This window comes from Hyaena hyaena, unplaced genomic scaffold (assembly GCF_003009895.1).
Source record: "Hyaena hyaena isolate Hyena2069 unplaced genomic scaffold, ASM300989v1 scaffold_311, whole genome shotgun sequence".
NCBI lineage: Eukaryota > Metazoa > Chordata > Mammalia > Carnivora > Hyaenidae > Hyaena > Hyaena hyaena.
The window spans coordinates 1640982-1713070 of NW_024080944.1; the positions used below are offsets into that span (position 1 = coordinate 1640982).

The 72089-nt window shown below is 41.6% G+C and overlaps 1 protein-coding gene across 1 annotated transcript; it reads left to right on the forward strand.

Annotated features, from left to right (window-relative positions):
• The first annotated feature begins 8741 nt into the window (after window positions 1-8741).
• On the forward strand, window positions 8742-37358 carry GRK7 (G protein-coupled receptor kinase 7). The gene is made up of 4 exons (XM_039248557.1): window positions 8742-9353; window positions 10653-11090; window positions 28002-28276; window positions 36480-37358. The coding sequence occupies exons 1-4, from the start codon at window positions 8742-8744 to the stop codon at window positions 36814-36816; spliced, it is 1662 nt and encodes a 553-aa protein (XP_039104488.1). The 3' UTR covers window positions 36817-37358.
• The last annotated feature ends 34731 nt before the right edge of the window (window positions 37359-72089 follow it).

Genomic DNA, 72089 nt, shown 5'->3' on the forward strand with positions numbered 1-72089 from the left:
TTTCAAAGAACCAGCTCTTGGTTTTATCTTTCACTTTCTTATTATCACTAAAACCTGTCTCTCCCCTGAGGCACTGCTTCTGCAACCTTCCTTCTTCATATTACTGAAGCTGTCTTCATTTCTCTCTGTTGCTGCTTCTCTCTCTAAAAACATCCAGCTCTGACTCTCCTATTATTAGAACACCACTTACCATAGTCTTCCTGTAGCCCCAGTCACTCTCCTATGTTCTTTGAAGATGCCGCCTGGGTGGCTCAGTCAGTTATGCATCCGACTTCAGCATAGGTCATGATCTCACGATTTGTGGGTTCAAGCCCCGCTTCGGGCTCTGTGCTGACAGCTAGCTTAGAGCCTGGAGCCTGTTTCAGATTCTGTGTCTCCCTCTCTCTCTCTGACCCTCCCCTGCTCACACTGTCTTTCACTCTTTCTCAGAAATAAATAAAACATTAAAACATTTTTTTAATAAAAATTTTTTTTAAATTTTAAAATTTTAAAAAAAGATGCTATCTCAGCTGTCAGTTTCTCCATCACCTTACCCTTTGGGTAATTCTTGGTGATTTCAATATTCACATGAGCAGTGAATACCGGATTTCTCAATCCCCTGACCTCCTCTCCTCCAGAGATCTTGTCTTTCTACCTCTATGCTGGCCATTCACTCCAGTGATCATACCCTTGAGCAAAATTCTTCACAGTAGTAGCTTATACTGGCTGCCTCCAATTTACCTCCTTCCATTCTCTCTTGAACTGACTAATAAGGGTTTCATCATACCACACCATCAAAACTGCTCTTGTCCAGCTCTCTAGTGACCTCCAAATGGCTAAATCTTTTTTGGTTTTCAATATTTTATTAAAATAATATATATATTTTTAAACATGTTTTAATGTTTATTTATTTTTGAGAGACTGAGAGAGACGGAGCATGAGCAAGGGAGGGGCGGAGAGAGAGGATGACACAGAATGGGAAGCAGGCTCCAGACTCTGAGCTGTCAGCACAGGGCCTGATGTGGGGCTCAAACTTACAAGCTGAGAGATCGTGACCTGAGCCAAAGTTGGATGCTTAACCAACTAAAGCCACCCAGGCACCCCTAGAATAACATATTTAGCTAGTTAACCAAGAATATATTAGCTGTCTCTCCTGGCCAACCCCTTCATCCCCAGAATATTCAGCAAAACACAAGAGTGACTTCAAATATCCTTGATCATGAGAACCCACAGAAATATCTCAAAGTTAAGTTTGCAGTTAAAAACTAGACCTTAAAAAATTCTGAATTAAGAGAAATATAAAACTCTCAAACAGAATTATTTATCTGCCCAAAGAATAAATGCTAGTGTGCCACCCACCTGAAGATACTGCTAGGCTTTCTTTTTCTCCTTTATGCATAGTATTAGTCTCATAAAAATACCAACTTTTATAAATAAAATCAGCACTTTCCACCTCATTTTATGTTCCTTTTCAGTGTCACAAAGAAACCAGTAAATTAAACTGTCAAAGTCCGGGGGTGCCTGAGTGGCTCAGTCGGTTAAGTGACAGACTTTGGCTCAGGTCATGATCTCACAGTTTGTGGGTTCGAGCCCCACATCGGGCTCTGTGCTGACAGCTAGCTCAGAGCCTGGAGCCTGTCTTCAGATTCTGTGTCTCCCTTTCTCTCTGACCCTCCCCTGCTCACGCTGTCTTTCTCTCAGAAAAACAAAAAACAAAAAACTGTCAAAGTCAGTCAGTTTTCCATACTTGCTTTGCTTGACCTATCAGCAGCACCTGCCACAATTGATCTCTCTCTTCCTTAACACTGTTTCCTTACTTGGTTTCTAGGGTACCATCCTCTGCTGTTTCCTTCTATCCCTCTGGCCTTCTCACCTCTCTGACCTCTAGGCTCTGATCACAAACCTCTCTCCCTTCACCCCCAGAGTGTTACATCCAGTCCATATATGAAATATGCCTTTCATATACTGGATGACTCCAGTGAATACCTCCAGCCCAAGCTTTCCTCTAGGGTCTGGACCCACAGAGCAGCCACTTTAGATCCCAATTTAGCTGCTTCATGGACAATTCAAATGTAACAGTACAACACCAAGTTCTTGATCTTCCCCACTACCTGCTCCTCCATAGGATTTCCAGCTAACTTTATGGGATGTTCATCCTTCCACTTACTTAGGACCCAAACCTTGGAGTCAACCTTGTCCTTTTTCTTTCTGCTACACCCCTCATTTACTGCAGAAGTAAACCCTCTTAACCCCTTCACTGATGTCTCACTAGGGTCACTGCCTTAGCCTGACTGAGCTAAAATCCAAACTGATTTTTCTATATTTACCCTCTCCACTTGCTAACGTGTCCATCTAATTGTAGCCGTCCTCAGCTGAAAACCCCCAGTGGCCTCCTAGCTGAGCTCAGCCGTCTGCCCCCCCTGCCCCAGTAGAATACAACCACATGAATCAGACCAGCAGAGAGCTGCCCAGTCAAAGCACAGAATTCATTATTTTAGGTTATAAAGTCTTGGGGTTGTTTGTGATTTAATATATGGTATATTTTACTTATTTATTAACAGTCTCGCTCGCTAAAATGTAATCTCTGTAAAGACAGGGATTTTTGTCTATTTTGTTTATCGCTGTACACAGTGCCTGTACAGTGCCGCCTGCCCACCTGACATCTCCACGTGGCTGTCTCATGGGCACTCCAAGCTCCCCATGTCCCAAACTAAACTCAAACCACTCCCCCTTCAAGATTTTCTGTATCTGGGTGAATGACAGAGCCATCTGTCTAGTTCCCTCAAGCTGGAGTCCTGGAGTCACCCATTCTTCCTCACCCTGCATCTCACTGTCTCCTGACCATTTAGCCTTCTGAATAGGTTGAGACTCTTTCAGCTTCATTCCATCTCTAGTGCCACCACCGTTACTCACTGGGCTGCCTCTGGTGTCTCCCTCAGACTCCCTGTTCCTAGTCTCTTCACCACACAGCAGCCAGTGAGATCTTTCTGAAAACAAATATAACTGTTATATGACTGAATACTCTGATGGCCTCCCATTGTTCTTAGGACAGAGACTAAATGCTTAAAAGGATGGTTTGACTCCTGGCTGTTCCTGACGCTTCATATGCTACCATGTATCTTCTCCTACATTCAGGACACTCCACTGGTCTTTGGCATTGAATGGGCAGCTTCCACTTCTGGAAATGCACTCCCCACATTCCTTTGGATAATGATGATGTGTCAGTATACACTCATGAATTGTAACAAATGTAGCATCAAGAAGGGAAGGAGGATGTTGATAGTGGGGGAGGCTATGCATCTGCGGAGGCAGGGAGTAAGTGGAAAATCTGTCCTTTCCTCTCAGTTCTGCTGTGAATCAAAAGCTGCTCTGGGGCACCTGGGTGGCTCAGTCGGTTATGCGTCCGACTTCAGTTCAGGTCATGATCTCATGGTTTGTGGGTTCAAGCCCCACATTGGGCTCTGTGCCAACTGCCAGCTCAGAGCCTGGAGCCTGTTTCAGATTCTGTGTCTCCCTCTCTCTCTGACCCTCCCCTGCTCACACTGTCTTGTCTCTCTCTCTCAGAAATAAATTAAAAAAAAAAACAAAAAAACAATTAAAAAATCTTTTAAATACTGCTCTAAAAATTTTTAAATTGTTAAAAAAAAAAAAGAAAAAACAAGAGGGTGTTAGATGAAAGTGAAAGGAAATTGGCAAAATGCTAATAATACCGATAATAAAGTTGGGTGATGAGTATGTGGAAGTTCATTTTACTATTCTCTGTACTTTTATGTATATTTGAGATTTTCCATTAACAAAAAATCTCTAAAAATGGTATGATAAAATGATGATTTTTATCTCCTGTATGACTTTTATACTTAGTCCTCTAAAAATACCTTGTGTATTCTATTCTAATTCTTTCTAATTTCACTCAGAAAACCTCAGTTATCTGTAGAACTCAGTTGAAGAAAATCCAGCAGGACCACCCATTGATCCTACTATTCAGAATTTCAACACAAAAGACAAAGTGGTTGAAAACTAATTTTTTGTGAGAAAATTCTGGGACCACATTGAACTAGTAGTCTAAAATTTATCTAGCTCCCTTCCCTCTCTTCTCTGTTTAGTATTCAGCAAATTTTAACCAATAAGATATCCTTCACTTTTTCAAATTATTAAAATATAAAGTGTGGTCAGCTGTTACTGGAAGGATAAAGACCCTTTTGCTTTTCCTTCCAGCAGAGGGCTTCTACTAAAAGAAAAAAGCAAAATCTTTACTAAGGAAGGATTTAATTCAGAAGTTGAAGAATAACCTGGCTTCTTTGGGTATCCTAATGCTAACCTATTATTCTGCCTCAGAACTTACATTCAATGTACAAAATATCTTGTTTCTGAGACCACATCATATCAAGTGATATGATTCCATACTTCTTTTTAAAAATTATGCTATTATTTTATTTTTTAGAGAGAGAACAGAGGAGGAGCAAAGGGGGAGAGAGAGAGAGAGAGAGAGAGAGAGAGAGAGAGAGAGAGAATCTCAGGCAGGCTCCACCCTCAGTGCGGAGTCCAGTGCAGGGCTCCATCCAACGATCCATTGATCCCATGATCCCTCAGTCATGATTTGAGGCAAAATCAAGAGTCACATGCTCGACTGACTGAGCAACCCAGGTGCCCCTGTTTCATTATTCTTGATCCTCAAATACGTATGCTATTGGTCCGTGCAGAGAACTGTGGATTGTAAAGGAGGGTCATGTTCTTGCTAGAAACTTTGCTATTTTCTTTATCCATGGATATATTTTCAATATTAAAAATCCTTAAAAAAAGGAGCAAATCAAGCATACCATATTACTACTTTAACCTAATTTTTTTATGGTCTTTGAGTTTCAAATGTTGGATTATATCAGAGCATTTTAAAATTTAAGAACATCCATGGCAGAAATAATGGTTTAAGGGGTGCCTCGGTGGCTCAGTCGGTTGGGTGGCCGACTTTGGCTCAGGTCATGATCTCACAGTTCGTGGGTTTGAGCCTCACGTCGGGCTCTGTGCTGACAGCTAGCTCAGAGCCTGGAGCCTGCTTCAGATTCTGTGTCTCCCTCTCTCTCTGACCCTCCCCTGCTCACACTGTCTCTCTCTCTCAGAAATAAATAAAACATTAAAAATTTTTTAAAAAAAGAAATAATGGTTTAAACCCCACGATGCCAAATGAAATGGAAGACCTGGGTAAAGAGCATGTTTTTTCTTTTTTCTACGTTGCAAACTTAATCATAAAAGATAGTAAAATATTTTCATTGTTTTCTCCATCATAACAGGTTTTTTTTTTCAAAGTTTATTATTAGAACTTGTGCGTGTCGCTTAATGCATCTGGTCTCTCTGTCTTCTAGCTGCACCAGACCCCACAGCTTTCCAGGGTCACGTGAAATCCTGAGTTGGCCACTCTAAGCTATGTGAACATTGCACACAGAAACCCACCTCCTTCCACATTGCTTAGGTCTCTCCTACCTCCAACCTGCATATCAGAAAAGCATAATTGTATTATTTTAATATTTACTATTTTTTAAGATTTTATTTTTAAGTAATCTCACCCACCTTGAGACTCAGACTCACAACCCCGAGATCAAGAGTTGCCCGCCCCACCAAAAGCATAATTATAAGTGAAGTTTTGATGATTCATAGTCATCATTCAGAAGTTAGTACTTTTTGATCACTTCATCGTGCCAGGCACTAGTTGGCATTTAATTCGCATAAGGACCTACTCAAGAATCAGCACTTTATTTCTGTTTTCAGATAATGAGACTGAGACTCAGAGAAGTTAAGTGACTTGCTGAAGATCACACAGCTAAGACTTCCTAGAGTCAAGATTCAGCTTTCCCAAGTGGTGCTGGAGTTAGTGCTCTTAACTGCTGGGCCACAATTCCAGTCCAAGTTTTCTGGTATTTTTCCCCCTTGGCACAGGGTATCCTGAATGTGCCCAGCACTTGGCTCTGCTTCTAAAGCTAAGGATACAGTACTGTTATTTAATTGGATCTACAATTACTGTTTCATCAAGTTGGGAAAAGCCCTGGACCCTAATTGTTAGTAATCACATAAAGTGTTCTGTTTTAAACAGACCTCTTTTCTTTTTTTTTTTTTCAGGTGAGTAAAACTTAAAAATAATGACACTCTGGTTTAAATTGTCAATAGGCATCAGGTAGTTATTTTATAGCTTCTGAATTCTGTGTTCAAATATTATCTAAATTCTGTTCTAATCAGTTAGGTAATTTTTAGCTAAAAGAGGGTGCAGGAGCTTTTTTGTTTTTTGTTTTCTAGGGGTTTTTTTTGTTTGTTTTTTGTTTTTTAACCCAGATGGCCTATGGGATTACTAATTAGAAAACAAACGAACAAACAAACAAGTCCCCTTAGTTCATGACAAAACTAGGTAAGGAAGGGTTAATTTTGTGTTGTCCAATAGGGTAGCCACTGGCCACATGAATCTACTGAGCGTTTGAAATGTAGATAGTTTGAATTGATATGTGTGGTAAGTGTCAAATACAAACATATTCTGAAAACTCAGGACATAAAAAAGCATGTAGGCGTCCTGGGTGGCTCAGTTGTTTGAACATCCAGTTTCCACTCAGGTCATGATCTTGTGGTTTGCAAGTTCTAGCCCTGCATCTGGCTCTCTGCTATCAGTGCGGGGCCCACTTTGGATCCTCTGTCTCCCTCTCTCTCTGTCTTTCCCGCTCATGCTCTCAATCTCTCTCTATCAGAAATAAATAAACATTTAAAAAATGGCAAAGGAAACATTTGCAACAGCAATAAAAATATAGTTTAAAAAAGGATGTAAAATATCTCATTAGCAACTCATATCAACTATACATTGAAATGATAATATTTTGTATATACTGGGATAAAATATATTATTAAGGTTAATTTCACTTGTTTCTTTTTACTTTTATAATTGTGGTTGTTAGGAAATCTTAAGTTCCATATGTGGCCTCACATATTTCTATTAGACAATGCTGGGTGGAGTGATTACTAGAGGTAAAGGAAGGTATTAGTCCAAGTGGAATCAAGCCATTCATAGCATATATGTTCATCAGTGAAAAGCCTTCTTTTTTCGGCGATAAGGTTAAATACCGATGTGATGACAATTCTACCATTTTCTCAAAGTTCTGCCCTGTTCCATTGCCATTGTATTCATATGAACCACAGGAAAAGGCATTTCCGCCTTAAGAGACATTCTCAGACTGGTTTTTCACTACTCAAAAATGTGGACGCAGGATGACATATCAAGAACAAAAAAGTACCAACATTTCTGAGCAGTGGTCACTGGCACAGATTGCTTATCTCTACCATAGGGGTGATGGTTTATAGCATAGCAGTGCAAAGCCGAAGTGCGCCCGTGAGTTCATTACATAATTCTTGGTAGCGTGAGGCCAAGCATGTATCTGCTCTGGGGAACGGAGGGCAGGCTCCAACAGGCCGATCGAGGTGGTCATGATGATGTTTTGACAGAGTGTGTGCTAGAAGTTGTTTGTTTAGAAAACGACTGACCAGCTTCCCCCCTTCTCTCTCTTTCCCTTTCTCTGTTTCTCTCTCTCTCTCTCTTTCTCTGTCTCTTTCTCCCTTTTAAACACTCTGGCATAATACTGAATGACTTTGTTTTTAAGCTGCCTTAGCCTTGCTTTGTGAAGAAAAAGCCTGAGTACTCTTTCCCTGTAGGACACAAGTGTTATTTTTGGAGCAGAGGTTCTTAGCCTGATCTCTGTCTAAACCAATTTCTGTTCTTTGTGAGGTCGTGGTCTGGGGCGGCTCTGAGCAGTCTCCATAGAGGGAAGCTTCCTGGCTTCACGAGAGAGTATTGGCAAAGATGTCAAGGGGCCACGCCTGAAACTGCGCTGCTCTGGGTCTCTACACAGACGGAGGCTAGTTCACGTTCAGATTCCACTCACTAGATTATGCCCTTGGAACAGTTGCAACCCCATGTGGTGAAGTGGTGTTCTTTTTCTGCTTATGTCACTTCATGGGATGTTTGGGGCCAAGATGACCCCCACCCCTTGCTTTTTTATCACCCAGTACTTTAGGTCTCAGACTCCTGGGAACTTGGAAAGCCATAAATGGATGATCTCTGCAGACCGTTCAGGGTGCAACTGGCTGTGGGAAAGCCACGGTCCACTCTGAGGGCCACAACATGAGTCCCCAAGGGCCTCTGGGAACATGTCTCAGGACTCAAAGTTCAGAGCATCCCCTTCTGTAACCTGCTCTGTGTTGGGCTGCTAGACACGGAAGAAAACCTCTCCTACCTCTCACAGTTCCTCTACCTGACCGACCTGGCATTCCTAGGAGTTTACCTAGCTTGAGCCTCATAGGAAATGTGTAAAATTAGGAGTTTAATAAAATAATGCTGTCAGCAACAAATAGTATACCACCTTATTATGACTCCTTTCCTTTGGAAAGTGGTGACTGTGTGTTTTGGGAGCAGGTGTGTATGGAAGAGGTCACCATGATGAACAGGTGGCCTTCACAGGTGTTTCTGGCTGCTTTGCTCTTGGTGGATGGGAGCATGACCTGTGATGTGCCCTTCTCTGGCCGGCTATACATAGCTAGCAAAGCTTCTTACAAGAGTAACCTCTTTTCTGTACCTGCCCTCTGCCAGTGCTACCCGCAGATTCACTGTAAATCCTCTGGAAGCTACTGAACCTTGCAAGGGAAACCAGCCAGCTGGCCCCCAGACCTACTGAGTATTTCCCCATCATAGCCGTCCATCCTTCCTTTTCTTTTCCTGGGAGCATACCTCGTGCTCAGCCATGGTCGATATGGGGGGCCTGGACAACCTGATTGCCAACACGGCCTACCTGCAGGCCCGGAAGACCTTGGATGGAGACAGCAGGGAGCTGCAGAGGCGGCGCCGGAGCCTGGTGCTGCCCGGGCCACAGTGCTGCACCCAGCTCCGCCAGTCCCTGCCCCAGGACTTCAACAGCCTATGCGAGCAGCAGCCCATCGGCCGCCGCCTCTTCCGGGACTTCCTAGCCACAGTGTCCCCATACCAAGAGGCCGTGGCCTTCCTTGAGGAGGTGCAGGGCTGGGAGCTGGCTGAGGAGGGTCCTGTCAAGGGCAGCATGCTGCAGGGGCTAGTGGCCACTTGTGTGGCTGTTTCTGCCCCAGGGCACCTACATCCTTTCCTCAGCCCGGCTCTGGCCATCAAGTGCCAAGCAGCCACCACTGAGGAAGACCAGGTAGCCCTGGTAGCACAGGCCAAGGCCGAGGTCATGGCCTTCTTGCAGGACCAGCCCTTCCGGGATTTCCTGACCAGCCCCTTCTATGACAAGTTTTTGCAGTGGAAAGTCTTTGAGATGCAACCGGTGTCGGACAAGTACTTCGATGAGTTCCGAGTTCTGGGGAAAGGTGGTTTCGGGGAGGTAAGTATTCTCAGAATGGCTGGACTGGAAGGTGAAATACACAGCATAAAAGGATTTGGTTTTGCCTTTAAAAATAAAGACAACTCAGGAGGACTTACTTAGAACTGATTTCAGTGCTGCCTGTGGAGAATTCCTAGCTCACTCTCACATCTTTTTTCTGGCCACCACGTGAAATAAAATGAGAGTGGCATAGGGAAGACAAACAAAATGTGGAGTTGGCCAAGAATATTTATGATAGGGTCTATACCAGAAGCACACTGAAGTGCTCCCCAGACACTTTGGAGAAAGATAGCAACACATGCCCAAGGGAGCTCTCCATTTCCCTTCATTGTGGTAATGGCCCTAATTTGAGAAAATTTCAGATATCTGAGAAAACTTTCATCTTGAAGTAAAATTGAGAATCAATTTTATACCACTGCCATGATCAGCTCTTTTTCTTTTTAAGTAGAAAAACATTTTTTGAGGCAGAATTCACATAACGTAAAATTAACCACTAACCATTTCAGTGGCATTGAATACATTCATAATAGTGTTGTGTAACCATCACCTCTATGTAGTTCCAAGGCATTTTCATCACCTTGTACCCAGTAACACTCCCCAGTCCCTCCCCACAGTCCCTGGCAACCTCTGGTCTGCTCTCTGTCTCCATGCATTTGCCTACTCTGATGCTTCGTCTAAAAGGAATCATAACATGTGACCTTTGGCATCTGGCTTCTTTCACTGAACATAGTGTTTGGAGGTTCATTCATGTTGTAGATATATCAGTACTTCATTCCTTTTTATGGGTGAATATTCTATTGTGTGGGTATACTTCATTTCATCTGTTGTTGGGCACTTGAGTCATTTCTGCTTTTGGGCTACTGTGAACAGTGCTGCTATGAATATTCATCTACATGTATTTGAATATCTGTTTTCATTTCTCTTGTGTATATGTCCAGGAGTGGAATTTCAGGGTCGTGTGGCAATTCTATGTTAAACTTTTTGGGGAACCACCAAAATCTTCCACATTTTATGTTCCCACCAGCAATTCATGAAGATTCCAGTTTTTCCACATCCTTGCTAACACTTGCTATTTTCCCTTTATTTTTCATTACGGCCCTTTATTTTTCATAATGGGGGGAGATCCTAGCTCTTTCTTGAAGAACCCCTATTGCTTGTGGCTTCTCTTTTCTCAGAAGCCTGCCATCTTCTCACCTCACCTGATTTCTGCCCTTCCACCCCCTGTATCAGCCTTGTTCTCTTCTCTCACTAGTGCTTCCTACTTCTATCTCACCCTCTCCCTTTCTTTCTCTCTTTAAGGTATGTGCTGTCCAGGTGAAAAACACTGGTAAGATGTATGCCTGTAAGAAACTTGACAAGAAGCGGCTGAAGAAGAAAAATGGAGAGAAAATGGCTCTTTCAGAAAAGGAAATCTTGGAAAAGGTCAGCAGCCCTTTCATCGTCTCTCTGGCCTATGCCTTTGAGAGCAAGTCCCATCTCTGCCTGGTCATGAGCCTGATGAATGGGGGAGACCTTAAGTTCCACATCTACAGTGTGGGCACACGGGGCCTGGACATGAGCAGAGTGGTCTTCTACTCGGCCCAGATGACTTGTGGAGTGCAACACCTCCACTCCCTCGGCATCGTCTACCGGGACATGAAGCCGGAGAACGTGCTTCTGGACGACCTTGGCAACTGCAGGCTGTCCGACCTGGGCCTGGCTGTGCAGATCCAGGATGGCAAGCCTGTCACACAGAGGGTGAGTGGCTCTCCGTCGGTCCCAAGGGTGGGGCACAGAGTTGGAGAGAAGGGGAAAGAGCTGATCTATTCCCAGGGCAAACGGAGCCTTGGACATAATTCTTCTAATTTCCTTCTCCCTAAAGCCCTTATGTTGTCATCTTGCCTTAAGTGGAGTGATGTAAGAGGATTGGCTTAACTGGTTGTTTGGGGGTTTCTTTGCTCTCCTTTCCTGGTAGGCACAGGGAGCCTTCTTTGTGAGTTGGAAATGGTCTGTGTTTTCATGGTGAGAAGGAAAGAACTGAATCCATAGTTGGCATCTAGTACGTTACACCAATAACCACCTCCCTGGTGCCACATTCCTGAGTTGATAAAGCTTTGGTTTCCGCCTCTGGAAAATTTTAGGGCCTGGGTCCTAAAATTCCAGGAACCTAGGAGGTAAATTTTAATAGGATAAGAAAAAGAAGAACCCCCTAACACTTAGTACATTAGAGTAAATATCTCCTTTCCCGTTGAGTGTGGATGGGGGAATGGATAAAGGTGAATAAAGGTGGATAAAGGTGAAATTGTGATTGAAAATGTGTAGTAGAGAGCAAAGGCAACTGGTGTTTATTTTGATGAGTTTGTTTCAAAGTGGCCTACAGAGAATTCTTTGATTAAAAGGGTATTAATTCTTTGATTAATTAAGCAATTATGTTAAGTAAACAATACAAAATTTCTGGGATTCTGACAGGCCTCTCTAGGTAAACCTCAGAAGAAGTACATCTGATGACATTAGTATATCTTCCTCAGCCTGGGCTGATGTGGATCCCAACCACAAGTCTACTTGAACCTCTGACAGAGTTAAGACTTCAAAAAGGAGCACCCCCACCTACACAGGGAATGATGTGACTAATGTCTCAGAGCCAGCATCCCACACCTAGGCACAATATGATTAAACATGGTCCCAGCCACTGTCTGTGTTCACTTTTTTTTTTTTTTTAATGTTTTATTTATTTCTCAGAGAGAGAGAGAGAGACAGCGTGAACAGGGGAGGGTCAGAGAGAGAGGGAGACACAGAATCTGAAGCAGGCTCCAGGCTCTGAGCTGTCAGCACAGAGCCCGACGCGGGGCTCGAACCCACGAGCCATGAGATCATGACCTGAGCCGAAGTCGGACGCTTAACCAACTGAGCCACCCAGGCACCCCTGTCTGTGTTCACTTTTAATAAATGTGATAAGCAGTCCTGCCTGTTCTCAGCTGACATCTGCATGCATACAATAAAATAATTCATTTCACTTATTTAGGTACTCCAGGAAAATATAATAGGAAAATTGGGCAGTGAGACTCATGCTGAGACTTTTAGATTCCGAATTCCTTTTTTTGTAAATGATTTTATTTTATTTTTTTAATTTACATCCAAGTTAGTTAGCATACAGTGCAACAATGATTTCAGGAGTAGAGTCTTTAATGTCCTTTATCCATTAACCCACCCCCCTCCCACAACCCCTCCAGCAACCCTCTGTTTGTTCTCCATATTTAAGAGTGTCTTATGTTTTGTCCCCCTCCCTGTTTTTATATTATTTTTGCTTCCTTTCCTTTATGTTCATTTGTTTTGTATCTTAAAATCCTCATATGAGTGAAGTCATGATATTTGTCTTTCTCTGACTAATTTCACTTAGCATAATTCCCTCTAGTTCCATCCATGTAGTTGCAAATGACAAGATTTCATTCTTTTTGATTGCCAAATATATATATGTATATATATATATACACACATATATTTGGCAATCAAATATATATATGTATATATATATACACACACATATATATATATATATATACACACATACATATACACCACATCTTCTTTATCCATCAATGGACATTTGGGCTCTTTCCAAACTTTGGCTATTGTTGATAGTGCTGCTATAAACATTGGGATGCATGCGCTCCTTTGAAACAGCACACCTGTATCCCTTGGAAAAATACCTAGTAGTACAATTGCTGGGTCAGAGGATAGTTCTATTTTTAATTTTTTTGAGGAACCTCCATACTGTTTTCCAAAGTGGCTACACCAGTTTGCATTCTTGCAATGCAGAAGAGATCCTCTTTTTCAGCATCATTGCCAACATTTGTTGTTGCCTGAATTGTTAATGTTAGCCATTCTGACAGGTGTGAGGTAGTTTCTCACTGTGCTTTTGATTTCTATTTCCCTGATGATGAGTGACGTTGAACAGTTTTTCATGTGTTGGTTGGCCATCTGGATGTCTTCTTTTGGAGAAGTGTCTATTCATGTCTTTTGCTCATTTCTTCACTGGATTATTTGTTTTTTTGAGTGTTGAGTTTGATAAGTTCTTTATAGATTTTGGATACTAACCCTTTATCTGATATGTCATTTGCAAATATCTTCTCCCATTCCATTGGTTGACTTTTAGTTTTGCTGATTGTTTCCTTTGCTGTGCAGAAGCTTTATATTTTGATGAGGTCCCAATAGTTCATTTTTGCTTTTGTTTCCCTTGCCTCTGGGGACATGTTGAGTAAGAAGTTGCTGTGGCCAACATCAAAGAGGTTTTTTTCTGCTTTCTCCTTGAGGATTTTGATGGCTTCCTGTCTGACATTTAGGTCTTTCATCCATTTTGAGTTCATTTTTGTGTATGGTGTAAGAACGTGGTCCAGGTTCATTTTTCTGCATGTCACTGTCTAGTTTTCCCAGCACCACCTGCTGAAGAGACTGTCTTTATTCCATTGGATATTCTTTCCTGCTTTGTCAAAGATTAGTTGGCCGTACATTTGTGGGTCAATTTGTGGATTCTCTATTCTGTTCCATTGATGTGAGTGTCTGTTTTTGTGCCATAAGATTCTGAATTCTGTGTGGAGAACAGTGGCCTTCAGATTTTATGGAACATGAGTTTTTAAGACTTGCTCTTTTGTCAAGAATGGGATTGAAATTAGAACAGTAACCCAAAAGCTTGTGACACATTTGGTTACCTTGTCCTGCTCTGAAATTTCTGACCAACTCCTCATATTTAGAGGGATCACAGGTGACAGAGGTCGGGCATTATATTTATTTTGAAGTCTCTTTTGTCTCAAATACAATGCTAGAGACACATTGAATAAGTGATCAAAAAAAATTTTATGCTTATTTGCATTTGAGAGAGAGAGAGAGAATAAGCACGAGCAGGGGAGAGTCAGAAACACAGAATCCAAAGCAGTCATCAAACCCTGATGCAGGACTCGAACCCATGAACTGCAAGATCATGACCTGAGCAGAAGTCAGATGTGTGAACTGACTGAGCCACCAAGGTGCCCCTGAATAAGTGATTTTTAGAAGATCTCAAAATGTGTTTCATCAAAATTAATACCTACAGAGGCTCAGTCAGTGGAGCATCCGACTTCAGCTCAGGTCATGATCTCATGGTCTGACAGTTCAAGCTCCACATCCAGCTCACTGCTGTCAGCACAGAACCTTCTTTGGATCCTCTGATCCCCTCTCTCTCTGCCCCTCACCTGCTTGTGCTCTCTCAAAAATAAACATTAAAAAAAATTAACACCTACATACTTCACGATTATTATGACCCTGCTCCAAATTTTTTTCTCTTTGAGAATTTACTTCTGAGAAACAGTGTAAGAGCCTTAAAGGAGAAGAATTCTGGTGATTTCTTGGTCATACATTGGTCTCTACCAAAATTACAACCACCGTCATTACGTCATTAACTAAATTTAGTTCCCAGTAAGTTTTGATCACTACCAAAACTTAAAATCCATTTTCAAAGTATTTACCACTATTAAGGGCATTCAGAAATATTCATTATAGTCTTAGAATTATTTTTCACGTCCCTTCAGTCAAAAGGCGTCATTCATTCCCTCACTCCTTCATTCAACATATATGTACTGAGAATTTCCCGCATACCAGGATTATGCTAAACCTGAGGGATAGAACAATGAGCAAAAAAAGGGCATGATTTCTTGCCCTCATGGAACTGAGTCTAGTGAGGAAGATAGAACTTAATGATCACTCATAGGAATGTAAAATTTCAGTTATGATAAATGCTGTGAAGATGTGGTACATGAGGATCTCCAAGGGGTATTTGACTTAACACGTGAGGAGTAGAGAGTTAACTATAGGGAAATAGAATGTAACTTGATATCAGAGGGATAGATGATATTCACAGAGCAAAGTCCTAGGAGAAGTATCTTAGGCTGGGTTTTCTGGAAATAGACTTGGAGACCCATTTCCATGTGGAAAGCTTATTACGGTGCATTCTCAGGAGATATATGCATGAAGAAGGCAGGATTTGGCAGAGGGAGAAGCTGACCCACAATGAAGTGGAAGAAACTAAGACTTTAATTGGTCCTTCAACAAGCTCTTGAGTTGGGATGGCCCTTCAGAGGCCATACCTTTCAGGTATCCCTTAAAGGGCCAGTCAGTGACCTTGGCCTGCTGCTAGCAGGAGGCAGCTTGGGGCTAGGCAGTTGCCTAGGGTGGAGGGCATTGCCCAGGGGGAGGTGCAGCTGTGAGCTATCAGCAGTCATTGCTCCCAGTGAGCACTGACTACATAAGTTCCCAAGCTTCTTGTGAATTGCCAATGGGGGACCCTCATTCAAATATCAGCAAAAAGCTTTCTCCTGTCTTCCAGGATCAATATTTCAACAAGTGGTGGTTTTTTATTTGCTATTCAATGTTACATTCCCTCAGGCTTGGAGAGATAGGAGTGAGGGAAGATCCTCGTAGGCCTCAGGGCCCCCACCCAACTGCTGGGCCTGAGGAATCATATGCCTGACCCTTCCCTGAGCCCAACCCTACACCTGCGTCCAGACCTCCACAGGAGCAGAGAGTCACAACAGTTGCTGAGCAGAGACACTGGAGGAGACAGCCAGGAGCCCATGGGTGGGAGGCAGAAATGTAGCAGGAGACAGAACTGTGTGTGAGTCAGGTTCCCAGGCACATGCTCCATTGTCTCATGGGACTTAATTTACAAGATACAAATTTAAAAATGTGTCAAGACAGCCTCTATACAGCTTGGAACCCCAGCACAGGGCTGCTGCTGGGCACAGGGCACTGTTCAGCTGCATTGGAAGCTGGCCTTGATCCCAGGAGGAGTGGAGGCCACAAATGAAGAGAGGATCTGGGCAAAGTACCACAGTCTGCACTCCACGTGGGATCACCAGTGCAAGATCCCTGTTGCTTTTGAGGAAATAAAAGGAAGCTAGGAAAGGAAAAGGACAAAGCAAGAGGAAATGTGGTTCACGAGAAGCTGGAGAGGTGGCAAGGGCCAGACCAAACCTGGCATCACAGGTCATAATAAGGACTCTAGGTTTTTGCTTGAGAGTATCAGAAAAGGGGTGCCTGGGTGGCTCAGGCAGTTGAGTGGTTGAGCGTGTAACTCTTAATCTCAGCTCAGGTCTTGATCTGAGGGTCTTGGATTCAAATCCCACATTGGGCTCCATGCTGAGTGTGAAGCCCACTTAAAAAAAAAATATCAGAAAGTCTTTGAAAGGATTTAATCAAGGGAATGAAATGCTTAGATTTCTGTTTTTAAAAAATTAGTCTGGGGCCCCTGGGTGATAAGCATCCAGCTTTGGCTCAGGTCATGATTCTGTGGCTTGTGAGTTCGAGCAGTTCCCAGGGTGCTAACAGGGAGGCTGTTAGGTGAGGTTCTTAGGCTCTGTGCTGACAGCGCAGACCCTGCTTTGGATTCTCTCTGCCCCTCCCCCACTCAACTCTCTCTCTCTCTCTCTCTCTCTCTCTCTCTCTCTCTCTCTCTCTCTCAAAAATAAATAAACATTAAAAAAAAGAAGAAGAAAAGAAAAAACTAGTCTGAAGTAAGAACTGACCAGAGGGGATTCAGGTGGATTATGGTCATTTGTAATCCAGGCGAGAGAAGGTAGCAGCTCAGATCACAGAGAGCCAGAGCACAACAGATGAATTGGGAAGAGATTTCAGAATGAATAGGCCTCAGGGATGGTTTGGAAAAAGCATAAGGGAAAGAGGGGTGTCAGAGGTGATACAGGTACAGGTCTGGGCCCTGAGTACAGGGAACCAGGCACACAAATGCTTGCCTTCATAAAGCCCCAGGACAGGGAAGAAACCCACAAGTTGAAAGGGCAGTGAGAATACCTGTGAACAAAGTTGTCCCAGTCAGGTGCCTGACATCGGATCATGGTGTCAGAAGGGCTTCCAGGAGGTAAAGACAACCAAGTTGAGACTTACAAGGCAAGCAAGCTAGGCACGCGAGGAGGAAGGATAACAGGCCAGGAAAGGAGTCCTCAACCGAGGGCAGTTCTAGCCCCCAGTGGGCTTTTGGCAATCCTTACAGGCATTTTGTTGTCAGGATGGGGGAAGTGCTTCTGGCATCTAGTGGGTAGAGGCCAAGGATGCTGCTAAACATCTTACAGTGCATAGCACAGCCCCCACCATAAAGAACAATCTGGCCCACAATGTCTGTGCTGTCACAGTTGAAAAATCCTGCTGCGCTAAAGGCTCAGGCACAGAACGACTCTGCAGCTGCCCAGAGTGAGGAGTCACAGGGTGGGAAGGGGGCAGAGAGTACAACTAGAGAGTGTAGCAGATGTCAGCCCCTCGGGGGCTGGAGGAGTCAGCCAAGGGGATTTGAACTGAGGGCCTAGGGTGCTGGGAAGCCATTGAAAGCTTTCAGGCAGGAAAATGACAAAGCAGCCTTGGAGGGACACTCAGGAAGAGAGAGTAAGGATGGCAGTAAACTGGAGGGCCCTGGAGACACATTGTTCAGTGAGTTGTGGAAGTGAAGAGAGAGAGCCAGGAGGTCTGCAGGGGCGGCAGGAGGGGACTGTCATGCAGGGAACCAAAGAGTTGCATCATCAGAGTTGATATAGACATGTGTTGGAAGCCCAGAGCATCCATTCAGATCAAGCGCAGCTGATGAAATCTGATCCACAGGGTCAACCAGATGGAAGGAGTGTGTGTGTCAGTCCTGGTTTGCCACTTACCATGGCTGCGGTGCACAGACTGACCCCTCACATGGGGCACTTGGCCATAGGGGCTGAGGACTGAGGGCCAACCCAAGCTATGCAGAGTGCCTTCTTCTAATTGGCACAGACATGCCCCTCAGGCTGGCCAAAGCCCTGCACTTGACTCCAGGCAAGTCATGTCTCTTAGATGAGTCTGATTAATACTGTCTGCCTCTTAGTCTTGATGAGAAGATTAAGAAACAAGGTAGATAAAAGCCTAGCAAAGGGTCAGCCTTTAGTAGGTACTCAAGAAATGATTGCTTGGATTATCCTACCAGAAGCCAAATACCAGACCCCTCAGTCACAGTTCCTTCTCTTGCATTGTTTCTGCCTCACCTGTTGGTACTGGGGCTTCTCAGGTGACCTGTGCACCTGTGCTTTGTTCTCTGTGAGGCACAGGGAGCCAGCAGGACCATGGGGCTGCCATGGGTGCAGTGGGGTGGGGGCATGCAGCTCCCCTCTCGACTGCGCCCAGCAGGCACACGCAGTTGCCTTACTTCCTCACAGCCACATGGGGTTTCATTCTGAGCATCTCAGAGACACCATGGAAAATATGCCTCAGCCCTCTGCTTGAGAGATCCACCAGGGAACATGAAACCACCAAAGAACACACTCCAGTGGAAGAGTCACAACTATCGATCTCTGCCCATGTGCTAGGCCCTGCATTTCAATCTGATGTAGTCTCAGAGGTTTTGGAGCCTTTCTTCCTCTATAGCTGTCCTGCCTGAGACAACCAGAACCCGGGGTTGGTGACCATGGTCTCTAACATTTGTTGGGGGCCTGCTCTGTGCCAGGCTTGTGGGAGGTACTCAGTAGGTCTTAGCACTTTAATCCTCATCACAGTGCTATGAAGTGAGAACTGTGAGGCAGGGGGTGACCAGCTAATAAGTGAGAGAGCTGGAGTCCGAACCACAGCAGAATGACACCAGGCTGTACAGCTGTGTAAAGCATTATTGCAGAAACCTCCCTTTTGGATTCCCTGCAGGGGCTCTCTGAGATAGGTGTCCTCCTAGGGGTGTCACAAAGAGCAGGAAGCCACCTCTGGTGAGGCTCCTGCTGCCCACCTAGGAAGTGGCTGGCAGAAAGCAGACAAGGGGCAAGAGCAGGCACTCTGGAGGTTGGCCTGGGGCTGAGCATGCAGGCGGAGCCTCGGAGCTTAATCCCCTGGGGTCTCAGGCCGCATTCCTCTGAGGTCTGCAAAGGCCACCGCTTAAAGGCGCAGAGGAGCAGCTGGGAACGAGAACAAAGCGGCCAGGCCCCCCTCGGAGGAAGGAAGGAGCGAGCCCCAGGAAACAGCTGATAGCGCTAAGCTCAGCTTGTTTTTTTCCTCTGCTCAACAGTTCTCCTGCCACGGCAAACAAAAGATGTACATTCTGATTCCCTCTTCTGTTTGGATTGTGCTGTCGAGTGGATCTGGTTTGTGATGAGCTGGGGTGGGGGAAGGAAGAGGCATCCCGGGCAGTTTCTTGCTCTGCTGCTCAGTTTGCTGGGCCACCACCGGCAAACCCAGAGAGCTTCCTTTTCTGCATGTTTACCCCAACCCGGTCATCAACTCCAGCCTGGCCTGCTCACACCAGGGACATGACACTGGCATTTATTCTAATGATGGAATTTAGGCTTGCCAACTTTTCAGATTCAGTGGGAGCTGGAGGTTTACTGGCGACCTTGACCTTGAAGGACCTGCACATACACAGACATACATTCACACACCCACATTTTCATGGATATATAAAACCAGTAGATTGTGAACTGTGCCCTCTCAGTCCTCTTGAAAGGCCCCTCCCTGTTCTTAGCACTGCCAGGGTCACAGTCCACTGCTATCCAGAGCCACATTCGGGGACTGCCCAGCTTGGCCCTGCCACTCAGCTCCCATGGGCCCAACGGTGAGAGTGATGACAGCTACGGGGCCAGTGGAAGCCAGCATCCAACAGCAGGAAGAATGTAAGGGGTGTCTGCACAGGTCCTGACAGGCTGGGTCTGATCCTGATCCTGATCCTGCCCTAGTATGTGCACCTCCCTTCAATTTCCACATCTGTAGGTGTCATGTGGTCCTGATGGGCCTAAGCAGTACACGTGTGATGACTGTAGTAGATGGACTTCTTGCTGCCCCCTGGGGGATGGGTATAGAAGGAGGCATCATTACTGGCTTCCTAAACCCTGTGGGCTGTTATACTTGCCCTGTCATGCTGAGAATACCTTGTTTTGCCTGACCAGGTGTTGACTATGTGGGTCCATCAAAAGGCGTTGTAAAACCAAAAGAAAAAAAAGAAGGAAACAAAAAAAAAATGATACACAAAACCTCCACTAAGGGTTTTATTGCTGCTGACACTTGGGTGATCCCTATAGCCCTGGCAATGGCAGTTCTGGTCACATGGACCAAAAGCGACTGTTTTGATGACACAGAGACTGATGCATGGGGGCCCTTTGTCACTGCAGGAGTTAAACTAAACTGTGAGAGGTCAGCGTGGTTGGACCCTGCCACATGCTGCTTGGCTAGTTCTCTCCTCCCACCCCACTCTGAGGAGGCAGTTCACATGCAGAAGACAAATGGCATAAAGGGCAGGCAATTAATTTTTTCAGCTGGAGGCTGCAATGGAATTTGGGTGCTCAGAGTCTGGCGTGTGCCTCTAATTCCATTCTTCTCTGTGAAATACCTCCACTCCTCAAGGAGGTGGTGCCCTTCAAAATTCCATCACTGACATTTTCTGTCTTTAGGGCCACAAGGTAAATTCAGTCCTGAGAATTATTTGGAATGAATCTAAAGCTGTCCTGCATGCCGTCTTGTGCTCCTTCCATTACACCAAGAGGCTGTAAGTGCTGTAAGGATGGCTGGCCGGTTCTTCATTTATTTCCCTGGGGAGAGAGCAAGATGGTCCTGGAGCATGGCTCAGGGGCTGGTCCCCACTCTTAGCAACCTTCATGGTGTGGAGCAGTCTAGCCAGCCTGTGGAACAGAGATACAGGAAAGGATGAAGGACTTGTTGGGAAAAGGAGAAGGGAAGCAGCTTAAGCAAGAATGGACCAAGATAAGGTCTTGGTCCTTGATAGATGGGGAGAGGGAATGAGAGGATTCTAAGAGGAAAAGAGAAATCTAAAGGGAAAGTGGAAGGGTAAGAAAAAGCCACCTCACCTACTTCCATAGAAGCAGTGTACTGTAGTGGTTCAAAGTGCAGACCTGTGTGTGAATCCTGGGTGGATGACCTTGGGTAGGATTTAAACCCTCTGTGGTTCTGTTTTCTAATCTGTAAAATGGGAGATAAAATAGTTTCTGTCTCATAGGTTTATCATAAAAATGAAACGAGAAATTCACATAAAGCACTTGAGAAAATATTTACCATGTAATAAGCACATAATAAGTATTATACATTATTATTTCCAATTTTCCCCCCAGACAGTGTCTTACATCCTTTGTTTTAGGACAAGGCATGTTCTCCACTTTCACCCTATACCTTCCTTCTACTGAGCAACTGATGTTTATCTGGTGTCCTGACTAGCTATTTTAATCCTTAAAGTCACTCACCTCTGAAATCTGCTTATTGGAAGGGGCCACACACAGAGCAAGCTCACACCCAGTGTTGCTAAGTAGAACTTACCAATCACCACCATCTGAACTGCACTTGGATGTTGTTTGTAATCTTTTTTCATGCCTCTCCGACCGCAGCAGAAGAGACTGAACCAGAGAGAAGCTGGACCCAGGTACATATAGCCCAGCTGAGAATTGTAGAGAGTGAAATATTTTGTACAGAGAGACCCTCTGTCCCCTCCCCACCTTAGCTCCCAGAATGAGTGCAAGCAGGCTGGCCCCCCTCAGGTGGGGTATTAGAGCATCTTTCTGGGGAAACTGAGCAGGCTAACACAAAAGGTCTATGGATATTCACAGGTGAGGTCCCCATTGAAATGGCTCGGTAGGATCACCCTGTGGTGAAGCCCATCATTTGACAAGCTGCTTGTCAGCTTTAAATATGAATAGTCAAAGATTATTTATTATTTGAAAGAACCCTCTAAAATGAAAGATTATACAAAAACCACAGAAGAAAGAAGCTTATAGAATTCAGGAGCAATGCAATGAATAGAACTTTTTTTATTTATAATTAATATCTTATGAGATTTAAGAGGAGATAAGATACTACATGAAACAAGAACAAATGCTAGAAACAAGGAACATTCAGAGAAGAAAAGGACATTTGGAAATTAAAAAAAAAATTCATGAATAAGTTTGCAGAACAACATGGATAAATCTCAAAAGCATTATGTCAAAAAAAAAAAAAAAAGAAAAGAAATCAGGTACAAAAAAGTATCTACCATACAATTCCATTTACATGAAATCCAAGAACAGACAAAACCAATCTATGGTGACAAATCAGAAAATGGTTGCCTGCGAAGGAGGGAGGAGAATGGATTAGAAAGGGACACAAGAGAACTTTCTGGGTGGATAAACATGTTCTATATCTTGTTTGGGTGGTACTTATATGGGTATATTCAATTATCAAAATTTTATTTAACTGAACATCTACTATCTGTGCACATTATTCTATGTTAATTGTATGTTAATAAAAAAACATTTGCAGAAAAGAAATTTCAGTAGAAGGATTAAGCCTCTAGATCTAGCTATTAATTTACAGGAACACTAAGCATAGAGGAACATGTTAAATGATACCACAGGGATGCTATCAGCAAAATCTCACCTGGGACACTCTATAGTTTAGCCACTTTTTGTAACAAAAACTTTCAGAGGGATGGGAGGCAGACAGACAAGGTACTTATATATTCACAAAAATTTAAGAGACATACCAAGCAATTACACTGTCTTAAGCTTAATTGTATAACAAATTATTTAGAAGACAGGTTTATAGGACAAGTGGAGAAGTGTAAGCATGTCCAGATATTTGATAATGTTAAAAAATTATTGTTATTTTTAAAATGAGATAATGGCATTATAGTGCTTTGGCTTTGTTTTTTTAAGTGACCTTACCTTTTAGCGGTGCCTGGGTGGCTCTGTCGGTTAAGTGTCCAACTTTGGGTCAGGTCATGATCTCACAGTTTGTGAGTTCTAGCCCCGCATCAGGCTCTGTGCTGACAGCTCAGAGCCTGGAGCCTGCTTCAGATTCAATGTCTCCCTCTCTCTCTGCCCCTCCCCTGCTCACACTCTGTCTCTGTCTCTAAAGAATGAATAAATGTTAAAAGAAGAAAAAGTGACCTTATCTTTTAGAGATTCATAGTGAAATACACATGATATGATGTCGAGGATAGACTGGGGCAGTAGGAGTGGGTCAGGGACATAGATGAAACAATATTGACCATTTGTTGATAATTATCAAAGCTGAGTGTAGCATATACTGGATTTATTTTTCTCATATCTCTTTTGTGTATGTTTGAAATTTCCCACAATATAATACTGTTTAAAAGAAGAAGAAGAGTTGGAGAAAAAAATAGAAGGAGTCTCCTGGAAAGAAAGAAAGGAAAGAAAAGAAAAAAGAAAAGAAAGGAAAAGAAAAGAAGGAAGGAAGGAGGAAGGAAAGAGGAAGGAAGGAAGAGGAAGGAAAGACAAAGAAAATACAAGCAAAAGATAAGAAACATGGGGGATTCACTGAGGATTTCCAAAAAGAACAAGAGAGGAAAGTATATGGAAGTGTGAAAATAATCAAAGAAATAATATGAGAAAGTTTCCCGATTCTGACAGCCATTAGTTTCTGGATTAAGCAGCCAACCACTAACCAACATCACAGATGGAAAAAGCCCCACACCAAAGTACATCGTTGAGAAATGTCATCAAGTTTGTATACTGGGCCACAAACCTCACACACCTTCTCACAGTCCCTCTCTGCCTCTTCTCTCTGTCTAGGACAGCACCCTCCTGGCTCCACTTGTAGGCCGAGTTGCCCCCCCACCCCAACTTTTAGAATTGGAGGAAATATCATACTGTGTGATGTGAATCCTGGTTTCTAGGTAGCTGCTAAAGGTCTGGATGACATATCTGGAAATATAGACCAGTTATATTTTGGATAATCTTTGATTCATGGAAGTAGGAGATGGGAGAGAGCTGGCCAGATGGATTCCTTCCCCTCCTTCACTCTCCCCTGCAGTTTCTTTTTATATTCCAGAAGATTCTCTTGTGCCTGGTGAGTGAACAGCCGCCTGGTAATGCCTGGCATCACATCCCCTTCCCTCACTCCTTTTTCCCCTCTACGTTCTATTATAAAAACTTTCAAATGTAGGAAAGTTGAAAGAATTTCACATCAAGAACCTGTATACCCATTACCTAGCCTTTACTGTAGACATTTTGAACAGCTTTATTGATATATAATTTAACTACCATAAAATTGACCTGTTTAAAGTATATATGTCAGTGGGTTTTAGTATATTCATAGAGCCATGCAAGCATTATCACAGTTTTAGAATCTTTTCTTCATCCCAGAAAGCAATCCCTTACCCTTTAGCATCACTCCTACTCCCTCTCTCTCAACCCTAAGTGACCACTAATGCACTTTCTGGCTCTGTGGATTGCCTATTTTGGACATTATATATAAATGGAAACATACAAAATATTGTCTTCTGTGTTTGGCTTCTTTAACTTGGCATAATGTCTTCAGGGTTCATCCATGCTGTAGCATGTATCAGTATTTCATTTTTTATGACCAATGTTCCATTGTATATCATTAATATTTTCTTAGATTCACTTTGTCACATGCCTATCCATTTATCTCTCTATTGATCCATTAGTCTGTCTTATATCTTTTATGCATTTTTTTAAATGTTTATTTATTTTGAAAGAGAGATAGAGAGAGACAGAGCATGTGAGCAGGGGAGGAGCAGTGAGAGAGGAGAGAGAGAATCCCAAGCAGGCTTCATGCCCAGTCCAGAGCCTGACAAGGGGCTCAATCCCACAACCCTGAGATCATGACCTGAGCCAAAATTAAGAGTCGGATGCTCAACTGACTGAGCTACCCAGGTGCCCCTCTTTTATATATTTCTAAGTAAGCTTACTCCCCCTTTTCTTCAACCCTTAGCACCTTGGCCTTGCACAAGATCACCCTAGGTACAAAGGAAGCTGGGAGATGTAGTGCTTAGCCTTCTGACTTCCCTAGTAGAGGGACAAAAGGGAAAAGGGAGATAGGGAATGAGTTTTTGCTGTTTTGGCATACAGTGTTTCTTATCCACATCTTTCCCTCTAGTCTCCCCTCCCACCATTGCATCCCACAGATCTTGTATTCCAGAAATGCCAAATTCCTTAAAGTTCCCCACATTATTCCTGACTCCTATACTCCTGGAGTATTCCACACTCCTGAGCATATGCTCATTAGCTGGCTAGTCTTCTCTGTGTGACAGGTTCTTCCTTCATGATTCAGCTCAGCTATCACCCTTCAGTGAAGTATCCCCAACACACACACACACACACACACACACACACACACACACATACCCCTCAGGCCTCTCTGTGCTTGTTTTATACTTCCATTATGGCATTTACCTTACTTTATTGAATTAACCTTTTGACCTGTCTCTATCAGCTTATAAGTCCTAAAGGGCAAGGGCCAGGTATTATATGTCTTGGTATCCCTAGAACTCACTGGAGGGCCTGGCTCAATAAATATTGGTTGGATAGTGACTGGAAAACATCTAGGTACCGTCTTTACTCTTGTTTATTGAACAAACATTTTGTTGGGCATGCACCAGATGAGGCCCTGCAGTAAGTACCTAGTTTGGATACAAAGATGAGTAAGACTATATCCTGGGCCTCAGAGGAGCCCACAGGACCTTTTGTCTGGACACATGCAAAACTAGACAAGATACCAGGGCAACAGATGTAAACTGAGACTGTACCGGTCAAACCGGAACATATGGTCACCCAAATTATATGTCAGCTTCTATGAAAACAGCAGTGCCACGCTGACTCATGCCCAGCTCGTCAGACCTCAGTCACTTCCAGAACAGGCCAATTACTTCTCATTAGTGCTTGGGTCATATATATTTTTCATTGTTGTTATCCATGTAGAAATTACCCATGGAATTTAATATTCCTAATGCACTATATATACTGTGCATATGAAAAACATATACTTAAGCAATTAGACAGAAAAAAATCACCTAATAAACAACTAAAAACACTTTCTAACTTTTTTGATGTACTGGAATGCGTATTTGTAATCGGTCTGTGAAACCCAGTATATATTTAAACTTCTTGGTATTAACAATAGACTCAAGTCGGTTGTCTTTATTGATGGGCATTTGGATATTTCCAACTTGTGACCGTTAGGAATAATGGAGCTGTGAACATCTCAGCATAGATTTCTTTTTCCTTCTTCTGAGTCATTTCTTTGAGATACATACTCCAAAGGTAAGTAAACTGTTTGAAGAACAGGAATAATTGGTCTATTATTGTCTATGACTCTATATGTTATTGCTCTCCTAAAAGTCTAGGTCAATTTACAGAGCACATCTGTTTCTCACAACTCTGCCAATAATTTACATTATCATTTTTATGTACTAATAGAAGCATATTGTCATTTTAGCACGTGCTTTGAATTTTTAATTTCTGCAGAAGTTACGCATTATGCTTTAACCAAAAACAACTTAGTTTTTATGAAACCATAATGTGTTTGTGTATGTGTGTATATACACACACATGTATATATGTGTGTATATATGTATATATACATATATTATAAACCATGTATATATGTGTATTTATGTGCATATATACACATATATACATGGTTTAGAATTATAAGGTATGTTATAGGTATTCATTAAATATTTGTCAAATGAATGACTTATTAAAATCACACATTCACTAAAAGACAATAACTGCATGATTCCACATACATGAGGGACCTAGAGTAGGCAGATTAATTGAGACAGAAAGTAGAATGGTGGTTGCCAGGGCCTGGGGAATGGGGGCAATGGGGAGTTGTTTGATGGGCATAGAGTTTCAGTTTTGCAAGCTGAAAAGAATTCTGGAGATGGATAGTGATCATGGTTGCACAACAAGGTGAATGTACTTAATACTCTTGAACTGTACATTCAAAAATTATTAAGATGGAAAATTTTATGTTACATGTATTTTGCTGTAAAAAATACATATTTAAAAAATACCTTTTTTAATCCAGTGGTCATTTGGCATACATTGCCACTAGAAGGGTGCCTACAAAATATGGTCATGCATGTGAGATGAAATTTCATGTGTGGAATTTTCTAGATTAAGATGACTATGCTAATTTTTCAATGCAGAGACAGGCAGAGATGTGTGATATTAATATCAATATATAGCAAATAGAATAAGAATTACGGACCAGGTAATATATGAACATTCAATATTAGCAATAAAGTGCTCAACCTTTAAAAACCCATGCATCTAGGAGTGCGTGGATGGCTCCATCTGCTAAGTGGTCAACTGTTGATTTCAGCTCAGGTCACCATCTCATCGTTCATGAGTTCGAACCCCACATTGGGGTCTGCTCTGGCAGTGTGGAGCCTGCTTGGGATTCTCTCTCTCCCTCGCTCTCTCTCTGCCCCTCCCCCACTCACATGTGCATGCACTTACTCTTTCTCAAAATAAATAAGTAAAATTTTTTGAAAAATAATACCATGCATCTAATTTTCTATTATTTGTGAATAAAATACAGAAGCCAACCTTACGGGAATCATAAAGACATCCACTTGAACTTTTCACCTTAACGGTGAAGTGGGGAAATCAGGGCAGCTTCATCTGTCCCTTTTATAATGCAATCCAGCTAAATCCTCTTTATATCTCACTTGCCAGAATAGATCACATGGCCTGCCCCAACTGCGCTAGATGAGGCTGGGAAAGCAGGGACTAGAATAGGTTAGACACATTGCAGCCCCAAATAAATTAAGTTTCCCTAAACAAAGAAAGAAAAGGATAATGGGTATTGGATAGGCAATCAGCAGCATTTGTTATACTCACATCAGTGTCTTTGTTTTGTTTCTCGTTTGGGGTATTACAGGCTGGAACCAATGGTTATATGGCTCCTGAAATCCTAATGGAAAAAGTGAGTTATTCCTATCCTGTGGACTGGTTCGCGATGGGATGCAGTATTTATGAAATGGTTGCTGGACGAACACCATTTAAAGATTACAAGGAAAAAGTCAGTAAAGAGGATTTAAAGCAAAGAACCCTGAAAGAAGACGTCAGATTCCAGCATGATAACTTCACAGAGGAAGCAAAAGATATTTGCAGACTCTTCTTGGCTAAGAAACCGGAGCAACGTTTAGGAAGCAGGTAAACTACCATATAACAGAGGTGATTAGCAGTGTCAGCATTGTCCGTGGGGATTTGGGAAGTACTTTGGATTAGTGCTGAGGCCTTGAAGTTAAGTTTTATTATTATTTTCCTATTATTATTTGCATGTTATATTGTTAAGTATACACTTTAAAACACTGTGAGCACTTGATATGGAACAATCTCCGAGAGATATATGTATATACATATATATACATATATATGCAGGTGTATATATATATATATATGTAGATATATCTTGTTTTGATAGATATATAATATATAAATATATATAAATGTATAAAAGTAAAAATATATATTATTTATATTTAATACATATTTTTAATATTTATTTATTTTGCAAGACAGCATGCGAGTGGGCTAGCAGAGGGGCAGAGAGAGAGGATGAGAAAGAATCCCAAGCAGACTCCCCACTAGGCATGGAGCCCAAGGCAGAGTTTGATCTCATGACCTCAAGATCATGACCTGAGCTGAAATCAAGGGATCAACAGTAGGACACTTAACACTTTACTTAACACTTAACTGCCATCCAGGCACCGTGAAAATTCTGCCACTTAATTTTTTTAATTAAAAAAATTTTAATGTTTATTTTTTATTTATTTTTTTTATTTATTTCTAGGAGAGAGAGAGAGAGAGACAGCGTGAGCAGGGGAGGGCCAGAGAGAGAGGGAGTCACAGACTGAAACAGGCTCCAGGCTCTGAGCTGGCAGTCAGCACAGAGCCCGACGCGGGTCCCGAACCCGTGAACCGCGAGATCATGACCTAAGCGAAAGTCGGATGCTTAACCGACTAAGCCACCCAGGCGCCCCTTAATGTTTATTTTTAAGAAAGAGAACATGCACGCATGCTGGTGGGGGAGGGGCAGAGAGAGAAAGGGGGACCAAAGATCCAAAGAGGGCTCCAAGCTGAGAGCAGAGAGCCTGATACAGAGCCTGAACCCACAAGCCCCAAGATTAAGACCTGAGCTGAAGTCAGATGCTCAACGACTAAGCCACCCAATTGTGCCACTTTTTTAAAAAATATGTTTTAATGTTTTTATTTATTTTTGAGAAACAGAGAGACAGAGCATGAGCAGAGGAGAGGCCGAGAGAAGGAGACACAGAATCCCAAGCAGGCTCCAGGCTCTTGAGCTGTCAGCACAGCCAGATGTGGGGCTCGAACTCATGAACTAGGAGATCATGACCTGATCCAAAGTTGGACACTTACCCAACTGAGCCACCCAGGCACCCCCAGGTGTGCCACCTTTAAATGGCTCTGCAAGATATCAGTCAGTCAACAGATTTTTAGTGAGTACATATCATGTTGCCAGCTATGTTAAGTACAGTTGAAGTTCGTTTTAAAAAATTTTTTAATATTTATTTATTTTTGAAGGAGAGAAAGAGTGTGCAGAGGGGAGGAGCAGAGAAAGAGGGAGACACAGAATCCGAAACAGACTCCAGGCTCTGAGCTGTCAGCACGAAGCCCAACATGAGACTCAAACTCACGAATCATGAGATCATGACCTGAGCCTAAGTTGGACGCTTAGCTGACTGAGCCACCCAGGTACCCTGAAATTTGTTTTGAAAAAAGTCAAGCTTTACTGCTTACATGGAATAATAAGATCAAGATATTTAGAAGACACAATAAGTAAAAGCTGACCTGTTAAAAGGCCCTTGGCAGTAGGTGACTATGTTATATAGAGACAAAACCAAGGCTTTATATTCACAGACATAGACTCACATCCCAGCTCTGCTATGTCGTTTTACCTCAAGCAATTGAATTACCTTCTCAGAGTCTCAATATCCTCATGTATTAAAATGGAGAGTTTATGGAGGTGATGATTAACTTTATATCAATTTGTCTAGACCACCATACTCCAATATTTGATCAGTTATTCTGGATGTTTCTGTGCAGTTATTTTTTAGGTAAGATTAATATATAAATCTGTAGTCTTTGAGTAAAGGAGCTTATTCTTCATCATGTGGATGGGTCTCATCCAATCAGTTGAAGGCCTTAACAGAAAAAGACTGACTTCCCTGCAAGAAGAGGCAATTCTTCCAGCAAACCACCTTTGGACTTGAAATGCAGCTCTTCCTTGGGTCTCCAGCTTGGCAATCTACCTTGTAGAATTTGGACTTGCCCAACCTCCACACAATTGTGTGAACCAATTCCTTAAAATAAATCCCCCCCCGCCCTCTCTCATATACATGCACATATATTGTCAGAGAGAAAAAAACATTTCCTCTACCCTTTTAGGTGTGGAAGCCTGCAAACTCAACTGAAAAAAGACAGATTAGTAAGAGAAAGGACAGTTTTTATTCATGCTCATATACAAGATTTCACAGAAAAACATGACTGGGATCAGTTGGAATTATATGTCATGTTAATAGGGGAAAAGGAGCAGGGAAAGGGTGCTTATAGGAAAACAAATGGTTTCTTAGGATTGGTAGGGAGACAGGCACGTAGGAAAACTAATGACTTTTAGGAGAGAGACATGGACCCTTAGGAGAATAGTCAGGTGATATGATAGTTTTGTGACAATGTTGAAGTGTAGTGCTGACTTCTGTCACTGGTGATAGGAGTCAATCTTTCCTGGTCTAAAACTCCCAGAGAGAAGATTTATGAGTTGATTTTTTGGGGGAGTCTTTGCTTCAAGGCAAATAAGGGGAGTTCAGAACCTGTATGTGTTGACTCTCAAATGCCTTCAGCTCAAAATAATTTTTATACTGCTATGGTACATTCCAGACCTCTTCAATATCCTCTTGGTTCTGTTTCTGTAGAGAATCCTAATGAATACAGTGGGATATTTTGAGGTTTAGATATAAATACGTAAAGTTAGGTATAATATATGTTAGGAATCATTCAATAAGCAATAGCAATTATTAATTTGTTCTAAGAGAGATAGCAGATAATATTTTGACTTGAATGTCTTAAATTCTTGGACTAAATTTTCAATATTTCAAATTATATGCAGGGGCACCTGGGTGGCTCAGTCAGTTAAACCTTTGACTTCGGCTCAGGTCATAATCTCATGGTTCATGAGTTCTAGCCCTGCATTGGGCTCTGTGCTGACAGCTCAGAGCCTGGAGGCTGCTTCAGATTCTGTGTCTCCCTCTCTCTCTGCTCCTCCCCTGCTCCTCCCCTGTTTCTTGTTCATTTTAAATAAACATTTAAAAAATTGTTTTAATATATACAAACATAAGGGTGTCTCGGTAGCTCAGTCAGCTGAACGTCTGACTCTTGGTTTCAACTCAGGTCATGATCTCAGAGTTGTGGGATCAATTCCCAAACCAGACTCTCTGCTGTGTTTGGAGCCTGCTTGGTACTCTTTCTCTCTCTCCTGCTGTCCCTCTCTGCTGCTCACATGCGCTGTCTCTCTCTAAAAACAAATAAAAAATACATTTATATACAAATATGAAAACTACAACATGAAATAATATGACTGATTTTTAATATTACACCAGAACTTAGGCAATAAAATTACCCTAAATCTTACAAGCAAGTACTTGTTGCTAGTGAAGCTTCTAGAACAAGGCTGTCTTAATTAAAAATATTAGAGTATGGAGGTAAATTTTTACTTTTTGACCTGAATTTTTAAGTTTATTAATTTTTGAGAGAGACAGAGATGAGGGGGAGAGAGGGGCAGAGAGAGGGAGACAGAGAAACTCAAGAAAGCTCTGCACTGCCAGCACAGAGCCCAACGTGGGGCTCAAACCCATAAATCTCGAGATCATGACATGAGCCAAAATCAAGAGTTGGACGCTTAACTGGCTGAGCCAGACAGGTGCCCCAACTTGACTTTTTAAGATAGCAAAACAAAATCCTTTTGTAATAACTTTCAAAGCACAACAGATACCAAACTAGAAAACAAGTATTTTGAAATTTGGTGGAAACTCTGCATTTGTGTGAAGTAAAACCTGGAGCTGATTTTCCTGTGCAGATTCCAACGTTGCATTGTGTGGTCAGAATAGGCCACGTCATGATAACAAGCAAATCCCAAAGGTCCCTGCAGCTTAAAAATAAGGGAGTTTTTCTCATCCACACAAAGTCCATTGTGGGTCCAGCAGCACTGCAGGGTGTCACCCCGCTGAGCAGTGACTCAGAGACCCAGGCTGCTTCCCTCTGACAGCACCATTGGAACTGGCGGCTTCCAGTTGCTCTAGTAAGAGAAGAGAGCACAGAGAACCTAGGGAGCTCTGTACCGCCTCAGTCAGGAAGTGACCCATTTACACGTCACTTCACACGCACTTCCGTTTGGCCAGAATGAGTCTTGGCTCCGTGCAAGGTCGAAGGGTCTGGCTAGTGTTGTCTTCCATCTGCCCAGGAAGGAGAGGAGACCCAGAAACGGTGACCACTGACCACGTCTACGGCGCGGGTTCTCAAGCACGGGGAGCCTGAGCGGGAGCACCAACAGTGGTGGAGGAGGCGGAGAGGAAGGGAGACAGTTTCTTTAGATGATTTCCCTGAAGGGAACACTACTGCTTGCCAGGATTTATTGAAAATCTATAAACACGCTGTGAGTACATAAAATAAAATGTTGACAAACTTCTTCAGGAAAATGCCACCTTAAAGCACTGGCTCATTGCCTGAAGCTGCTCCATCAAGCAGAACCTTTTAATAAAGCATCTGTTGTTGTGACTGTTTTGAATAAAACTGTTTACAACATTAGAGAAAAGGCATATAAAAACCAGCTGTTCAGTGAAAGACAAAACCTTCCAACATTTTCATTTCAACTCTCTGTATTTTTTTAGAAATTCAAATGAGATAACGCTTGATTGATTTAGTGGTGTCCTTCAAGGCCAAGCAAATACCTACACAGCATGTCACACAGCAGACAGGTCCTGTGCCCCCTCCCTGTTGTGTTCACGAACATTTGAAATAAATTTTAAAACCCTTTGCCTTCTTTAGACGTCACCGAAAGGATGTCTTCATAGGTCTGTGAATTAATTTTGCAGAGAAGTTGAAAGCTTTTCTGAGCATCTCACAAGGGCACCTGAAAGGATTTATGGCGTTTCCCAATAAAATAAAAGCTGAAGCCCACTTAAGCATTTTGCAGGTTTTATTCTGACCAGTCAGTGCAGCAGAACAAGATCAAATAACCATGCAAGCCTCTGACTTAAGTGCTTCTCCAACACATAATTTCATACCAATACATACTGTCTTGTCAGACCAAAGCCCATGGTGTATGGTCAGGTGATATCCTTGCTCCTTTGACTATTATAAGAAAATCCATTGTAATATCTGTGTGGGGTTCAGGAGCACAAGAGCCCCTGTAAATGCTGTGACATAAAATCTACTCCAACAAGCAGAAGAATCTACTTTCCTACGGTGGCCGGTTTGGCTACTATAAAAGATGCTGCCTCCATCAATAGCCTCTCTTGTTTGTCCAAAGTGCACCGCATAATGGTGGGTCAAAAGATCTCTGTGTGAAGCTGCCAGGGGAAGATTCAACAGTAAAATAATACTCATGCTATTTCTAATTACAGACCCGACGTAAGAGACACTCGTGCAGAAAATAAAGTGATCAGCTTTGCAGCGGCCCAGACACCCAGTTGAAGGAATAGGGGTTAGAAAGCCTAGTCTTTTGTCATCAGCATCAGCCACCACAGACATTTAGTGAAAAAGGCCCTAAAGCATGGGCCCTGCCCCCCAGGGGCATCTAGTTGGGGTGTTGGAGAACAAAGAAAACCTTTAGTGGGCTATCTTCCTTTGTTCTTTGTGACTAGTTGCAAAAGGGCTGCAGTCGCCATCCCTGATGGGCAAGCCAAGGCCATTTGGGCCTGTTTCTTGAGATGTTACTTGAGAACTGTTTATCCTGATGTCAAGACTGGCCTGACAAGTTTCTCAAAGTTACTGAGCCCCTGGGCGCTCTTTGTGTATCCAAGTTAAAAGTGCTCAGTGTGAGTTTAAGGAGCTCTCTCTCTCTCTCTCTCTCTCTCTCTCTCTCTCGACCTGTGGGACAGTGTGTTCATGCTACTGGTGGCCATCAAGATGGTACACACTCCTTCCTCTCCAACTCTTTTGTTTTCTTGGAGACCCAGGGACTTGAGATTCGTTCCTGATCTACTTGGATGGAATTCTAGCTCTATCCTTGTTCTGCTACATTTAAAATCTACGTGATACCCTCCCCACACCAAAATCTGACAGCTTAAAATGGTGAGTGTTGCTGTATAAATTGTACCTCATAAACCTAACTTCAGAGAAAAATCCATCTTCGAAGCTTCAAATGATCTCAGTAACCCTCCCTCAAGACTCTGACTTTACAGGGGGTAAGCCACACACACTGGTCAATAAGTTCTAGGAGTCAGCAAGCCTGTATTTTCCTTCCTTTTGAGTGAGCAAGACTTGGCTTTGGGAAGAAAAGAGACACCTTGCAGTATCTCCTGATGCAGTTCTCCTTACCTGTTTTCAGCTGTTTTCATAATTTCACCTGTTTTCATAATGAGAAAAGTCCAAGGAGTCCTGAAGCAGCCTTTCTGGATGGTACTAAGCCTGAACCACAAAAACCAACCCAGAGAACGGCTAGACATCAGATGCCTCCAACTGAATTTCTCTTTTTCACAATAATATTTTATTACAATTTTCATTTGACAGGCATTGTTGTGAGGATTGACTGTGATAACATAAGTGCAGCACTTCACTTTGTGTTGGCCGAGAATAGGCTCTGGATAGATGCTAGTTATTCTCGTTGTTATTAGTAATGTCATTATCGTGTTTAGAACCTATTGGATAGAATCTGCTGCAGTAATTGCCTGACATAGTTGGGAGTCTCTGAAGGGGATATATGGGAGAAGTCCTCAGTTTTTTTCCTGAAAACTTTTTGATTACTGGAATAAATGTAAAGGGAAAACTATGAATGTGATTAATTTTTACTAAGATTGATTTATGACAGAAATTGACTTTTCCGTAAAGGAAGACATTTCATAGAGCAGCATATCTATTCACATAAAAGAAAAAGTAAGGGGCGCCTGGGTGGCTCAGTTGGTTAAGCGTCCGACTCTTGGTTCAGCTCAGGTTGTGATCTCACAGGTTCGTGAATTCAAGCCCTGCGCTGGGTTCTGCACTGGCAACGCAGAGCCTGCTTGGGATTCTCCCTTTCTCCCTCTCTCTCTGCCCCTCCCCTATTCATGCTGTCTTTGTCTCAAAATAAATAAATAAACTTTTTTTAAAAAAAGGTAAAGGAAAAAATCGTTTGAATCTGATGCCTTTTTATTTCTTTAAAATGTGGACTTAAGAGGAACCAAAAGAAATGTGTAGTTGGCTGTCCCTAGTATGGTTCCCAAAGGTCCCCCTTCTCTTATCCACACTCCTGTGTAATCCCTTCTCTTAAGGGTGGGCTGGACGTACTGATTTGCTTCTAAAAATATGGCAGAGGTAATGAGATGTCATTTCCAAGATTAGGTAGTAAAAGACTGCTTTTTTTAAAATCTCGGGCTCGCTCTCACTCACTCTCTCCCCATAAAAATTGTGAGATAATAAATGTTTGTTGTTTTAAGCCACCAAATGTTGGGGTGGCTTGTTACACAGCAATAGATAACTTATACAAGAGGTTACACAATTGGGAACATACATTTTTCTCCCTTATTTTAAGGCAAATACTAGAATAATTTCTAGCACAAGGCCTTGATAACCAATAACCATAGTCTTGGGCACTGAAGGTATGCTCATTAACACTACTTAAAATTACTAATGGATTTTTTTTAAGTCTTTAAAAATATTGTGGCAGTGGGGGGAGGTAGGTGGAGCTCCTAGAAATCGTGTCATATGAAGAGTGAGGAGATACGGTGCTGTCTTTCAGAATGTGGTGGGAAGAGACATTCTTCCCTTGTTCTGTCTGACTCTGAGGGCAGAGCAAAATGCAGTGACTGGTAGTTGCAGGCAAGCAGGTTCTAGCCCCACTGAATTTTGCTTATACTTCCACAAAATACTAAGAATAAAAGTCATGCCAACTGCTTGACTCTAAAAACTAGATCTACATGTGAAGGTTATCTGCAAATGATGAAAATGCTACTGTCTGTGTAAGGTGGAATTGTGGGTAAGTTTTAAAGTTATTCTTCTAAATTATTCTTTACATTGTTATATTGTCTTTGCAATTAAAATGAAATGTATTACAGGAAAAGAATGCACATTTTGTATTGTTAGAACATTTCCTGTTTTTGGTTTGTTAGTGTGACTCAATCTGACCCATCTTCTTACTTCACAGAGAGAAGTCCGATGATCCCAGACAACACCCTTTCTTCAAAACCATCAATTTCGCTCGCCTGGAAGCTGGCCTAGTTGAGCCCCCATTTGTGCCAGACCCTTCTGTGGTTTATGCCAAAGACATCGCTGAAATTGAAGATTTCTCTGAGGTTCGGGGAATCGAATTTGATGATAAAGATAAGACGTTCTTCCAAAGATTTGCAACAGGTGCTGTCCCTATAGCATGGCAGGAAGAAATTATAGAAACCGGACTGTTTGAAGAATTGAATGACCCCAACAGGCCTGCAGGTTGTGGGGATGGTAATTCATCCAAGTCTGGTGTGTGTTTGTTATTATAAGTTGTTCTCTCTACCAGATGGGCAGCAGGAATCTCAGCTGACATAATCCTCGAATGTTCCTAACACATGAAAATCTGTTAAATGAGGACTGATCAATGAGGAGGGGCATTTCAACCAAAGAGCAGTTCAAAGGACAGGTGAGCTTACCACTAGGACACATTTTTCTCTTGCCTTCCTCCCTCCCTTCCTTCCTTACCTCCTTCTCTCTCCCTCCACCTCTTTCTTCTTTCTGTTTTTTCATAAAGATGAGTCAAGTAAAGTCTCGGTTTTCACCAAGGGCTGGGAAAAGGAACACTTAGGTTTATTTTGATAAACTAAAAGCATGAGCCTCCAGCATCATGTCCCTGAAAATGACACAAAGTCCTAGGAATAGAGAATGGAACTTTGTGGTGTACTCAGTAAATGAGCATTTGCAATTCTTAGTAAATAATCATTTTAGTTTTTCTTTGTTTATATCCCTTGTTCCCTTCATCTTTCAGTATTTCTTCTGCTTCTGTACTTGTAAAAAGGATTTGGAAGCTGAAAATAAATGTTCCTGATACTTTCCCCCTGGAAAAGAATTGATTGTAGTATTTTGGCAATGTTTTAAATTACAGAATAATTTTTAATGTACTGAAAGTCTCTGATTCATATTTTGGAAATATTTTGCCATTATAATGTTGAAGTATTTTAAATGTAAACATACATGAGACCTGTGAATTTATAGTGTTCCGTAAGTCGAGTCCTTTGGATAACATCTACAAATTGCTTATGTGTATTTTTCCATATCGCATTGGTTCCCAAACTTTGCTAAACTTTGGAGTCACCTAGGAATCTTTCAAAAATACTAATGTCTGACTCTCATCCCCAGATTTTAATTGATCTAGAGTGCAGCCTGGGCATCTAGATTTTCAAAAGCTCCCCAAGTGCTTCTGATGTGAGGCAAGCCTGAGAACCATGGCCTTGTAGGCTTAAATGCTGTTATATATGGACTCTTGTTTTGGTTACTCAAAGCTTCTAGTATACATTTGACAGCAACTTTTCAAATACCCATAAAACATGTAATTTTGGCAGTTGCAGTATATATGAGACTGAAGATAATCTGTATTCATATTGTAGATTTTCTTGTCCTTGTACACTTACACTCTTCACACATACCTTCGGAAGTAGATCTCTTGGTGATTTCAAGACCTAAAGGAGAAATACCGACTCGGAAACTGATTTGAACAAGTGGTAGCCTTCAGTTCAAGTGGCTGCCCCTCCAGTATTATAGAATTCGCATTTCTCAAAAGCACAGCCAAAGTGAAAATTCTAAGGGTGCAAAAAAATATTTTGGACACAAACATAAATCTGAGGTGATTATACTTAAAGAAAAAAAAAAAGAGAGAGGGATGCCTGGCTGGCCCAGTTGGTAGAGGATGTGACTCCTGATCTCGGGGCTGTGAGTTTAAGCCTCATGTTGAGTGTAGAGCCTACTAAAAAGAGTAATAATAAAATGAATTTTTAAAAAAGGAACAAAAAAGATATATGTGTGCATATGAAAATCTCACTTGTCCCAGTGGTGAGAAATCTGGCTGAAATTAATTTAAAAATTGTGCCCCTTGAGTAAAGGGAGCCAAGAGCTGTAAAAACACTGGCCAAAAAATATTTGGTTAACTGGAATCCAGCTAACGGCAATCCTCAACTACAAGACAGCATTTGGCATTTGGCATATCCAAACAAGTAGTAAGAAATCCTCTTGGACTTGAGTCCTGGGTTAGTGCCTCTGCCACTCACCCTTCCTGCTCATTCTCTATCCTCAGCAAGCTCTCGATGCTCCAAATCCTGCCCTGGAGACACCACAGAGTCCTGAGTCATCAAAGCAGATACAGATACAGGTGTGTCCAGAAGATTCTTTTTCCTAAGGCAAGAAAGTAGATTGCAATTTGATAAGATTCCTAATAAGTCTATTTTAACAAAAAAAAAAATTCACAAGGAACAGAAATCCAGTTCACCAGAGCATTCCAAGAGTAGAGGTCTTAGGGTTTAGCTTTATAATTAGACATTTAAAAGTAATGTCATGTTGCATTTGTTCTTCATTGTGAATGTCTGCTTCTTTTGATAAACTTAGAACTAACTCAGGAAAGTAACTGAATAAGATAACTATATTCAATCACCAAGTAAATATATATGTTTTGAGCTCTAGTTCACACTGAGCCCTATCCTAGGCATTTAGTGGACACCACAGAGAAATAAGACTACTGTCTAAGAGGGGCTATCTGGTGTAGTATAGAACACAGATTCCTGTCAGTGTTACTATTCACATTTTAAGTGAGAAACTGAAGCTTATAGGTGTTCTGTAGCTTATCCAAGGTCACACAGCTTTTCAGGGTTGTTGCGAAGACTAGAAATAATGTATATGAAGCACATAGCACATGATTACATATAGTAGGGGCATAATAAATTGAAGGCTGTAGTCAGTAAGTAGCAACTGGTCAAATGACTCTAGGTCAGGGAACAAACTAGTAAGAGCTAAACCTGGCTACTTTAATTAAAAGTTCCAAAGGAGGTGAGAGAAGGAAGAGAGGTGGGTACTGGGGAACAGTTTAAAAGGAAAGTTTTTACACACCATGAAAGCAAAAACTACTTAGAATGAGTGGAGACATTGGAGTCCATCCCAGGCCCCATCCTTGCCTCATGCCAGGTGCAGGACCCACCTGGGGCCACGTCAGAGTTGCTAAGCGATCTGTGCATCTGTGCAGGTCATGGGCGGGATTCATGTAAAGTCTTAAAGAAGACGAAACCTGATGTCTCATCAAAGGAAAAAAGTGATTTTTGAAAGGGGATGATGCTTGCTTATTTTCCAAAAGTGAGAATGAGCTTACATTTTTAGAGAAAAGTTTCATAAACATAATGAAACATCAGGGGAAACAGAGATATAAGTGAAATATTCAGACAAAGAAGGACCAGAGAGTTTGTCAGGGATTATTTGGAATGTTTCCTACAGGAGGAGATGGGTTTAAAGGAGATGGATAAACTGCTTAAAGGGACAGAGAGGTGCCCTCAAAGCAGAAGGTATGGATGAGGTTTTCATAGAAATCAGTGATGAATTACTGAGTTTAAGACTGCAAGCCACAAACTGCTAAAAAATATTCTCAAGTGTTTATTTAGAATATCAGATTTAAGATGTTTCTCATTTAAGTGACAAAGCATGGATTGAAAATTCAATACATTGGGCTTCTTAGGAATTGCAAGTCTTGAAATCCTGAGAGTCTTATCAGATGGATTTCTAAAGTTTATTACATTGTATGTATCATTAGGTACAAGAATTTGTATATGTATAATGTATAATTAGATACAAGAATTTGGGGGGCAGGGGTTGCCTGGAAGACTTATTATATTAGCTATTAGCCATTTTGATTATCAAAAAATTTTTCAAAGACTTACTGAGTTTTCTTGGATTGTCTAGGAAAAATAATTTCAGTCATGTAGCTTTAGTTATTCTTTTAATAAACATTGCTACCTGCCATGTGCCAGACTCCATTTTGGTTTGGGGAGAGATGCTTGGTTTTCTCCCTTTAGGATTTTTAGATTGAAAGGTGCTTTTGTTCCCTCTGTGTGTCAGTAAACTTTTATATCTCTCTGGGTAGAGATGAATTTTGTTCTTTCCACTTTTTCTCAAGTTTTCTGCGTGAAGCACATTTTTATTTTAAAAATCAGGAAAAAGTGTATTACTGAAAGCAAGGCAGGGCCCATCACAGTTAGACCTGGGTATGTGGGGCATGTCCAGGCTGGCTCTGGCCATAACCGTTCCCTGAGAACCCCTTTCTGGCCAAAGGGTATTAGCCTGGGTCCTGGGAGTTAGGCTAGGACTTCCAGTCTAAACCAGCAGAATATCCCTGGACAGAGCCAGCAATTGGTACCTAAGGCTGGGCCGGATTATTTGTTCCACAATCCAGAGCATGAGCTGTGGTGGTCTGTGGTGAAAGTTTTACTAAACCCCAGAGAAGGGAAAGCAAGTACAAGGCTGCAAAGTTTTTTGTGCACTATTCACTTCAAAATATCTTTTTATGAAGCAGTTGATGTTTGACAAAAGTAAAATTGGAGACCCTCTGACTCTCCCTCAAAATTTTTTTGAAATTTAGTGACCTGTGAGATCTCAAATTCTGGGAACCCCTGAACTGGATGACCTTAAAGGGCACTCCAATTGTAGGGAAACATTTGTGCTTCAGTGGAAAACTAATGCATTGCCTAGAGGAGTATATGCAAACTTGATCTGTAAAAGACCAGAAAAAGTCTTTCTTATTTCTTAGTTTTTGCAGAAGACAACTACTTATCTCTGCCTTTGTAATGGGAAAACAGCCATAGCAGATGTGTGAAGGACTGAGTATGGCTATGTACCAATGAAGTTTTATTTACAAAAAACAGGTGGTAGTACTAGATTTGACCCACAAGTAGTAATTTACTGTTCCTAGTCAAAAATTATCTTGTTATTAAACTGACTAGCTTATCTGATTCTAAGGGAGCTATTTTATAATTCTATAAACTGTAGATGATTAATGGGAATGCAAAATAATTCTTGTGTATAGACATGCAAATGACCCTCCCCCACTGCAGTAGTTGGCCAGGGCTGTGATAACAAAGTATTGCAGACTAGGTGGTTTAAAAACAGAAAGTTATTATCTCAAAGTTCTGGAGGCTCCAAGTCCAAGATCAAGGTGTGAGTGGGGTTGATTTCTTTTGAGGCCTCTCTCCTTGACTTCTAGATGACTACCTTCTCTGCCCGTAATCTTCCTTCTGTGTGTCTCTGTGTCCTAATTTCTTTCTGTAAGGACACCAGTCATATTGGATTAGGGCCCATCCTAGTGACCTCATTTAATTTAATCATTTCTTTAAAGACCCTACCTCCAAACACAGCCATAGTACCTGGGGCTTAGGACTTTAACATGTGAATTTTGATAGCTACAACTCAGCCCAGTAGCCCCTAAGCCAGTTTATGTTAATTTGCTCATTCATTTCAACCTTCCTTTGCTGCATATAGGTGTACAGTTTTTATTACTTTTTCAACTGATTGTAGCACCAGTTTTCTCATGAATGAGTTAAATAAAAATCTTTAACATGTGTTCATTTTTATTTCCATATGATAGTCCCAATTTTACCTTTTTTTTTTTGAAGATTATCCATTGACACAACCCAGAATGTCACAATACCATCAAAGAACCTAAAGCCTATTTTTGAAATTCTGCTTCCATTAACAAAAGTTCTGAGCAAGAGCCCTTTCTCTTTTTGTTCTCTTATGAAACACACAGCAGAAAGAAGAGCCCCTAAACAGAGGGCTGGGGGTGTGGTGGCAAGCTCAGAAAGCAGCTAGCATTTCCCCAGCAGTTTGGTTGAAGTGCACAGGGCCAGCTGACTATTATATATTTTTAAACCACGTCTCCTCACCCTGCCTCTCCCATCTGCACTGCCAGTTGCCTTGTACATTCCTGCCTTGCCCATGCTTCCTGCATGCCGCAGGAGAAGCTATTGGGGAGAGAGAAGCAGAGAGGAGAAAGCCGGGAGCCAGAAGAACCAAAAAGGGCTTCAGAAGTTCACCTGCTAGTGCAAAGTGTGCTGAGCTGCTGAGGCCATCAATGCAAACACGCCTTCCAGAGACACACCCAGAGGCGGACTCCATTTTAAAGGCCCTGAACTAACAACTCCCCTTCAAGCTTTGCCCGTTCAAATGCAGGATGTCCAGTTAGATTTAAATTGCAGAAAACAACAAATCCATTTTTTTCTAGTATAATTATGTCCCAAATGCCATATTGGACATACTTACACAAAACAGTTATCTGTTATTCATGGGTGTAGATAATCACTTAAGAATAGTCTGTGGTCAGGATTAGAGAAAATGCAGCAAAACCAACACAGCGTGTGGCACACAGACAGACCCCCACCTGGGTTGCTTGAATCTGTCAATTCTGTCTTCCAGTACAGCTTCCACAAATTTCTTTTGGCTGGTCCACATGCACGCTTTCTTCTACTCAAGGAGTTGGCCGGGCAGTGTTGGCAGCCTCACCGCACTACTGCTGCCAATAATCATAATGCAATACAAGCTTCCATTTACTGACCACCTACTATGTGCTGGGTACCGTACTTGGCACTTTTCGTGTATTACTCCCAATGCTCACAGGCATCCTGTGAAGTAGGCATTATTTTCTGCCTACTTTTATTGTTGAAGAAAACAACCCTTGGCTGTGAGGTCACTGGTTTCCCAGGTTGGAACTGCATCTGTCCCTATTTCCTGAAATGTCTCCTGTGGGTCTCAGAGCTGACTGAGTGGACTGAATTCAAGGAAGAAATAATTTCTAAGAAATATTTTGTAGACCCTCTATGGAGTTGCAGGGCTGGGACTAGAGTGAGGTGAGCAAGGCAGCCAGGGCACAATATTTAAGGCAGCGCTCAATCTCAGGTGCACACAAGCACGACATGGAAACGTGCAGAAAACTGAGAGTGAATGCCCGAGTTGCACACCTTGGGCCTTGTGTTCCACTCACCCTACTTCTGGTCCTGTGGGTGTAGACACTTAGAAAGATCCTTTTTTTTTTTTTTTTTTTTAATGTTTATTTATTTCTGAGAGAGAGAGACAGTGAGACAGATTGTGAGCAAGGGAGGGTCAGAGAGAGAGGGAGACACAGAATCTGAAGCAGGGTCCAGGCTCTGAGATATCAGCACAGAGCCCGACGGGTTCAAACTCACAAGCCATGAGATCATGACCTGAGCCAAACTCAGATGCTTAACTAACTGAGCCACCCAGGTGCCCCTCGAAAGATCCGTTTGAAACTGCACTTCTTTATTTCTTTGTCTCCTTGCAAATAATCATATACATTTATTCATTCCACAAATATTAATTCAGGGTTTACCACGTACTAGGCCTTGTGGTAGGAGACAGGAATCGAGCCCAAGACAGACCATGAGATCCTGAATATTTCCCCCTTTGGCTAGACACCTCTATTAGTCAATATGGATCAATAATTCTTCCTGCTTCTCTTTAGTTGATGCAAAGGACCAAGAAACCTCATGCCTAGAGGGATTTAAGAACCAGAATCCAGTTTACACTCCTCCTTTTCTCTTTATAAGAATTTGTCCCATGTGTATGCTTTAAAGTCCTTGCTCTTTAAAAGCTGTGAAATTAGGACTTGTAAACTCCTTATTACAGCTCCCTTAAAGTGGAAACTTACAGGCAGGCAAAAAGACACATCCAGACTGGATCTCGGTGAATGTTTTTTTAACAAATGCCAGTGGAATGAAGGGGCGAAGGCGGCTAGGGCACATGTCATAACTGGTAACAAGGCAGACAATGGTGAAATAGCAGCTCAACCAAACAAACATTCGGATGCCCTTGTCCACGCCCCGCTTCCTGGGGAGCGCTGTGCCCTCCGGTCCTCGCCTTTGCTTAGTTATGTTCCGGGCTAGGCCCATAAAACAGAACAGCAGATACTGCAGGGCAGAACTTCGCCCAGACATGTGGAATTTAAACTGTTTTTATTACTTTATATGTCTTCATTGGCAACATTTCATAGTTCAGTGTTTGATCCATCCTGTCACTTAGTGTGACATGCAGTGTGTGGGCTGCCCAGTCATCTTGCCTCGCCCTTTCACAGTCCACTCTGGTCATTTTGTCACCCGCTGTGCCCTGCCCCATCATGTCTAGGGTTGCTGAAAGGAAGTGAAATAAATCCATCCACTTGATTTTGGAAGAGAAGTTTAAGAAGAAGGTAGAAAACAAATGAAATCTGGATAATTTAAATTATATGCTCTATCGGCTCACCCTCTCCCCCCACCCTCCTCTTTCTCTCCTGTTGCATAGAAAGCTCAGCTAATTGGATTCAGATGTTACATTAAGTTGAGCCTTTTCTTGTGTGTAACACTTGACACACCGAAGGAGCCAGTCACTTTTCACCTCCCCTGCACGGTGACCGTTTTGCCAGCAAAGGTGACTGTAAGCCAGCATTCCTTCACCCAAGTAACAAGGAACAGTGAAGACCAGGAGCAAAAGGCAATTCTAACTCAAAGTTTACTTTCAGTTATACTCCCATGCAGAAGACTAACTTGGGGAGAATGTGTGTGAGAAGTTTCCTTTGGAATAAATTGGAGAGGGATTGTGTGACCAGCTCTTCCCTGCTTGGGAGGAGGCAGATGACTGAAATATTGTGTCATGAGGACATACCTGTCACTTGGCCCTGTGATGTGCTGGAGTGGATTGTGTGCACCTCTTACCAACTCCACTTTCAGGGTGCCCTCACCTTCATAGCTTGGATTAGGACACGGTGGGTATGCCTGCAACACAAAAATCAGCAAATGCTACAACCCAGGGTTTGTTTTTTTTTCTGAAGAATGGGTTTTTTAAGCATTTACCAGTACTTCACTGACTTGCCCCTGAAATCAACAGTGGTTGGTTAGTTGTGACTCTGCCCAGAATCTGGCAGGTCTACCCCAAGCTTTGGTTCCAATTTTAGGAGGTGGGCAAGGTTGTAGGGGAGAAGCTAACTAGCCACAAGTCACTGCCTGTGGAAGACACTCACCAGAGAGAAAGGTGAAGAAATGCCAGGGAAAGCTGGATACAAAGCTGCCAATATGTAAAAGATGAGAGTAAGAGAACATGAAAGCCAGGGGCAAGGACCAGAACCAGAAAAAAAAGAAAGAAATACAGAGAGAGGGAAATAGATTGAGTGGTCTGTAAACTCACTACAGAAAGTTTACATAATATCCCGATAGCTAGAATCATCACTCCACAGGGCAGGTTCATTAAAAATGTGATGAAGCTAATGTTGGCATGTGATTTATTTGATTAAAGTTACTGCACATTAATGGGATCTGCCACCTCTTCCATATGCACTGACTTAAAGCAAACATGATTCATTCACCTGCAAAAGTATAAAACAGAGAGAGTTATGAGTGTCCCGCATAGACTCCTGAGAAAGACTTTCATCTGATGAGAATTTTGTCCCTCAGGCATAAATCCCACCCCAAGCACCGGCCACAAACCTAAGCCATTATGAGTTTCTGGGCTGCTGAACATCACTGAAAAGACACTGGAATTCTCTCCTGGCCTGAACTTCACCCTTCTAAAAGTTCTGAGATTGGAAGATCAGGAATTGGGATGTGTGGTGGGTTAAATAATGTCCCCCAAAGATATTCATGTCCTAATTCCTGGCAAAAGGGACCTTGCAGATGTGATTAATTTAAGGACCTTGAGATGAGGAGACGATCCTTCATTAATAATCACAACCTTCCTTCTGAGAGGGATACAGGAGAAGCTGGTTAAAGAAGGCTGTGCAATACAGGGAAACATGCCATTGGTGGAGTTATGCACATTGAAGAAAAGGGAAAGGGCCACAAGCCAAAGAATAAAGGAAATCACTAGAGACCAAATAAAGCAAGAAAATGGATTCTCCCCAGATCCTTGAGAAGGAACCAGCCCACAGCCAACACCTTACGTTTCAGCTCAGTAAACCTTTTAGATTTGGGATTTCTGGCCTCAAGAGCTATAAGAGAATAAGTCTGTGTTAAGTCATGAAGTTTGTGGTAATTTGTTACAGCAGCCCATAGGAAACTAATACAGGGTATAACATATTTTTCACAGCCTTGGAATTAAAGAATTTTCTGAGGACTTAGGAGACTTAGGAACACACAGAGGTTGATTATTCTGTGAAAAAATAACTATGAATTTCACTAATGAGTAGACCATGTCTGCTGTTCCCCAGCCCTGACCTTGACCCCTCCCCCAGGACTTCTACTTTTAAGGCCTCTTTATAGGAAGGAGATGAGAGGATGAGAGGAATGAGGAAGGGATTACATGGCAGCCTACCCAACAGCCATCTCTCCTTCTTCCTTGCACACAGATGTCAAATATTACCAAGGGAACTACATGCTCTTAGAGGATGAATTATGATTGGTCTAAACTCAACATCCTTTTTGCCAGTGATTGGTCTAGGCAGTCATGTGACATCACCCTGGCCAATGAGAAGTAAACAGATGCTTGTTGGGATGTTGTTAGATGTTGTTAGATTTTTTGGCCTAAATAAGAGAACCATGTGAAAGAAAGCCATTTTTACCCCTTCCTTTTTAAATGTTTGTGGTGTTGTAGAGGGCAATTATATCTTGTGCTGGGGCAGCCATCTTGAGACCATAGGATGTGAGCTTGAAAACAAGAGCTAAACACGAAGAGGCAGAGTGGCAAGATGGGAGGACATAGGTTCTTGAGGACTTCACTGAGCTGACCCTCCTCCTTTCAGACTTCTTAAGATGATAGCCTCTTTAGAGTTTAGATTTGGGCTGACAGCTGAGTTTCTGATTATTTGCTACCAAACACATTTAAAGAATAAAAGAGGGAAGGAAAGCCAGAGGAATGCATGTCAGCCTTTGCAGAAATGAGCTGTCAAGTCTACAGCTGCTCCTAGAGCCCCAAAAATAGGAGTCCCCAAAGTGGACTGGAGGAATTCCTGTGGGGGGAGGAGGCACTTAATACTTTGGCTAGTAAAGGTGCATTTTGTGCACTGCATGCTTACCACGAATCCCTTCTCAAACCCTGGGGCCAGTTATCCAAGTGACAGTATTACTTAGGCACCAGCACCGAAACCATGAGAAAAGCATGAGATAGCAAATATCAGAGTAGTCATAGGAAAAATGTTTAAAATTTTCTTTCCCTACTCCAGAATTTAATGTGATTTGGATTTAGATTACAAATGGTAAGAGACACAATATTTTTGGTGCCCAGACTCTCAAGCAATGAAACCACAGAGTGATTAATTGTACTAACCCTAGGGCCAGGCTACTTAGGTTTCAATCCTGGTTCTGTTACTCACTAGTTGTATGAACTTGGGCAATTTGCTTCGGTGTTTTTGGTCTTAATTTCCCCATCTTGAAAATAAAGTAACTAGTAATAGTACCTACCTCTTAGGGTTGTTATGAGGCTTAAATTACATATTATATATATATACACACATACTATTTAGACAGTGCCTGGCACAGAGCAGGTGCTATATGTTTATAAGTTGCTGCTGTTATTATTATTGTCAGAACCTCTGAATATCTCAGTGTGGTTCCCTTGGCCACAGGGAAATGACTTGCCCCAAGGCCCATCAGACAAAGACTTCCCCAGATTGTATGACTGAGGGCCATGAGCCCCCCACCCTCACTTGCCGAGAGGCTATGGGCTGACATGCCTAGGACTCAAGTCAGAGGCCTGAGAGTAGTAAGCCTAAGGACCCAGAGACACTCTGCATCCATCAGCCACCTTTATGTCTGCCTGCACTCCAGTGGGGTCACAAGAGCCAGCTGCTTCCCACATTCATGTGTTAGAGGTGGGTTTCTGTCGCACCAGCAGCTAGTCTTGACTAAAATGTTTGCCTGATGAAGATCTGGCCTAGGTCTGTGCAAAATTGCTCTCACTTGCTCCTGATCTGAATAAAAACGCAATGCTCTGGAACACTATGAATCTTGAACCAATTTTCTTATTATTTGGCCTGTAGTTGGAGTGAAATGAATAATAATTCCTCTTCTACAGTCTTGAAAAAAATATAAGTAGTTTTTTCCTATTAAAAAGTAATACACAGTGAAACAAAATTGGTCATGAGCTAATAATTGCTAGAGTCGATGGGTACATGACCGCAGTGGGGGATAGGCGTGGAGTGGCTAACACAATTCTTTCTCTTTTTATGTTTTACTTTTTCCAAAATAATCAGTTCAGAAAAAACACCTGTTCATTCTATAAAACTCATAAAAAAGAAAGGAAGGGGAGAAGGAAGGAAAAAGAAAAGGGGCTTCTGGGTGGCTTAGTCGGTTAAGTCTCCAACCTTTGATTTCGGCTCAGGTCATGATCTCACGGTTCCTGGGATCAAGCCCGGAGTGGGGCTCTGTGATGACAGCAAGGAGCCTGCTTGGGAGTCTCTCCCTCTCCTCTCTCACATGCTCTTCCCCTACCCCAAAATAAATAAACATTTTTTAAAAAGGAAAATACCAATCACTATTTTGAGGCAAGCACTGTTTACATTTTGGCATATTTATTTAGTAGACTGGTAATATATTTGGTTCATTTGGTGCATTTTTGGTGTTATTCTATCTAATCTATCTATATCTGTATTGGTGATTTTTAACCATCTGGGGTCATAGCATATATATTGAGTGATAACCTGTTTTTAAATTTAACAATATATTGTAAGCATCTTACCATATCAAAAAATTACTTGTTAATCATATTTAAAACTGCATTTTGTTACATGGATACCCCATAATTTATTGACCCAATCCTCTGTTTTCATTATGAATTTTTTCCAGTTTTTCCTTATTATAAATAACTCTGTAATGAACATCCTTGTGGCTATCTCACAACATCCTTAATTATTATTTATCACTGTCCTAGTATAAATTCTAAAAGTGGAATTTTGAAGTATACTTTTAAGGCTTTTGATAAATATTGCCAGACTGACCTCTGGAAAGGTTATACCAGGCTGCACTCCCATGAGCCCTTGGTTGTGCTCTGATAAGATAATAGAAGGCTAGTAGCACCAGAGATTGGCAGCCAGCTACCTCCTCAGCCTGACTGTCTTTGCTGGGTTGCCCTGTGTCAAGGACAAGTACTACTTGTATGCCTCAATATTTCCATTAAGAAAATGCAAAGAATGTAATTCTAAGCTTTTAAGGTCAGTTTGGACCTTATCTGGACAACTCCCTCATTTTACAAATACGAAAACTCAGCCCCAAGATTGCACAGCTAATTAAAAACTTTCTGGAATTTCTGTATTACAAAGAGCTATTGTGATGTTGTAGCCCTGATGACAATAATAGCTAACATCTGTTGAGCACTTACTCTGCTTTGCATGAATTAATCATTTGATCCTGCTCCAGCCCCATAGTGTTGGGACCCTTCCATCCCCATTTTACATTTAAGTTAAGGGGGCACTAAGAGGTCAAGTAACTAGACAAAAGACACATGACAAATACTTTGAGGACCCCAGTTTCACATCCAGGTAAACAATGTCCAAAACCAAAATTTAACCATAAATTGTCATCACATCTCCTACATTTGATTATGGAAGGTAAATTTAATCTATAATTCCTTTCAGGCCAAGCTGGTCTCCACCCAGTTGTCCAAGTGCACATGAGTGACTGAAATCTTGTTCTTACTCTCATACACCTCCACCGACCCCCATGCCTGTCACTGCTCACCTTTTTTTTTTTTTTTAATGTTTATTCATTTTTGACAGCGACAGAGCCTGAGTGGGGAGGGGCAGAGAGAGGGAGGCATTAAAATCAGCACAGAGCCCAGCGCAGGATTCAAACCCATAGACTGACTGAGCTGAAGTCCGATGCTCAACCGACTGAGCCACCCAGGCGCCCCATGGAAGGATTTTTTTTAAATAAAAAAAGCTCATTTTTGTAAACTTGATTACAAGTTTTTCTTTTCTGCTCAATGATAGAAACTACTATAGACCTAGAGGACAGGTTTGTGATTTCCTTCTCCTTAATCTGGTTAGAGTTGGATGTCCAAGTTTTAACTCCTCAGTAGCACTAGAAATGTCAAACATCTACCAATTGTATGTTGTGAACAGTTTCTAATTGATAGCTCTTCCTGGGGTCTTCCTGCCAGAAGAAAAGAGTCCTGGCTACACCTGGACTATTATTTGCTTAAAACAATGAAAGCACTCATAATAGCAATGAGGGAAAAGTTACTGGGCTAGAAAATAATGTAACCTGCAAATAATCCCCAGATCTCTTTGGAGCAAACCGAGGCCAAATTTTAAAAGCTCTTTGCTTCTTGCATCTGAGGCAGCTAACTTAATGAATTATAACTGTCTGGACAGCAGCGGCTGTAACAGAAACGGAAGATGGACGAAATGGACCTGCCTATAATAAAAGTCCTTTAGGGGCCCCTGGGAAACCCGGTTGGTGGGTTTGAGCCCTGCGTCAGGCTCTGTGCTGACAGCTCGGAACCTGGAGCCTGGTTTGGATTCTCTCTCTCCCTCTCTGCCCCTCTCCTGCTCATGTTTTTTTCTTCCTCTCTCTTAAAAAAAATACACAAAAGTTCAAAAAAAATTTTAATAAAAAAATAAAAGTCCTTCATTTCAACTTTTCCCCCCTTTCCAGCCCTAACCTACACTTAGAATTCTGAAAGAGAACATAGTCATTAAGGAACAAGTCAGTAACCAGCAGATTACAATCTTATAATACTGTGGTTTTTGTTTTTTTGTTTTCTGTTTTTTGTGTGTTTTTTTTTTTTTCCCAGAAAGAAGTACCCCACCTCGTGAATCATCCAACCACTATTCTTTGTTTGGCTTGTTTTCAGCTCATTTCCTTAGTTCTATCAATTGCCTTTTTTTTTTTTTTTTTTTTTCCTGCTTGAGGAAAAACCTCACTTCGGGTTAATCCCTTGTCCTTGGTGCCAAAGCCTGGCGGCCTCACAGCCCACTTGAGTTAGGGTGCGTCTTAATGGTCTGTGGTAGGAAGGAGCTGTCACGTTCTGTGGTGTCTGGGGCTGTGAACCGGGGGACAGAGGGCCTGGACACCCCTGACCTGCTCCGGGGTGTCCACAGAGCCAGCCACATGCTCACTTGCCACAGGTTAGTCACATATTCACCCACTTCTGGATGAAGCTCGGAAGGCAATTCAACAAAGAATGATAGAAAGTATCTTGGACAGGGGCACCTAGAAGGCTGAGCTTCCAACTTTGGCTCAGGTCATGATTTTGTGGTTCATGAGTTCAAGCCTCACATGGTACTCTCTGCTGTCAGTGCAGAGCTCACTTCAAATCCTCTGTACACTGCTCTCTGCCCCTCCCCCACTAAGCTCTCTCAAAAATAAATAAAAAACGTTAAAAAAAAAAAAGTATCTCAGACAAACCAGCTAAACTGTCTTTACCTATCTGTGTGTTCTGCTGGGCTGTTCTGGCAGAACTTTATAGTTTTTCACAAAACATTGTGTCTGTCAGTGTCCCCAGTGCCAACTGCAGCATCCCACATCACAGAGAATCGTGCCTGTCACAGGATTACAGCTCCTCCACCCTTCTGCCAGCTCAGGCCCGCAGCTGTAAGGCTCTGGATCATTCTCAGGTTCTCTTTCTTCACTTTTTCTCTCAATCTTTACCTCACCGCAGGGCTTCATTTCCACCCTTGCCCATTTGCTTTATCTTCGGTGGTTTCATTAGGATTTCTCGAAGTTCCTAAACCAGAGTCAGCCTTTTTTGTACTTTTTAAAACTCTCAAAACTTTGAACAAGTAAATAAACATTCAGAAACACATTTCAAAGAGACATAGATGAACCCTCACAAGCATTCCATAGGCTGCACTGAATTCAAAGTAGATGATGAGAGTTTGGCTTTGAGAAGTGTGGATTCTAGGCTGAATTTCAAAGAGATAAAGTAAATAATCAAGAGTCTCTTCTTATAAACGGTCACTATCATAGATAATTTAACCAGGCTGAAAGACAGTAGAGGGAAATGGGTAAACATGTGGACTCCAGAATCAGACCAGCCTGAGTTCAAATCCCACCTCTTAGTGACTTTGGCCAGATTATCTAAGGTTTCCCCATCTGTAAAATGGAGGTGAGCAAAGTAGCATATCTCACAGGATTGTTATGATGACTAACAGTGTTTTTATAATTAGTTATTAACTTAATAGTAAGAAATCATATAAAGTACTTATAAAAATGACACTTGGTAAGCACAGAGGAAGTGTTAGTTATTAGTTTTTTCAGACGATCACAAAGTGTCAGGAGAATGTGAGTGATTTTGCTAATGAAATAGCTTTTGTTCATAGAGTATTCCCAGAAAATGGGCTCCTTTTTGTCTCCTTAAATTTATATTTGCCACAAGCATATTCTAGACATCCTAGAGTTTGTAGCAACAATTCTACCCTTGTTAACAAATAAACTGTAATCACCAAAGTTTGGCCTAACATTTTACTTATATATATATATAATCTATATTTTATAGATTATATCTAATCTCCTAGGTTTAACTGGATGTCCAAATCTATATTTTATAGATTATATCTAATCTCCTAGGTTTAACTGGATGTCCAAATATCTTCTAGGTTCATATTCCCAGGAATTTCCCTTTATCCTCCTATGTCCCAGGCTTGGGAGTGGTCTCTGTAGGTCAAAAGGTAAGGTCATGATTTCCTCTTTTATTTATAGACATAAGCCAAGTTTTATTTTAATTAAAAATATTTTTTTTTATTTTTAAGGAATCTGTACACCCAGTGTGGGGCTCAAACTCACAACCCTGAGATCAAGAGTCACACACTCCACCAAGCGAGCCAACCAGGTGCCCAAGTTTTAAATTTTCCTGGGACACACACACACACACACACACCACAAGATCTTACATTCACATGATGCTGAACAGTTTGTAAAGAACTTTCAAATATACTCGGCCTTCAATACCTGGAATAACACTTTGAATAAGTGGGGCAACTCTTCTTGCCTTAATTCCTGGAACCTGGCACTTCGCTAAGTTCAGTGACTCAGTTGTTCACCCACCATTCCTCTGTGATCCTGTGAGTTGTTATACTCCCTAGGCTGCTCTCTGCCTCTTCTAGAACAGTCAGCTCCAATGTCATGCTCTGTATCATGCCCATGTAACCTCTCCCGCCCCCAGCTCCTACGGAATACTTGTATAATGATGGGGTTGGTGGGGGTACCATGGGCTTCAGAGGGAAATGCCCAGGTTTGAATTTGTGATCCTCCCCCTTGCTGGTAGGAGGAGTCCAACCCAAACGAGGCTCTGCATCTGCATGAGTTAATGAGAATAATACTCCTACCATTTATTGTGTACAAGTATCAGGCACTTTACAAATTAGTTCATTTATTTCTCCCCAAAGCTTGAGCAGATTTTGACCTCAGGCTATCTGACTTCAACTAATTTCTCTGTAATAGATTATCCTCTACTATCTTTTTTTTTTTTTAATTTTTTAATGTTTATTTATTTTTGAAAGAGAGAGAGAGACAGAGTGTGAGCGGGGAAGAGGGAAACACAGAATCCAAAGCAGGCTCCAGACTCTGAGCTGTCAGCACAGAGCCCGACACAGGGCTTGGACCCACAAACTGTAAGATCATGACCTGAGCAGAAGTCAGACACTTAACCAGCTGAGCCAGCTAGGCACCCCATCCTCTACCTTTTAAACTGAAATGATTCTTTTCTGATTCCTGCTGCCCCAATCTTTGAGAAGGTTAAATAGATACATATGCAAACAGCTCTGTGACTCAGTAGTTGTCTTGGTCTCTGTGTTTCTATGACCAGTCATATGGTCTTGCTTGTCCTTCACCAGAGTGGCCTTACAAGGTACACAGAAGGTCCTCAATCTACATCACAGATACACATCATACACTGCAGATACAGAATGTTTGCATCAACTAGTGATTGACTCCAGAAAACACTGACCTCAATCTTTGTAAACACACACAGACACAAAAATGCATGGGTACAATTTTTCATCTGTGAAAAACAACACACTGTTAAAAAGAAAACCACAGGCCCAAGATGGAGTCACTTTTGCTAGACCAAGTCATCAAACCAGGTTTTAATACTTAACCAAATTGCACTTTCAACCTCCCCCAGAAATGTAGACTTAACCAGTTAGGAATTTACCAGTTAGCACCAATGAGGTAACCAGCACATGGGTCTTCCCCCCCACCAAATAAAACTGAGGTAGTCTGCATAAGACCCTCTGTTCTCCCCACCCCAAGGGAAAGTGAGCTTTCCAGAAACTGTTCTTTCTTTTCTTTTGCTAATAATTTCCTTTCCCCACCCTCCTGCCTATAAAAACCTCTATTTTGTCCAGCCCTTTGAAGCTCCCCTCTGTTTGCTAGCTGTGGTGCCGCCTGATTCATGAATCACTTATGAAAGCCAATTAGATCTTCAAATATACTCAGTTGAATTTTGTTCTTTAACATATACCTAATAATCCACAGAACATAAGAATGCAAGCTTAAAGAATTGTTATATAAACTAAAACACATGTAACGGCCCCTAGCTCAAGAAATAGCTTATCACCAGCACCTAGAGGCCCCCTCATACCGTTTTCTAAACACAACTCCCACTCTGTATTGCCAGAGTTAACCACTACTCTTTCATAGAAATCACTTCTTACTTTTCTTACTACCCAGTGGTATCCCTAAACACTGTAGTTACATCTTGCCTATTGTTGGACTTTATATAAATAGGGTCATACAATATGTATCTGTCAGGCTCAATAAACTATTTAAGGGAAAAAATATTTATGTGTCAGCCTTCTTTCACCCAACATTATGTTTTTGAGAGCCACCCATGTTCTGTGTTTTGAAAGCACTTTGTCCCATTTCATTGCTGTATAGTATTCCATTACATGAAAAAAAAGCATACATACCATCCAGCTGCTATGGTTTTTTTGGGATTTCCATTGTTTCATATATATATATATATATGAATATGTGCACATATATACACACATGCATATATACATATATGTTATATATATATTATACAACTTATATATATAATATAATTTACTTATCACTTCTACTGCAGGTAGATATGGAGTATGAGGATTCCACCACTTGGGGGCTATGATGAATAATAGTATTTTGAAGACCCCTGGTGCATTGAGTCCAGTGGTCTTTTTCTTTCTTTCTTTTTTTTTTTTTTTAATGTTTTATTTATTTCTAGGAGAGAGAAGGAGAGAGAGAGACAGCGTGAACAGGGGAGGGTCAGAGAGAGAGGGAGTCACAGACTGAAACTGGCTCCAGGCTCTGAGCTGGCAGTCAGCACAGAGCCCGACGCGGGGCTCAAACCCACGAACCGCAAGATCACGACCTAAGCGAAAGTCGGACGCTTAACCGACTAAGCCACCCAGGCGCCCCTCCAGTGGTCTTTTTCCCTAATCCACAGATGTATTCCTTCTCTCTTCTGTTCAGAAGTGATACATTCTCCCCAACACATACTACCTCACCCCTACCATTTCATCCACTATTTAGCCTGGAAATGTGAAAACATTACAGTACAAGCTGGAAACCATAAGCTATTAAAGAAATAGGAGGTCAGAGACTTTCCAGAGGCCTCGCTTCCTTTCTACTTTAGATTTGACTTCTGATAACAAGAGCAACAACAACAACAAAATACTTAAAAGCATGAAAAGAATTCTTATTCATTTCCTCCAGGTCTTGGAGGGAAGTTAGGGGAGAAAATGCTGATCTTGTTGGTATTGCTGGTAAGGCGGGGCCCAGGTTCTTAAAAACGCCAACCTGCCAAGGGGCTCCGCTTCTGCACAAGAGGAAGGCAAAGGAGAAGTGGCTGGGCTTCCTGCTATCTGGGCTTCTGCTCCCATGCAGGGCTTGACCCACAGCCAGTTTTCAGATAATTTGGCGGAGTTGGAGGTGGGAGAAAGGACAGTAAGACAGCAGCTAAGGGGCTCACGCTATCTGCAGACTATGCAAGAGCCTGGCTAGGCTATTTGGGCTATTAGCTTGCTCCATCAACCTGGCTCAGGGAAAGTGGGTCCACATGAAGTGGAGGGGGGGGTTCTCTTCTCCAGCTTATGCCAATAGGTGCCTGAGTGGACTTCCCCACCGTGGAGAAGGTGTATCTGACCTAATGAGCTTCTGACTGGGTAGATAAAACATGGAGCACTTGAGGTAGTTTACAGAGGACAAGGCTTAAGTAAGACTTCTCTCCAGGCCAAGAACGAGCCCATGAATATCTCTTCCCAACTCACAGTTTCCTGGGTTATATGACAGAGACACCATCCAGCTGCCATGATTTATTTTGAATTTCCATTGTTTCAGTGTGTTGGACTTCAATTTTTTTGACAATACATTGCTGGCAGAAACATAAATGGCAACATTTTTCTGAAGGACTATTTGGTAATAAGAATTAGAAGCCTGGAGGGGAGCCTAGGTGGCTCAGGCAGTTGGGCGTCTGACTTCAGCTCAGGTCATGATCTCACGGCTTGTGAGTTCGAGCCGCACGTCGTGCTCTGTGCTCACAGCTCAGAGACTGGAGCCTGCTTTGTATTCTGTGTACTTTTTTCGCTCTGCCCCTCCCCTGCTCATTCTCTCTCTCTCTTTCTCTCTCTCTCTCTCTCAAGAATAAACATTTTTTAAAAATTAAGAGAAAAAATGGGGCGCCTGGGTGGCTTAGTCGGTTAAGCGTCCGACTTTCGCTTAGGTCATGATCTTGCGGTTCGTGGGTTCGAGCCCCGCGTCGGGCTCTGTGCTGACTGCCAGCTCAGAGCCTGGAGCCTATTTCAGAGTCTGTGTCTCCCTCTCTCTCTGACCCTCCCCTGTTCACGCTGTCTCTCTCTCTCCTAGAAATAAATAAAAATATTTAAAAAAAATTAAGAGAAAAAAAGAATCAGAACACTGGAAAATATGCTTTCCTTTTGGCCTAGCAATTCTACCTCTAGGAGGCCGTCCTGAGGGAATAATCAGAAATAGACACAAGAAGGAGTGCTGGGTGGCTCAATTGTTTAAACGTCCAGCTCTTGACTTCAGCTTAGGTCATGATCTCACAGTTCATGGGTTGCAGCCCCACATAAGTCTCTGTGCTTACAGTGCAGAGCCTGCTTAGGATTCTGTCTCTCTCCCTCTCTGTCCCTCTCCCACTCTTCTGCTCTCTCGCTCTCTCTCGAAATAAATAAATAAACTTTAAAAAAAGAAAAGAAAAGAAAAGAAACAGACACAAGAATATTCACCCTAGTATTGTATATAATATGGAAAAACTCCAGACAACCCACACAGCCACAATAAGGAAACAGTTAAATAAATCTCTTTTCATCCTTATGGAAATGTTATCAAAGAATGTTTAATAGCATGGGATGATGTTAACTCGTATGATAACATGATAGTTAAGTGTCCTTCTGAAGGGGAAAAAGACTGAATTGTATCTGTGGACTGATATGTAATTGCACAATCAGTATATGCTATATGTAATACTTTAAAATATTTTTTTATTGCAAAAGTAATGCCTGCTCATGCTCCTCTCACATCATTATTCAAGGCCACTCTCTGAAGGCAACCACTGTCAACAATTTACATTTACATTGTCAAGTGCTTTACCATTCACAAAACAAACATCTCTTAATTCTCACAATACTGTGGTGTAGTAGTTTTATTTTCCTGATTTTTACAGCCGAAGGAGCAGGCTCAAAATGGTTAAATCTGGAACACCATCACTATTTTCTAAAATACAAAATGTATGTCAACATAAAGACTCATATCGTGGGCTGGTCCTAGACCACCTGTAGTGTCAGTTCTTTGGCCCTTCGGAAAGTTTTGAGGTGATGGCCTTCAACCCCCTCATGGTACAGGAGTTCTCATCGCTCTATTCAGAGAGGTGGCCCTTCAGCCACTTCTTGCACATGCCCAGTGACAGGACCCCTGCTATCCAAGGGAGCCTCTCTCACCTCATGGAGTTGAAACCTACCTGCCTGCAATTTGAATTCTCTGGCTCAAGTTTCTCTTCCAAGTCCAGGTTCTTTGGGTGAGTCCTGGCAAACCTGGCAGGGTATTGACTCAGAGGGCTAGAGGTAGCATTCTAAGAGGAGAAGTCCAATTGTGAAAAAGAAAAAGAGAGCTAGACCAGCGGTTAGACCAAGGGTCAGGTTTGAGACCCAGCTTCCATACCCCAAAAAGAAAATTCACCAGATGAACTGGAGGCTGAAAAAATAAACCAGTTTAGAGTTTGCCTGTATGTTAGGGCAAGCATGCTGGTATATTGGACTGCATCCAACAACTGGCCCTGTGTCAAGTTGGGCTAGAAACTGGAATGGTGCAGAAGTCTACTTATTCTTCCGCATTACAGCATGCCAAATATTTGCACCCCTGCCATCACAATTCACCTTAACCTTCTCTTGTAAACATCCCTGGAAAGTTCTGAGGTCCTTTCCCATCCACTTAATATTTATGGATATATAGTACATTGAATCCTTTCCTTATTTTGTTTTTGCCTTTGTTTGTTTTAAGGGGGTGGGAGGGGGAGAGAGAGAGAGAGAGAGAGAGAGAGAGAGAGAGAGAGAGAGAATCTTAATCAGGCTCCATGCTCAGTGCATAGCCTGATGCATAGCTTGATCCCATGACCCTGGGATCATGACCTGAGTAGAAATCAAGAGTCAGGCACTCAACTGACTGAGCCACCTAGGTGCCCCTGAATCCTTTCCTTGTTAATTTGGTTTTATTTAGCTATGTTCTCTCTTCAGTTGAAGAAAGTCCTATATACTTTGTTCACTGGGAGTGGGGCACAAGGGACTTCACTAATACGGGATGGTAGATATCTGAGCATCTCTTGTGTTATTCTTTATATCTTTGTGTTATATTAAATATCTAACTAAGAATATCTAAGTCTCCTTAGAGGATGTGGGAGCACAACTGCTTCCACTCATGCACAAACTACTATGCTAGCTAAAGCGTAGCCTGATAAGCTTCCATATACTCTGGAGTCTACAGAGGAATCCACTTCACACTCTAAAGCCTGGATGACCCTCACTTTTATTTTTTTTTTTAAGTAGTCTTCAGGCCCAGTGCAGAGCCCAACATGGGGCTTGAGCTCACAACCCTGAGATCAAGACCTGAGCTGAGATCAAGAGTCAGACACTTACCCAATTGAGTTATCCAGGCTCCCCTGGATGATCTCCACTTCTAAGGAAAGCAAAGACTCTTTAATGAAACAGCTGGTTGACTTTTAGGTTTTGCTCTTTCTTTGGGCTTCCTCTGAATTTAGTGGAATTATAAGGAAGTTTGTTGATATTACCAAACCATAGAGTGAAATACTTGATACTGAGCCCCAAATGGTCCTTTCTGTACACACACACACACACACACACACACACATCTGCCTAATGGACAGTATCCAAATTAGATTGAATGTGTAGGCTTTATAATTTGGCAAGACTAGTAGAAACTTCCAAGTTACATTTATAAATAAGAAAATAGAGAATATGAGCAATTATACTAGTCCCTACATTTTTTTATTTAATTCAAACCCCCCTAGGGGCACCTGGCTGGCTCAGTTGGTGGAGCATGTGACTCTTGATCTTGGGGTTGTAAGTTTGAGCTCCACTTTGGGCACAGAGTTTGGTTAAAAAAATAAAAGTAAAAGGAGATGGGATCCCAGTACATAGGTTGGTTGGTGTGGGGGAAGTGTATGGAACTACTCTTTTGATTGCTGCTATTTTCTCCTTGGAAACAGGTAGGGGTCAGAAGCTGATAAAGAGGAGACATAGGAGAAGTAGAGGACTGAAGAGAAGAAAAATCGGAAAGAGCAGTCTAACAAGGAAATGTTGGAGGACTTTTGGCATTACTAAACACCTGATTGAAGTATTTGGTCATTAACTTAAAGTGAGGTGAGATGGGTGAAATAGGTAAAGAGGATTAAGAATACACTTACTGTGGGTCACCTGGGTAGCTCAGTTGGTTGAGCATCAACTCTTGATTTTGGCTCATGTCATGATCCCAGGACTGTGGGATCAAGCCTGGTATAGGGCTCTGTCCTAAGTGTGAAGCCTGCTTAAGATTCTCTCTCTCTCTCTCTCTCTCTCTCTTCCTTTACCCCTATCCCCTTGCTCATGCACATGTTCTCTCTCTCTAAAATGTAAAATTAAAAAAACAAGAATATACTTATCATAATAAGCACTGAGTAATGTACAGAATTGTTGAATCACTATATTTATACCAGAAACTAATATAACACTGTGTTAATTATACTTCAATTAAAACCATTTAAATTTTTTTAAGTGTTTATTTTTGAGAGAGAGAAAGAGACAGAGTGTGAGTGGGGGAGGAGCAGAAAGAGACAGAGACACAGAATCTGAGCTGTAAGCACAGAGCCTACCACAAAGCTTGAACTCATGAACCAGGAGATTATGACCTGAGCCAAAATTGGACACTTCACTGAGTGAGCTACCCAGGTGCCCCAAACTATTTTAAAAATAAAAATAAATAAAGTGAGGCAAGTCAGCATGATTCTATGTGTCCAAATTCACTGAATGCAGGCTGGAAGGTGGACTCAACCCCAGGAGGGGTTTTTCTAGAGAAGTACAGTGGAAGGAAGCAGGGACAGGGGAGATGAGCACATATGCAAGGAAGTAAAACTTGGAGGATGAGAGCCCACGGGTGAGGAGGAAAGTGAGGCTGACAAATTGTTAGAGTTTCAATATTAGAGGAAAGGAGCTGAACATATATGAAGTGAGGAGAGGAGGAAAATGGAAATGGGGGTTACAGAGGAGCCAGAAATATTGGTAATAACAATGGCTAAACAGGGTGGGTGGCTGAGGCTGCTGTATTGGTCAGGCTAGCTGCTGTAACAAACAATCCCTAAATCTTAATAGCTCAGCACATAAGCCATTTAGTACTTGCTGTCACCTACAGTTTCATGCTTGTTGATGGAGTAGGGGCGAGAGTTGGTTCGCTGTATTCTCTTTCCATGGCAACTCTAATTCTAGGGCCACACTTTCCAATACTGAGCATTTGAAATGTGAAGGGGTGCCTGGGTGGCTTATTCGGCTAAGTGTCCAACTTCGACTCAGGTCATGATCTCACAGTTTGTGGGTTCCAGCCCCGCATCAGGCTCTGTGCTGGCAGCTCAGAGCCTGGTGGCTGCTTCAGATTTTGTGTCTCCCTCTTTCTTTCTGCCCCTCCCCTGCTCATGCTCTCTCTCTCAGAAATAAATAAAACGTTAAAAAAAATTTTTTTTAAATGTGACTTGTACACTAAGAAGCTAAGTTTAAAGTTTTTATTTATGCTTAATTAATTTAAAATATTGAGAGAATGCTTGGAACAATTTCAGTACATGCATCTACTTTATGAAATTATAGTAGTGCCACTTATCCATGCCCAAAACTTCAGTTAGTACCAAACCCTATATATACTAGGATTTTTCCTCTACATACCTATGATACATACCTATGATAAAGTATAATTTATAAATTAGGCACAGTAAGAGATTAAAACAAGAACTAACAGTAAAATAGAAGAATTATAATAATATAACACACAAAACAATAAAAGTTATGTAGAATGTGTTTTTTCTCTCTCAAAATATCTTATTGTATTGTATTTTCCCTTCTTGTGATGACGTGAGATGATAAAATGCCTATCTGATGAGAAGAAGCAAGGCAAATGATGTAGACACTGTGGTATAGCTTTAATCCACTATTGACCTAATGATTCCTCAGAAGCAGAACCACCTGCTTCCTGGCCTGATTGACCTTGGGTACCTGAAACCATGGAAGGCAAAACCACAGATGAGGAGGGACTAGTGTACATAGAGATCAAGTATTTTTGTTGAAAACTTAACATCTGAATTGATATGTGCTAATAAATTACACATCAGATATCAGAGCCTTGTGTAAAAAAAGAATATAAAATACAGTTGACTCTTGAACAATACCAGTTGGAAATGTGTGGGCTCACTTATAAATGAATTTTTTTTTTTTTACCAGTACTATAAATGTAGTTTCTCCTTATAATTTTCTTTTTTTCTAAAAATGTTGGGGTGTCTGGATGGTTCAGTCAGTTAAGTGTCCAACTTTGGCTCAGGCCTCCCTGCTCTTGTGTTTCATGAGTTCGAGTCCCACATTGGGCTGTCTGATGTTAGCACAGAGCCCACTTCAGAGCCTGCTCCTCCCCTCTCTGCTTCTCTGTCTCTCTTAAAAATAAACATTAAAATTTTTTTAATGGTTTACTTTTATTTTTGAAAGAGAGAGAGAAAGGGAATGTGCATACATGTGAGTGTATACACGGGAGGAGCAGAGAAAGAAGGAAAGAGAGAATCCCAAGTAGGCTCTGAGCTATTGGTTCAGAGCCCTACATGGGGCTTGAATTCATGAACCGTGAGTGCTCGCTTCGGCAGCACATATACTAAAATTGAATTCATGAACCGTGAGATCATGATCTGAGCCAAAATCAAGTCAGTCATTCAACTGATTGAGTTACCCAGGTGCCCCTCCTTATAATTTTCTTAATAACATTCTTACACTAGCTTACTTTACTGAAAGAATGTATAATACATATAACAAACAAAATATGTGTTAATCGACTATTTACATTTATCAGTAAGGCTTCCAGTCAATAATAGGCTGTTAGTAGTTAAGTTTTGGAGAAGACAAAAGTTATGCTTGGATTTTCAACTACACGGGGGTCAGCACCCTTAACTTCATGTTGTTCATGGATCAACTGCACCTTATTAATAATTTTTACATTATTATATGTTGAAATAATATTTTTGAGGTATTGGGTTAAATAAAATGTATTCTTAAAATTAATATCACAAGTTTCTTACTGAGTGTTTTAAAGCAGCTAACAGGGGCACCCAGGTGGTTCAGTCAGTTAAACATCTGACTTCGGCTTAGGTCATGATCTCATGGTTCATGAGTTTGAGCCCATTGTTGGGCATCACTGGTGTCAGGGCAGAGCCTGCCTCGGATCCTCTATTCTATTCCCCTCCTCCCCCGCTCCTCCCTAGCTCATGCTCTCTCTCTCTTTCTCTCAAAAATAAATAAATATTTAAAAAAAAAGCTACCAGAAAGTTTAAAATCACATATGTGGCCTACATTACATTTCTGCTGGACAGTGCTTTTCTAGGGCCTCGAAATTCTGCTTTGGATCCTCTCCATCTGGCTGGCAGATAATGAGAGGGAGAAAGCAGAGAGCTACATGGGCGGTTTCCCTGTTCCTTTGTGCAGAACTCAGTTATGATGCCACACCCAACTCTGAAGGAAGAAGGCAAATGCAGTCTGCTCAGGAAGGAGAGGAAGCAGATTTGGACAACAGTGAGCTGGCCTCTGGTGCAGGTGGGAGGGAAGGACAGGATCACTGAAGACAGGCAGCTGAGGTGCTGCCAGGTTATTGGCAAGATCAGTCATGTGGGTTTTGAGATTACCATGAATTTGCAAAGAGTGACCGAGAACAAAACTCTTCAAGACCCCCAGGGACTACAGTTGATTCAACAAAGGGGAATATTTAATCTACTCTGATAACACATGCACCAGAGCTGAAAGCTTTTGAGGAAAGAGGAGCAATCCTCTGGAAGAAGCAATCAGGGGGAAATGGGGATACTTCTCCTACCCTTGGGCCCAGTGTCCCATGGTGTGCAGGGAAGAAAAAAAAAATCCCCTCCGTGTCTTTACCAGAGACTAATGTTCAGTGTGTGACCTTAAGTTATTTAACCATTCTTTTTGAGGTTTCCTTATCTTAAAATAGGGATAATAATACTTACAGGATTGTTGTATTAAATACTAAGACACCTGTAAAGTATTTAGCATGTAGAAATGATGATATAAAATAAGTTCCTAACATTGTACTTAAAGAACACTGGCTTCTCCTTTGTTTATATCTTCTTCCTTTGTGTATTTGCTTTCCTTTGTGTGAGCATTCATCTGGCCTTGCCCTCAGATAAATGAAAGCAATCTGTTAGTTCTGCCCTTGTTCTGGGACATGATTCACTAGCAAAAATCACCAGTTTCATGTAAATTTATGTTGCTATTCAGAAGAAAGGGTCAGCTTTGATAGGAGGTGAAACTGATTTCATCTTAGAGCATAGTTTGGGAAAGGAGCACACATTTCTTCTATAAATAGAACAAAAAAATCTCATTTTCAAAAGGAAAAAGCTTTGTGTGTGAAGAGGGAAGTCCTGAGAGGAGGGTGTGGCTACTTTCCAAATCACAGTAGATGAAATTGCACAGAGACTTTTTTCTTATTGCCTAATATGGATTTGTATATAAATGGCCAAAGGAGGAGAGATGCTGAGCTGTCTGTCCAGTGTTCACACCATTTCCAGAGCAGGGCCCCGAGAATCAAAGCCTCCCATTAATGTTGTCCGAAATAAGATCTAAGCAGGATATCCTGGGCATATGAATTAAATTAGTGCTCTGCAGTACTCTCTGCTTTCCTAGAGGGGACATCCTACAAATCACTCTTCAAATCTCACAACAGAAACTAAAGAGCTCATCAGCCCTTCCTCGGAAATGTAATTGTGCTGAGAGACAGGTGTGGTCAAAGGCGCAGGCTAGGAAAGAGGTAAGTGATTCTTCTGTTCCCCTGGCTAGATGAGAACAGTGAAGCCCAGCTTCTCAGTTAGAAATCTTCATCCCCACCCTCCCCACCCCCCCCAGTTTTTAAAATCAGAATTGAATCTAAAAAGTTTTCCTGTAAGGAAAGTGTTCATGTCCTTGTTTACAAATGAGGGAGATGAATCTTGGAGTGGTTCTGTCTTTTCCAAGATCACACAGTGATAAGACGAGAGCAGAGGTTGGGTCACACTGGCCCTCTGATGTGAAGTCCTGGGCTCTCACATAATGCCCACCCTCTCTCGTGATTCAAAACTAAGTCAAAATAAAATTTTGTACTGCTTCCTCATCTAGCTGATGTTATCACAGAATCACTGTGACCAGTGATTCAGAGTACAGGACACCCACTTTCTCTACGAGGTGGTAGCCTTAGCCACCAGTGGTTCCTCAGCCCGCCTGAGGTATTCCCAGTGTGGGAAATCTTAGGCAACATGTGTCTAATGCAAATGGAAGCCCATGTAGCCCTGTCTGCGCCTGGTTTTCTTTACTTAGTACTTTCTTAACGATTCCTCTATGTTGGCTATTAGTAACTTAGGAAGTGGGCAGGGTAGAGGGCATTTCTGAGCCTGATCATCAATCACTTAAATTAAAAAACCTGGCCATCAATTCCTCCCCCAAGCACTGTAAACTCACAGTAGATCCCCATTGCTTATAACTGCCATCCCCCCCCAACACACACATCACCTAAAATTTTAGCCAGGAATTAAGGGCCTAAATAACCTAACCCACCATTCAAAGTTTATTTCCCTGGAATCCTGTGTAAAACTGTTTGCCCCCTCCAGATGGTGCTCCCTGCCCTCCCAACTGACAGCTTCATACAGTTATACTACTTCCCAGCCTTCAGGCCCTCACTCCAACTTCAGCTCTCTAGATGAGACCCTCCCCTCCCCCACCTCTACAGCTAGGAGGGATTCCTCCTTCTTCTGAATCTCAGTAGTCATGATGGTTTGATAGCTAACCATCATCTTATCTTATCAATAAATATTTGTCAACCGAATGAGTATTCCCAAGTGGATTATAAATCACCAGAAGGATTTAACTGGTTCTTTATGTCACCAGTACAATGTGGCTGTTTCAAGGGGGTATGATTGATGGATGGATGGATGGACTGACTGATTTTCTTTCTGGTGTTCGCTGTTTGCATTCCAGAGATTAAGCTATTACACATGGCTCAGGAGCAAGAGCTGGTGAAAACAGTTTGGCCATTTTGGTATATCCGATAAACAATGGTGATTCTTTCTGAGAGCTAATGGTGCTAATGGGGCCTGTGGCCTTCCATTCTTTGGGTGGTTATATGAAGGAACAAATCAGATATCTCTTGTTCACAGTGCAGAGGATGGAGAGCTGTGGCTGCTGTCCTCGCCATCTGTCTGTGTTATTCCCTTTCTATGTATTCATTTACTAATATTCCCAATGGCCGTGTTAAAATCTCTGATGCACATCCTTTCAGTTTCTTGGCCTTTTATCCTTATCATTCAGCTATTTGATGATTTTTGGAACATGATTTTTATATATCATCCATCTTTTTTAGTTATGTTCAAAGGAAAAGTCTTTCAGAAATATTTAGTTCACTGATTTCAAAAATAAAATCGTATTTTTCCCTTTAAATGTCAATAAGTAGTGTGTTGCAGCTATAATGTAATTTTCTTAAATGTTGAATATAGTGTTATTTTAAATCTTTTAAATTATTACAAAATTAAATGCAACATTACAGAAATTACGACAACTAAAAATGTCTCCAGATATTGCCAAAATGTCCCCGAGGGAGCAAAATCATTCCTGGCTGAGAGCTACCTTTCTATTGACTTACTGAGTCTGATGACTTGAATTTCTTTGGTTCTGTTTCCCTACGTGAAGGATTCTACTGGAATCAAATATTTCATAAGGAATTGCATTAGAAACAATTTGAGCACACAAAAGAGAAATACACTAGTTGATTGAAATACATGAAATCTTAGTAATTCCAAAAGTCCATAATGATAAGGGAAATCCAGGAAAAAACTCCTTTGTCAACATTGGTACCACTTTACTTTGAAAGTGGAAAACTAAAGAGAAATGATTAAGCATTTAACTTGCCTGTCAGGTAGCAACTATAGTGCAGAAACCAAATGGCTCCAGTTGAGAAGGGAAAGTTCTGCTTTATGGAAGAATCATTTTATAGTCCCTCATGAAATTATTGATTCAAGCCAAGACTACCAATTGATGCTAAAACCTCTATGAATGAGGTATTGACTATTCATATGGTATCAAAGTGATAGCACTTGGGTTACTTTTTGGCCATAAGGATAAAAATATAACTATATAGTGGAGGGACAGGCTGTTCCCATTTAGCCTAATGGTCAAGTATCCCACTATCATTGCTAATAGTGAGAGAAGCAGCTATTATGCATCTTCTGATGTTATGTGATATGAAGTATACAAAACCATCTCTATTGCATTCTAACCAAAAATGTTTAACTCGAACCTAACCAAATGTTTATATCTAACTTATTTACATGAATTATAGGCATATAGGGACAAGCTGAATAGTAATATGGGGAAGCAAAGCTAAAATGTGGCACATTCTTTTGGACAACTAGCCTGGGATCTTCAACAAACCAATGTCATAAGAAAAGGGATTGTTCTAGGTTAAAATGTACTTTAGAAACATGACAGTTAAATAGAATATATAGTTCTAGATTGGTTTGTGGTTTGTACAAACCAGCTAGAAAGGACATTTTGGGGCCAAATGAGAAAGTTTGAATGTGTGTTAAGTATCAGATAATATTAAAGGGGGTCCCTGGGTGGCTCAGTCAGTTAAGCGTCTGACTTTTGATCTCAGCTCAGGTCTTGATCTCAGGGTCATGGGTTCGGACCTCACGTTGGGCTCCACACTGGGCGTGAAGCCTTCTTTAAAAAAAATCATCATTAATTTTGTTGGATAGGAAAATACCATTTTTGTTTATATAGGAAGATGTTCTTATTCTTCAGAAATACATAGTGAAGTATTTAAGGATCTATCAAGAGTTTGGAGCAACAAAGATTTATTTCTCACTAACACTACATCATTGTCTCAGGTCAGCTGCCACTCTCTATGTCATCTGCAGTCTGGCATACAGGCTGAAAGAGCTGGCCTGTCTTAGCACATTGTTCCAAAAAGAAAAGAAAGATGACAGAACCAGATCATGACTCAAAATGTGGGTTTCACTTCCACTCATATTTATTGGCTAACACAAATCATATGGCTGAGTCTAGCAGCAATGGGGTAAGGTATAGTTCTCCCACAGGGTGGGGCAGCAGAATTATTAAGAAGTCAATGACAATGAGAACAAAGCACCTTAAACTCCCAGTCATCACAAAATTGTTTCTCAGGGAGCAAATTGTAATGTTAAATCCAGATGTTAGGAAGCAAGAGAGACGGAAAACAAATGAACTTAGCTTTCTACTATAGAAACTAGAAAAGAAATAACATATAAACCAAAGAAGGGAGAAGGAAGGAATTAATAAAGATAAGGTAGATAATATGAACTAGAAAACCAAAAACAATAGACTTAAACTCTATGCTTTGACAAGATCAAAACAAAGAAAGCCTTTGGCAAGTATTATCCAGTAAGTAAGAAAAAAAAAGACACAATAAAATTAGAAATGAAAACAGGATACAGAAATTTAAAAAAAAAAACATTTTTTTATTGAGATTAAAAAAATTTTGCATGCTATGTACAATTTTATTCCAATAACTTTAAAAATCTATACCATGAATAGTGTCTTTCTAGAAAAATGTAAATTACCAAAATTAACTCAAGACATAAACTTACTTACCAAGGGGCACATGGGTGGCTCAGTCAGTTAAATGTCCGACTCTTGGTTTTGGCTCAGGTCATAATCTTACGGTTTGTGGGATCAAGCCCCTTGTCAGGCTCCAAGATGATAGCACAGAGCCTACTTGGGATTCTCTCTCCCTCCCCTGCTCACATAGGCACTCTTTCTCTTTTTAGCGAAAACAAACAAAAACGAAACAAAAGTTAAAACAAATGAAAAAGAAATGAACTTACCAATAATAACATAAAAAATAGTCAAAGGTCAACCTTCAAAAAAAAAAAAAAGTCCACATATCCCATACGAGTATGTACTACCAAGACTTTAAGGGGCAGATAAACCCCATGGAATGAAATGTCTCATGGCTTAGTAAAGGTACAAAGCTTACCAATGGCAAATGATCACTTTTTAGCTAAAGATACCATACGACTAACTTCTGATCAATGAGATGGAACAGGAGGGAGAGAGGGGTATGTGCTCTGAAGAAAGGTTTTCTTCTCCAACTAAAAGAAAGTGATGTCTCTGAGGAGAACCTGCTCCTTCCCCCTGGCCTGGGGACATGTCCCTGTAGATCTGCTGCAGCTACCTTGTGACCCTGAGGGAATACATAGCTGACCCACTGAGAATGAGATGGGAAGTCTTGGATTCTCTATGATGTTGTTGAGCATTGAACCAATTCTGGCAACCCCCACATGAGAAAAATATATTTTTGTTTTACAAACCACTTTTAAAACAATGGTTTCTGTTACAGGCAGCTGAAAACACCCTAACTAAAATGTGCAAGCTCTGTCAGACTTTTACAGCATAACTACCCCAAGTGATATCAATGGTTTCAGAGTCCAGAAAAATTGCAAGAGCTTTACAGACCAACACATTTTGTATGTGTTGGTCTTACATGACCCTCATACTAAATATTTTCATATACTGTTTCTTTTTTTTTAAATTTTTTATAGTTTATTTATTTTTGAGACAGAGAGAGACAGAGCATGAGTGGGGGAGGGGCAGAGAAAGAGGGAGACACAGAATCTGAAGCAGGCTCCAGGCTCTAAACTGTCAGCACAGAGCCTGACGCAGGGCTCGCTTAACCAAGTGAGCTTAACCAAGTGAGCCACCCAGGTGCCCCTTTCATATACTGTTTCTAAAGGGAATTTTTTCTTTTAAATCCTATGCTGTCATTGGTCTATTGAACCTTTTCAATGGTAAAATAGAGACAGAAAGCCCTTTAAGGAAAGACGCTCCAAACAAATTCTTATCTCTGAAGTGGAAACACATTTTTTTCTGCCAAGGCAACTTTGAGATGAAACAGACTATATCATTTTCGTATCCATTTTTTGCCTCCTGTTTTAAACAGCAAGATGATTATGGCAATTGTTATGACTATGATTCTTAACTCTTAAACTTTTGATCTCTCATAAAAATGAAAATGGAATTCTTGACCAAATGGCTGTTATAATAAGTTCACATTTTATTGAAATGTTTGTCCACATCTTTATTGATCTTTAAACGTCTTTCTGATTATATTATGAGGGGTTAGGTATTGCTGAGTTTATGTGGCCTATCTTGTTTGTGTTCTTGTCAGCTGATAAAATTCAATGTAAACAAGCTAATGAGTTGTTTTCAGTGAGATTCGGGGTATTTGATAAGTTTAATAGCTCAGGTGTGAAGCTTTCTGTTTATTAAAAATAAAAGAAATTAAAGCTAAGTGATATATATGCTCCAAATGAAAATATTAACACTCTCATATCTGTGTTAGGTAAGTGCATGCCAAGGAGGGTGAAATGTATGCAGAGGACTTGAGCATAGTTTAGGACTCAAGGTCAGACAAATCCAGTTACTGGAGGAAATAGAGGACAATAATCTCACTGAGGCACTGGGAGGGAAATGCAATTAATTACTAAGGACTCAGGAACAGAGCAAGAGTCAGCCATGAACAAGGAGGTAGGCAAATACCTCGTTACTAGAAACCCGGAAACGAAGGTCAAAGCAGTGGCAGGAAAAAGCAAGACCAACTGTATCCTGAGCCAGTGAGTTTACCACCAGGGCTCGAGAGACCTCCTGGCCACAAGCATCGTTCCTAGAGTTGGAGGCAACGCTGACCCTGGAGGTGGGAGGTGGAGATAGTTAGGAGCCAGCAAAAGCTTTCCAAGCCAAGTTCGTTACGCCAGACAAGTGAACTACTTCTTCAAAATCTTAATTGCAGTTAGAAAAGATTGACAAACTACTGCTATAAGAAGAAGACCCACTTATCTCCTGGGTCTAAAAGGAGCTGCGGAATCTGCAAAAAAATTATGAAGACAACACGTCTTGTGTTTACGGCGTGTAAACCCCCTTCCAACTCCTAAGTTAACTCCAATAATCCAAATGCATTCATTTTAGAAGGCTGGCTCCCATCCCGGAAGTCCAAAGTGCTTGAAAGACATCACCTAAATTAAGCCCTTCTTACGAAGACTCACAAGTAAACACCTTGCCCTAACTTCCAAAGTAACTATTTGAAGGTCAACTCTATTTGTAAATCTGGGGACACAAAAGGGAGTTAGTCTCTGCTGGTATTAGCCTGTTTGAGAGAATCCATCTCTAAAGGCCGCAGGTAGCAAGTACAAATGTCAGCTCAGAAGCCGTGCTCTTGGGAATGTCCTACAGAAGAAGAGCATGGAGACAGGATGGGGACTAAAGACTGGATTTGAGTTTCCTTCTGGCCAGTGTGCCTTTATTTCAGAGATAAGATCCCACCTTCCTATTGAACTGCCATTTTTTCTCTCAACAACACCTAAGGACTTACACTAAAATATTTACTGAAGACATGGAGTCAAATCTTGGTAAAAATCAAGGCACATTTTTTTTCCTACTATTTTGCCAAGTTGAGTCAAAGGCCTGCTGTTATCTTTCTCCACTTTCCCATTTGTCTTCTCTTTTCCATGTCCTCTCTCACCTTCTAAGTGTATGTCAGGTGTGCCTGCTCCCAAGCAAGGGCACTGAACAAATTTACACTAGGAGGATCAGAGCATTCCTGTTGAACACCAAAACATTTACTCCCCACAGAAAAGGAAATAGAAAGAATCCTCTAGGTCCACAGATCGAGTGAGATTAATTTAAAAAAAGAAGCAGCAGCTGTGCTTAATATATGGTACAATCACCAGGGCCTCCTCCTTGTCATAATGCCCGAGATGTGTAACAACTTCACTTGGTTATTTCAGAATGTTCTGTAAACAGGGCAAGCGCAATCAAAGAATGGTTAAAAACATCTCAGTTGTATTTGTCTCTCATTTTCTGCATGTGTTTTCCCAAAGGCTTCTTTCTCAAAGTGACCCTGGAGAAGGGACTTAATCATCTGTTATCTCTCTTGCTGTTTCCTGCTTAGTTGGTGGGAACACTGAAATATATGAACATTCCCTGCCCCTTCCTATTTTGTATAACCCTCGTGCTCAAGAGAGTAAGTTTTCAGAT

What these genes read in the sequence shown, in the direction of transcription:
- GRK7 (XM_039248557.1), top strand. Translation starts at nt 8,742, where the DNA reads ATGGTCGATATGGGGGGCCTGGACAACCTGATTGCCAACACGGCCTAC. An exon ending in GCAAGCCTGTCACACAGAGG is followed by an intron (nt 11,091 to 28,001) that starts GTGAGTGGCTCT and finishes GGGGTATTACAG; the next exon opens with GCTGGAACCAATGGTTATAT. An exon ending in GAGCAACGTTTAGGAAGCAG is followed by an intron (nt 28,277 to 36,479) that starts GTAAACTACCAT and finishes CTTACTTCACAG; the next exon opens with AGAGAAGTCCGATGATCCCA.